The sequence below is a fragment of the Chelonia mydas genome, chromosome 1, assembly GCF_015237465.2.
Source record: "Chelonia mydas isolate rCheMyd1 chromosome 1, rCheMyd1.pri.v2, whole genome shotgun sequence".
Classification (NCBI taxonomy): domain Eukaryota; kingdom Metazoa; phylum Chordata; order Testudines; family Cheloniidae; genus Chelonia; species Chelonia mydas.
The window spans coordinates 122,084,104-122,156,192 of NC_057849.1; the positions used below are offsets into that span (position 1 = coordinate 122,084,104).

The 72,089-nt window shown below is 42.5% G+C and overlaps 1 protein-coding gene and 2 long non-coding RNA genes across 4 annotated transcripts; all 3 read left to right on the forward strand.

Annotated features, from left to right (window-relative positions):
* Window positions 1-20,536: 20,536 nt before the first annotated feature.
* Window positions 20,537-23,245, forward strand: LOC122462104. Its single transcript, XR_006284457.1, has 3 exons — window positions 20,537-20,683; window positions 22,334-22,398; window positions 23,048-23,245. It is a non-coding gene; the product is annotated as an uncharacterized LOC122462104 (long non-coding RNA).
* A 5,979-nt stretch (window positions 23,246-29,224) lies between these two features.
* On the forward strand, window positions 29,225-41,583 carry SHOX (short stature homeobox). The gene is made up of 5 exons (XM_037899412.2): window positions 29,225-29,635; window positions 33,020-33,228; window positions 37,567-37,624; window positions 37,756-37,844; window positions 40,462-41,583. Exons 1-5 carry the CDS (start codon window positions 29,362-29,364, stop codon window positions 40,705-40,707), a joined length of 876 nt encoding a protein of 291 aa, XP_037755340.1. The 5' UTR covers window positions 29,225-29,361; the 3' UTR covers window positions 40,708-41,583.
* A 7,867-nt stretch (window positions 41,584-49,450) lies between these two features.
* Window positions 49,451-59,402, forward strand: LOC122462105. Of its 2 annotated transcripts, XR_006284460.1 has the most exons (5): window positions 49,451-49,583; window positions 50,932-51,010; window positions 51,225-51,318; window positions 51,806-51,873; window positions 56,998-59,402. It is a non-coding gene; the product is annotated as an uncharacterized LOC122462105 (long non-coding RNA). The 2 variants fall into 2 exon arrangements; XR_006284459.1 differs by lacking the exon at window positions 56,998-59,402 and having other exon boundaries at window positions 51,806-51,936.
* The last annotated feature ends 12,687 nt before the right edge of the window (window positions 59,403-72,089 follow it).

The window sequence follows — 72,089 nt, forward strand, 5'->3', positions numbered from 1 at the left end:
ATAGTGATTACAAAGAGAGCTAGCTACCCATGTGAAGAATAGCTATAGCACAGTGTAAATAAATTATGTTTTAGAAATTAATGAGGTCTGCTAATTCAGTTTAGCCAGATAATAAAATCCATCAAATAAAATGTATCCATCAAATATGCTTTTTGCCAGATCTATAAAAAATGTATATTTCTTTGTCTGTATATCATCTATATGGAGATAATGAATATCTTGTGACATTAAGGTCATAGGTCAAATCCCAGACCTTATTACAAATCTAGGGAAAATTACCTTTTCACTGACCTGTGGTATGACCTAATAGTCTAGGAGGAGTTCAAGGCTATTCGTTCATTCAGCATGACCAAATTATATATGTATACTGATATATATATATGCTACTTATGCAATGAAAACTTTCTTTCATAGATATGGATTTACAGCGTGTCTACTGGGATTTTTCATGCAGATCTTGGAATTTCAAAAGGCAACGTACTTGTACAAAACATTGATGTGTTTGAAGTGAATGATGACCAGCCCACAGTGTGGGGGTTTTATTTTCCTCCAGTGGTATTTGAGAGCCACAGATTTTGTATCTTTAATGGCTGTAGATACCAAGTGCCAAGTTCTTCCTAATGTATTTCTGCATCAGCTTCTCTGTTAATTCTGCCGGCTATGTGGAAGGAGCTGATAAAAGGTTGTGTTGCACTTCAGCTGAATGAACTGACTCTTCCTCCTAGTCACTTGGTTATAAAGAAGGATTTCACTGCCTTTTCTGTAGGAAAGAATAAAGTCTAACACTAGTTATTATGAGATCTCTCATAAGGGCCCCTCTGATGATCAGAATGGAGCAGTCTAAATAACCACATATGTTTTCCACATTAGCGTGCTCCTTTTCTTAAAGGTTCAGCCACATCCCCAGCAATGCAGGTCATTCACACACATCTTTCTTTGTGAACTTGTCTCCTGATTTGTTTCCATCCTGCTGCACAATAACATCTCCCATGTTTCATTCAATGGCCACATAGAACAGGACCCTGTTGATTTGCAAGTCTGCTGCCCTATAATGACTGACAAACAGGCCACAGATTACTTCCATTTTTATTACTCGAGTTTAGGGAAATTGAGCATCCTAATTAGGCACAGATGTAAGGTTAAAGTGTAGAACAATCTGGAATGGTTTTCATTTAAGTCTATTTCTGATTCATTTGGTTCCATAAGAGAGTTGCAATTAAAAAAAGTATTTTGTAAATGTTGAAAGACAAGTGATGTAGAACTGATTGGATTAAAGCTGAACCCATGTGAATTTTGGTCAATTCAATTAGGAGCCGCTCTCTCAAGCATTCTGTGGAAAGCCTCCAATGGTTTTGCAAACTGTATTTGGATTTTCTAGTACAGAACTCTGCATGCGTTGACAGTACTGTACCAGAGCATAATGTGCAAGCGTTCCAAAAAAGTTTCTCCATTTTACAGGATTCATAAGGTCATGTGTACAATGAAACTGCAGACCTAGGCCCATTTGAAGAGTCCCAGACTGTGCACAATATCAGGTGAGAGCATTTCAAGTAAAGCAAATCTGAGTAGACTGCTTCAGTATGTTGCTGTTGTTATTATGTGAGCTGTATCCTAGATGGTGAGCTTTCTAGAGCAGGAACTGTATTTGTATTCCTTGTTTGCATGATGCCCAGTACAAAGGAGGCCCTGATCCCTGATTTGGATCATTAGGTGCTACTGTCATAGAATTAATAAGTAATAATAATACTTAATCATTCATAATGTAGGTTATGAAACAGTCTTGCAGTTCTGAAGATCCTGGGCCCAATACCGTTTATACGATTGATCCTCACTCATGTGAGTAGTCTCTAATGTTCAACAAGGACCATTTGCATGAGTGGGGGTTCAAGATTGAACCCAAAATCTGTTTATGCATGGGTGAAGTTAAGAAGGGTTTTGCCAAAAAGACAAATAGAAATACCATGTTGTTAGGGCAACTAAAACCTAAATCATATTCTTTTGAAGTTAATAATTCAATGAAGTATAGGATCCTGTGCCTGCTCCCACTTCCATTGAATTACACGGGAATTTTGCATTGATTACAATAATAAATGCATCTGTCTCAGAGTCTGTATCAAATGTTTTCAATGATCTTTTGTTCAGACTCTGCTGGCAAAGCAAGATGACTTAGGTCTCCTCCCCTCACTGGATATGTCTGTGTCTGAAACCAATGGTCAGACACACAGAACCTTCTTTTGGAGAAATAATTGTTTCCCTTTCTTCCCAAAGGGTAGTACATTTTCATCAGTAGAAAATCCATTTGTTTTTCTGTGAGATCTCTGTCTTCTCCAGTGATGCACTGGATATGTATAGCACCACAATTTTTTAAAATGACATAACAATGGGCCATTGCTATAGCACTGAAGTAGTATGCAAGGACGGGACTTAATCACAGACTCATGGAACTTGGAGAAAAAAAAGAATGACTAAGTCATCTAGTCCATTCAGGATTCTTCCCAGTGCAGGACTGATGTAAAGCCACCTTTGCTGCTGCTGTCTGCAAAGACTTTGTCTGTACTAACTTTGGCTAAGTCGGGGGACTGGTTTTGGCAGCTTTAAAAATATTCAGTGCCCCTTCATTATATTCATCTAGAGCAGCTTTTTTTCTTTTTAACTTCATAAAGGAAGTTAAATAAAATAGCTTCACCTGCCATACTTTTCATGTGAAAACAAAACAGATCAGCAGCTCCAGGGGGGAAAAAAGACAATACTTTGTGATCTAATAGTAATTCAGGCAAAACAGACAATTACCTAGGGGAGAAATAAGTGAGACGCAAAGAAACATCCAATAATTTGACACGGGTGACTGTAGATTGGGAGTTGTGAATTTATTATAATCATTATTATTGTTGTTATTTAACATATATATTGTGGTAGTGCCTATAGGTTTCACCCCCTTGTGCTAGGACTGAACAAACATAATACATGGCAGTCCCTCTGTAGGCCTTCCTAGGCCAGCAGAAGCTCAAGAGCTGACCCTGGCATATGTAGCTCATTTCTGATATCCCATTCAGTGCTATGGCCCTTTGCATAGCTTGTCTATCTCAATCTCTTTATGAAAGAACGCAGAGAACAATTCTCAATGGTCAATTTATTCTGTGAATTTAGCTGTCTTTTCTGTTTGCATTGTCCACAAACAGACCATAACTTTCACAGATTTGCTCACTGCTAACAATATTTTTTGTCAACAAATTTCCAACTGTGATTGCTTGTGAATTCTTCACTGTGATATTCCTTTGGGTACTCCAAATCCATTATTCAATATTCAAGCTATATGACTGGTCACCTGTGTCACAGGGCAATCTTCCCTGATTTGATGTCTTTATTTATTATTATTACCATCTTCATTAACTACTTTCATTTCCACTCCAAATGAATTTCATTTCGTCATGATGCAAAGTACTCCACTTAGGAAGGAACATGTTGCACACGTACAAAAATGGGAAATGACTGCCTAGGAAGGAGAACAGAGGAAATGGATCTGGGGCTCATAGTGGGCCACAAGGTAAATATGAGTCAACAGTGTAACATTGTTGCAAAAAAAGCAAACATTATTCTGGGATGTATTAGCAGGAGTGTTGTAAGCAAGACACAAGAAGTAATTCTTGCGCTCTACTCCACTCTGATTAGGCCTCAGCTAGAGTATTGTGTCCAGTTCTGAGTGCCACAATTCAGGAAGGATGTGGACAAACTGGAGAGAGTCCAGAGAAGAACAACAAAAATGATTAAAGGTCTAGAAAACATGACCTATGCAGGAAGATTGAAAAAATTGGGTTTGTTTAGTCAGGAGAAGAGAAGACTGAGGGGACATGATAACAGTTTTCAAGTATGTAAAAGGTTGTTACAAGGAAGAGGAAGAAAATTTGTTTTTCTTAAGCTCTGAGGATAGGACAAGAAGCAATGGGCTTAAATTGCAGCAAGGGAGGTTTAGGTTGGACTTTAGGAAAAAATTCCTAACTGTCAGGGTGGTTAAGCACTGGAATAAATTGTGTAGGGAGGCTATGGAGTCTCCATCATTGGAGATTTTTAGAGCAGGTTAGACAAACACCTGTCAGGGATAGTCTCGATAATACCTAGTCCTGTCTTGAATGCAGGGGACTGGACTAGATGACCTCTCAAGGTCCCTTCCAGTCCTATAATTCTATGATTCCATTAAACACAGGTAGATTGTGGTTAAACAAAGTTTGGAAACAAGCTCTAAATTTGCTTTTGGCAAACATTTGCATGACCAAAGCTTTTCTTACATGAATGTTCATGAAAAATAAATCAGAAGAGAATGAGTGATTCTGTTTCTGATTCTGTTTAGAGGTCATCAAAATGTTTGTGAGTACAGCAGAGCTGGTAGAAAATGGTGACATTTTTGCAAGAAATGTGTTCCAATGTTCAACATTTGCAAATTTTCAGCCAGCTCTATTTATGAATAATTTTTCTCACTATCCATTCAGCTGTACATATTGGGTAAAATGTTCCAAAGCCCCTAAGTGAAAATCAATGGGCCTTAGGCTTCTATGTCAGTTAGGTGCTTTTGAAACTTCTACCAATTAGCTCCTGGGTCAGCTATAAATTCCTTCAGACTCATGTCTTGCTTCTACCCAGACTTCCTCAATCCAAAGTCCACTTCCATTCCATCCTTGAGCCAAATTTTTCATTCCACCATTTTATCAGGAACCGAGGTGTCTAGCTTGTTCCTCAACAATGCAGTTCCCTTCTTTGTTGTGCCTGCCAGTCCCAACTTGCCACATTTACTTTTGTCCTCAAATGTGGCAGTTCATCTCACTTGTACTTGGACGTGAGTATTCATTACACTCATCCTCACAAATCATGACTGGCTTCTATGCACTGCTTCATTTTAGGGTGAAACCCTGGCTGCATTGAAGCCAAAGGGAGTTTTGCCATTGACTTCAGCGGGGGCAGGCTTTCACCGCTGGTGTTCAAGGGCCTTCATGAATTTGCTTCCTCTACTTCTCTGACATCCTCTCTGCCTATTCAGCCACTTGCTCCCTGTGCTCCTTAAAAACTGCATTTCTTTTTGTTCCATATCCTTTCTTCTGTACAGGGAATGGTAACTCTTTCTCTTACACTGCCCTCACTATCTGGAACAGACTTCTAGGGCCTATTGTTCTCCTTGTGTCACCTTGTAGCTTTTCTTAAGAGCCATCTCACTTTTTTTCCCCCTCAGCTCCTAATCAGCTGTCTCAGACTACAAAAGCAAATCCTACTTTTGGAGCTCAGTGGTACCTTTTCAAAACTTTTAGCAGGGAAGCAAACAAATCCTTGCCCTGTGGTGATGAGCCTGGTATAATCACCTAGAAAGATGGATAAGAGGATTTGGCTCGTAGCATAAAAAAAAAATTGTGCTATGGTTGAAAGACAAAGTCCCTATAGAGGAGCCTGGGGGGATCCTTCTTGGGAAAGCTTTTAAATAATACATACAATTTTATGCAGCCTGGCATACTGCAAGGCAAGAAAAGCAATGATACTCAGATCTCCTGAAGTAATAACGTACTAACCGTTACAACTGAGCAGGAGTCTAATCCCTCAGATGGGTGTGGAATCTGAACTGCTCTTCCCCCTCTCTACATCTCCACTGAATAATTATGCCAATTCATTTCAAAGGGTGGTGACACTATGGACAGATTCTGTATGACACATTATTCTTTCCCCTGTATAGCTATCACAAACAATGAACAGTCAATTTCTTGATAGTGCACTGCAGGTGTGCCCACAAATGCCATGAACAAATCAAATGTGGTTGGCAAAATCATTTTCTAGATGTCTTGCTTTAATTATTGAAGAACCAAAATGAGTCAGATTTTAAACTGTAACAGGAAAAGAAAATAACAAAACTGTTGAGCTCTGATTTGGAATGAGAGATTTCATTCACTGCTTTGGAAGTGTGTGGAGGGTTTATTGCCCTTGTATCGGTGGATTAGGAAACTCACTCAATACTGATCCGTCTCTAAACCTTCTGCAGTGACACCAGCTTGTACTGGTTTTGTCTTTGAGGAAGGAATGCCCCAAAAGTTGGTGAATTATGTTGCTCCTTTTCTGTAATGTACTGTTGGTGGTTTTGTAGAATCAGCAAGTATCCTACCCACCATCCTGCCTTTCCACTAATTGATACCAAAGCCATCTGGGGCCTGATATTTGGTGGGTTCTTTTTATTTTGGTTGTAAAATATACAGATTTCTCATTTCTTGGGCCTGATTCTCCACTCACATCTTGTGTGAACTAGAGAGAATCAGGCCTCTGATGTATTAATAACCAAATGTTTCTAATTTCTTTACGTAACTTAACAGCATCTGTTGCCTGTGTTGAAAAATAGGCAGTGAAGCGGAGATTTCACTTAGGAGCCTAAGTCTCATTGAAAGTCAATGGGAATTAGGCTCCTAAGTGCCTCCATCACTTTTGAAAATGGGACTTAGCTCTCTAAGGCTGTGTCTACACTGCCCCGCAGTTCTGACGACTGGGTGTGAATAGCAGTGTGCACCAAAGTGCCGCACTTTAACTCCCCTGTGTAGATGCTGTAGGCACAAACTAAACGGTTCCCAGTTTGCAATAATGTAATCCTGTTTGAAGAGGACTATCTTAAGGTAAAGTAGGAATCTTTTAGTTCACACGCGCAATGTCCACGCAAGGGAGTTTCACGGCAGATCTTTGGTGCGCACTGCTGTTCATATCCCCATGCAGTCAGGATTGCGGGGCAGTGTAGACATGTCCTATGTTACTTAGGCCTTGCAGCAATGAGTGGGACAATGCCACCTTTAAAAATCTGGGCCTGAATTTACTTATTGGTTGAAATGTGAGTTTTGGAAACATTGCCTTCTAGAGACACTGGGCCAGATACTCATCCAACTTAGCCAGTTTGACATGCCTATAAATCCACTGACATCAACGAAGTTATCCTGGGTGGACATGACTTGATTCCTGTTCGTTGGTAGGGACAGAAGCAGCAAAATAACCAGTGTTATTATGAGAAATACTTAAAACTACCCTGCAGTTGACAAACTAACAGATTTAAGTACATTCTGTGAGGCATCATCCTCCCTTTTTGTGTTTGTTCATTTACTAATTCACAAAATCCAATAGTTTGCATTGGGTCGCCCAGGCATTAGTGTGCATTAGTGAGGTTCTGCTATATATTGTACAAATTAAGTAGATTAATCAAGGGCTGATTTCAGGTTGATTTAAAAAAATCAAGGCATGACATTATTCTGTCAGTCTCACACATATGTTGGTGGTAGCCAATGATGTCATACTCATGCCAAGCAGGAATGGAAGATTTGCTGCCTTGTAACACTTTTGAAATAAAGAGGAGAAAACTCTGACCTAGGTGCGCATTCTGTCTTCTTTCCTTCACAAGAGGGATTCTTCCTAGTGCCTATGCCAATGAAATCTTGCAAAGAAGTGAAACCAAGAACTCAGTTAAAATCAGAACATGTCAACCGATTTGTGGAAGCACCAACTTTGCCAATTCACTGGTCAGAAATTTTCCATGTGAATGAAACTGACATATTTGCAATTCCTCCTCATCCACCCCCTGTTTCTCAACCAGCTCAACCAGGGCCTAATCCAACTCCCACAGAAATCAATTGGATTCTCTCCATGGGCTTTACCAGGAGCTGGATTATCAAGTCCCTGTGAAGCAGTATTTACTTTTAATATAGAATTTCTGGATGGTACATTTATTAAAGTAAAAGCAGCCATCTCCTAATGTATGCACAAAAGCTGTACACATTTCAAGTGAAAATCACTCTCGTGCACATGGTCTGTACACTCTAATGCACTCTAAGTTTCACTGGAGACTTTAACTAGGGACCTTATGTGGGCCCTCCACACTTGGGTACATTTCACCTCCATATCCCACTAAGCACGTCCTATGAAACAACTTTTTGCAAATGTCTTGTACTGAAAACAAAAGGTAAAACTTCATTGAAATAATCATAAAACTATTTTTCCTATACTAACTACAGCTGTGGGGCATGTTACTATGGAAACCGTTTTCCTTATGTGCTTCTCTATAACTAACGGTCTCAAATGGACCTTCTGTCTACTTAGTGCCTGTATAAACTGCAGATTCTGTACAATAATCTCTAACACAGATCAGCTGAATCTCCTGATATGTGTCAGAAAACATTATCAGGAGACAAACACCAGTTATTGCAGGTTCCCATAAATTTATAGATAATCAGGTCCTTAGTGGCAAGTTGGCAACTTAAGGGTAAGGACTGTATTGAGGAGTTTTTATTGGAGGTCATTGCCCTATGCTAAGCTGCAAAACAAAGTTAGCTATAATTTTCTGTGGCTTCAACATTTCAGTATACAGATTTAAGTTTCTTTGCTTTGAATAATTTACACTACATGCTTTATTTCACCAGGCCTTCTGCATTAAATGAATTTGTTCTTTCTTTGAGATGAACTGAGTAAAAAAATTCAAAAGCAGAGATAAAATAAGCAACATTTTTTAAGATTACCTTTAATATAAATCATCATCTCAAAAAAGAAGGCATGAGTGAAGTCCATATTCACTGGATAATACCCTAGCGCAGTGGTTCTCAACCTTTCCAGACTATGTACTCCTTTCAGGAGTTTGATTTGTCTTGCGTACTCCCAAATTTCACCTCACCTAAAAACTACTTGCTTACAAAATCAGACATAAAAATAACCCCAGCACACTATTACTGAAAAATTGCTTACTTTCTCATTTTGATCATATAATTATAAAAATACATAAATTGGAATATAAATATTGTACTTACATTTCAGTGCATAGTGTGTGGAGCAGTAGAAACCAGTCATTGTCTGTAAGAAATTTTAGTTTGTACTGACTTCACTGGTGCTTTTTATGTAGCCTGTTATAAAACAAGGCAACTATGTAGGTGAGTTGATGTACCCCTGGAAGATCTCTGTGTATCCCTAGGGGTACACATACCCCTGGGTACACTGCCCTAGAGTAAGAATTTTAAGTAAAGGTGTATAGTTAGTGAAACGTTTGCTACTTGCTTATCTGTGAAAATTACTTATCCACCTAGGTAACCCCAAATTCTAAAGCTAATAACCAATAGAATGAAAATGGCCTTCAAAATATTCATGTTCAAAGGGACACTTTTAAGTTAAAATCATATATACAAAATATTATGTTAGCAGTTAGCAGTATTGCTGCTATGATACACACTTGTGCATTTCTGATTGCACCCAGTAGAGGGCAGTGCTACAGTTACCAGAATCATTATAATCCAGTGGTGGGCAACCTGTGGCCCGTCTGGGCAAGCCGCTGGCAGGCCGCCAGACTGTTTGTTTACATTTGTTTACATTTGCACGGCCACCCGCAGCTCCCATTGGCCGGGAACAACAAACCGCAGCCATTGGGAACTGCAGGCGGCTGTGCAAATGTAAACAAACGCTCTGGCGGCCTGCCAGCGGCTTGCCCTGACGGGCCGCATGTTGCCCGGGGGCCGCAGGTTGCTCACCACTGTTATAATCCCTCAGAAGAGTGGTTCTCAAACTGTGGTAGGTGTACCACTGGCAGTTCATGGGCCACAGTCAGGTGGTATGTGGGATAGTTTAAAAGAGTCTAGCATAGGATCAGAATAAGATTCCATTATAACTGCACAGAAGGTGTTGGGACAACTACTTCTGAGTTTTAAGTGAAGTACTCAAAATCTTAAAGTTTGAGAACCACTGTCTGAGATTTCAGAGTAGCAGCCGTGTTAGTCTGTATTCGCAAAAAGAAAAGGAGTACTAGTGGCACCTTAGAGACTAGCCAATTTATTTGAGCATAAGCTTTCGTGAGCTACAGCTCACTTCATTGGATGCAGAGATTATACATTTAAAAATCTGCTTTACTTTTCACCAGCTATGTTGTTGGTTTATTTTGTGCACTTCATTCAGCTTAGACAAAGGAAACAGATTAGACTGTTTCACTTTTTTTTTCTAGTGATGTCTGTGTTCTGGTTCTTATTATCCCAGTACAACGCTCCTCTGAACACTGATGGGAAACGTTTACGTTTACTTTACATGAAAAACTGACCTCACTGAAGTATTTTCAGTTCCTGTTCACTTTGGTGGCACCTTTTTATCCCCACAGAGCCTATCTACTGAGACTAACTAACATGATAACGTACTTGGAAATGAAATGGGAAAGGGAAGAAGCCCTTATCTTCTCTCGCTTTAATTTGGATAAGCACATCAGATTCTGGTAGTGAGCAGCAGTACAAAGTGGTGATAAAAACACACGCTATTTTCCCATGCTCAAAGGTTCCTGTCGTATTTCAAGGGCATGTATAGTATTTCTGAATTAAAAAGGGTATTCTAGTTTTAGCACAGTGGGAATATGGGTGTGAGATTCCCATTGATATCATTGGCAGCTATCACCTAAAAGGCAGGTCCCCAGCTTGTGTACATTGTCAAAACTCCACAGAAGTCAACTGAACTATGACAATTTACACTAACTAGGGCTCTTCCCCTAACACTTCTGGGTGACAATATGCACTTTAAGGCCAAATTGTGATTTTGGTTACAATGGTGTAAATCTGGAATAAGTCCATTGATTTCAATGGAATTACTTTAGCTGTTCACTTATATAAATGAGAGCAGATTCTGACCCTTGTTTATTTGTTATTTTCTTCCTATATAAAGTTAACTGTATTGGCATTGGCTAGTTTTACAGCGTTGATACTGTTCAGTATTTTATTTATTTCTCCTAAATTATTGGAATCGCCTGTCTGAAATTTTCGGCTATTTGCACCCTTTATAAAAACAGATTCAAAATTAGATATAGATCAATATCCAAAACAGATCTGTCCCCACCAACAATAAAAATCCTCCTTTCCCATCTCACTTTATCCCATCCCTTCCACCCAGCCCTGGTGTGCAGCATGCACTGATCTGGTCTATGTGAGACCAAAGGAGGCAGGATGCTCCAGAGGAAGGGATCCCTTCACTGAAAACATTTTGTGTTGTGTTTCATTGTAAAGGCGCAACTAGTCAGGTAAACATGTCATTTTTTAACATTTAATGTTTGCTTTCTAGTTTGTGAGTCATGTATTTTGAACCACTACCAGCCACTTTCTGTCAGATAAAGAGGCTTTACTTCACCACCTGAGACTATCTCAGCACAATCAGACCGCTTAGAACCATGCTGTAGATTACCCTCAGATTGAATTTTAACTCTCCAGTGTGCTTTTTTTTTTATATATGAACTCCAACTCAAGAGATACAAGCACAAAAGGATTCCAGGCAATTGTTAATCGTATAAGCATTTATTTCACTTTCAGGTCTTGTTGCTTTCACTTTCGGGTTGCTGTTGATTGTGTTTACCTCCAAGCTGTTGCTAGTAACTTGTATTAAAAAAATTATGAAGTACATTTCCCCTAGCACAAAAACACTTGCTATCAGGCCTTTTTTGGTTTTTTTGCAAATCGTTTCCCTTTTGTTAGCATCCTAGTGCACAATCAAGCACTGTAATTAAGTCCTGTACTTGCTTGAGTTTATTTCAATAGTCAAAACAAATCTCCCTACAGTTAAGCAAGAAGAAAATAGATAAGGAAGGAAGGTCATGTTGAAGTGTAGTCATACTATTTTCATTGTGTCTGTTGAACTGCTTGGGAGCCAGCAATACCTGTGGCCTTATCCTGTCTCTGCCACTGGCCTGGGCCAAATTTTGAGAAACACCTTCCAAATCTGTATGTCTAACATTTGTGTGTCTGAATTTATGTGTGCTTGGTTTTGGGCAGAAAAAGTCTGCTCACTTGTGCAGAGGGCAATTTTCTGGACCTGGCTTGGCTATCGGGCAAAGTCACTTATGGTTCCCAGTACTTGTCACACTATTGCTTTAATTGCTGGTTAAGGTTTCAGATTTTCCCACTCAGACATGAAATTGCTTCACTAAATGCATCCGATGAAGTGAGCTGTAGCTCACGAAAGCTCATGCTCAAATAAATTGGTTAGTCTCTAAGGTGCCACAAGTCCTCCTTTTCTTTTTGCGAATACAGACTAACACGGCTGTTACTCTGAAACAAATAATAAAAGAAGAAGAAGAAGAAGAAGAAGAGCTGTCAGTAGATTAAATATTTAAATACATACAGTGAATCAAAATCCTGTTTTCGAAATCAATCCACTCTTTAGTAAGTTAACTTATAGGGAATAATAGAGAATGAAACATTCTAGAGAGAGTGATTTACTATAAATGATTCTGGGACAAATTCTGGTCCCTATGAACTCTTGTCGTTGACTTTCAAAGGGCCAGAATTTGACCCAATATATGAAAGTAATGTTCATCCTATGCATCCATGTAGATGTGCTATTGTTACCTCCGCACATAACAGTATTGCCAACTCCAAGCATTCAAAAATCATAGTCAGGCCCCAGATAATCATGAGATCAGTTTAAAAGTTATAAGATATTTAAATAAATAAAATTGGGGACCTATTTATTTGCCTTTTGGTTTTAGAGCCTTTAGCAGTCACATTTTCAAGCCTTCGTCTGTAACCCTGAGGGCTAGAAACTTACTGTGCTGCATTTAGTTTAATATTGGCAATATCATCTATGCAGACTAAAAGAACAGGATGTTATTTGAGATTACTAAATGCAAAATGTTTATAGATTGAGAAAATATTAATACTGGTTTTGCAATAGTTTCACCGGGAAAACAACCAAGTTCATAATTCTTGAAAACTATTTTGAAGAGTTGCTTGTTTATCCATTCTTAAAGTTAAAGATGACTTCCTATTAGACCATTTTTTTGTCTTCCCTCCCTCACTTGAAAACCATACCAACCCACCTGAAATTTTACATCCTACATCTAAGCTGAGGATAGAAAATGTTTTGAAGGTTTGGGGGAAATTGGATCTGGCATGAGTGGGTGAGTGTTGGAGCCCTATTACTGAGGAATAATTTATTTTTAAAAAAAACGTAAGGAAATTCCTATAAACGTTGGTACATCTGCTAAATTTTAACTCCAACTTAACAAGTCTTTCTACTCCCCCACAAAAAAAAAACAACCAAAAAACCACTCCAATGAAATTTTACAGGGATGTTTCCTCAAACAAAACAAAACAAAAACTTTAGAAATCTGAAGTTTACAAAACTTGTATTTCACACTGTATCCATTCTAGGAGAGACAAACTCCATCCTATCACAGAAATATTAAGGTCAGGGATTCAAATCCAAAGTGTCCTGAGTCAAAGAAAAATTGCCTGATAATGCAAGAATTGACTACTAAAGGAAGCTTCCTTTTTCTCAAACGCTTTATGGTCCTTGGAAGGCCAGTATCTTTTTATATCTCTGTCTTTAAATAGGAGAAATGACTCTCTGGATCGTCAAACCTTACCAGTGATCACTGAGCCATGGATAAACATACATGTCTGTAAAAACAAAATGAAGAAACTAGTAAAAGAGAGAGTTTAGTAAATCTTAGAAAATAAGGAACAGACAACATGGAGATCTTCCATGGTTGTTGCTAGGAAGCTATTTTTAAATTAATTAAATCTGTGTTCTTCAGAAAAAACAATTCCATGAGCAAATACCTAAACACTTAAATAAAAGAAAATTATCCAGAGCTCTCCATTACCTTTTCCTTATATATTTAATAAACAGAGAAATTCTTAAGAGGCATTGAAAAAATATAGTCAGCAGTAAGGCCCCAGTCATGCAAAAACTTATGAATATGTTTAACTTTATGTATTACAAATAGTCTCATGGAAGTCAATGGCATTTACTCACAATCTGCAAAGTTAAATGTGTGAAGAAGTCTTTGCAGGATCAGAGGTAGAGATCCCTAAGATACAGAACTAGATGTTTTTTACCTCTTCCTGGCCTTTGTCAAGGGATATTTATGAGGCTTCAAAAATATATTTTATCACTAAACATATCCCATCTCAATTAATAATTTCCTATTTAGTGTAGCCTGACCTATAGACTATGTATTAATTATATTGATTACTTAAGAATTCCCAATTATCACTTTGAGGATTGACAGGTTCCTGTCCCAAGATAAGGCCCAGTATTATTAAAATTAATATATAACTGGGAACCTCGATGTGCACAGTTGCAACACTCACACTATATAAACTTTTCTATATTTACAAATGGTTCATTAATACATTTAGCAAAGTCACAAACACTCTAACTCAGTAAGGTAGGTAAAGAGACTACAGACTATAAATTTGAACATCCATATACTCATACCATCCCTTGAAGGACAACCTGAAATGTTAGTCTTTGTCTGCCTCATCACCATCACCTTCCTCATCATCACCAGTGGCCATCATTCTGGCACCTCCCAAGGGCTACAGCTCACTCTCTCTTCCACTGCCCACAGGCTTGGATGCAACTTTTATAATATGTTAGGCTGACACCATTATGACTCTGGCATATTCAATAGGGGGTTCTCCCCTCTTCCTTATTTCCATTTCCCCACCCTACTAACATTGAGGTGTCCTTCTTCTACAGGTTAGTATTTTAATGATTTCAACTTATTATCATATATGTCAATTCATTGCCATGGCATTCTTGTGGTTGAATGTTCTTTTCAAAACTTTCCAAAAGCTGGTGTAAGATCATGATTCTGTGGTTGGCTGATGTCATTATAATCTCAAATATCATTTGCATTTACATAAATCATTTAGGCCCAGATTCTCCAATAGTGTTCACTAATTTTTGATGCCTCATCTTTTGGGGTCCAACATGAAACATTGTGGGCCTGACTTTCAGAAGCACAGGGCACTTACACTTCCAGGTGAAGTCAATGGGAACGAAGTCAATGGGAACAGTGTCATAGTTTCAGGGCAATTGAGCCTGTATCCTACCCTCTGTGGTCTACTCCAGGAGTGCCCAGTCAGATGTCAGACCTCTAGCCATCACCTGTCTCTGGGCAGGGACCCATGTCCCACTCCCTTCTGACTGGAGGTTTTAAGGCTGCACAGGTCCCTGCCTTACACTATGATACCCCAGCAAGCCAGTCTGCCTAAAGGCCAACACCTGGACTTTACTTTGTCTACAAGACCTCTGACCAGTGTATGCCAGCAATTACAAGCTACCACACATCTTTTCCAAAGTAAGTTATTTCCAGAACACAAGTATATAACCCTCTGACCCCCGCCCCCTGTTCCGGCGCCCCTGCCCCCAACTGTCTTTAGTTCCTGAAGGAGCTTTGGTAACTCTCCCCTATGGTGTAGAACACAATCATACATAAGCCACTGATAAAATGTAATACAATGGTCCCAAAAGCTACTGCCCGGGGTTGCAATATCTGTCACACACACAGCACCTCTTAAAATTTGGCTCAGGTGTCTAAAGGTGGGCACGACTCAGAAACTGAGAAATCCAAAAGTACTGGCCACTTTTGAAAACCTGAGCTGCATTCTTCCCAGGGACACCTGATAAAGATAGATCCGTTTTCATAGCAGCCTAGATTCTGCTCCTGCACAAGAACCTGCCTGCTTTGCCAAGTCCCTTTTTCTTGGATGGGACTCTGCATAGACACAAGGGTCTGTGCAGACATATCCCTGTGCAGGATTGGGGAAATCAGAACAGATCATGCATTCCAGTAGAAAATATTTCTTGTGTCCTGCTGAAAGCGCAAAATCTTCTATACCAGAGCTTCCTCTTGAATATGAAGAAGAAGAAAAAAGAAAGAAAAAAACCCCTGCCTCATCTCCCAACTATTTACATTCTCTCTTGTTCTGCTAAGACTGCTCATCTCATGTTATGAATCACCTGTTATCAATCATGGTAACATCTTCCTTTATTCAAAGTTGCACTCTTTGGACAGGGTAGCTAAGGAAAGTAGTTCCTTTTGGAATTACTGGTCAATTACCTTAGAAGGTAGCTTATCAGAACAGTTCAGATGGGTCAACTTGCTAGACAATAATAAGAATAAAAAAAATATTTTTATCTGTAGTTGCTTGTGTATTTACTTGTAACCTGGTAAGACCTTATTCACTTGCCAGAGATCATGTAAAGGTACATGCCCTTTCTTGGCACCTGAGAACAAGATCTGATGAGCAGTAAGACTGGAGAAGCAGAAACGAGAGAACCTGTTAAACGTATTGTAGGTATTATGGTAGTGTCTAGAGACCACCAGTGAGATGGGACCACACTGTGATAGACATGGTACAAACACCTACTCAGAGATAGTTCCTGGAAAGCTTAGAGTCAAAACCGCCAAGACAGACGAAGGAACAAACAGAGAAAAGGTGTATTATTATTCCCATTATATCGATGGGCAACTGAGTCATGGGAAGAGTAAAAATGACTTGCCAAAGGTCACACAGGAAAGCTGTGGGGGACCCAGGTGTGGAACCCAACTCTCATTCCTGGGTAGTGGTGACACTCACTTTTTATGCACCTATGCACCTTCATATTACTGTGGGGCTGGTTTCTCCATGTCTTGTTTCCTGACGGGAGGTCAGGGGTCCTGGCTCGATAGCCGAGGTTTGGTACTGAGCTGGAGGCTGAAATGTGTTCAGCCATCGGAAACAACGAAACCGGGGGATTTGAATCAGCCTCTTTTCCCTTCGCAGCCTCCCCACCTTGATATCCACAGCCAGCCACCGTCCCAGGGAGAGCCTGGCTAAAGGCACTGAGCGTTGCTAATGCTACCCAGCGTTCCCAGGAATGCAGCCAGGGTTTGCTAACGCAGGGAGGAGCAGAGCGGAGGATGAAGGAAATTAGGCACATTAAAGATGCATTCAATTTTTGCCTCCTTGAAAACGTATCCCCAGAGGGGCCTCGTCAGTTTAACAAGTTTTAAAAGCAACGGTGTCTAGAGGCAATGTACTTAGCGGTTCCCTCTCTCCTGGCCCTTTTAGCGCCCGGCTTCTTATCTTTTGGTAGTGGCCAAAGGGGGTTAGGCAGGGTATTGTTGTTTCTCCTCAACCCTGACGCTAGCTCTTTGCACGAGACCTTTGGCCTCCGTCCCTGGGCTCTCTCCACCAGCAGCTGGCTAGACTTGACCAGCCACCTGCAACTAAACCGGGACCGGCGGCTCTGGAAAGCTCGCAGCCCTTTGCCTAGCCCTCCAGTGGTTCGCGAGGGGCCCCGTCCCACCAGTCACCGGCTGACCCTCCCCCTAACCGAGCTCTGCGCTAGCGCCTCTCCGGCAGACAAGCTAACCCCGGAGAGCTGATAATCTTCTAATTAATAACACGGAGTCAGTGAATAACGCACGCTGTACAAATAAGTCAGCACACGGAGGTCTCGAGACCCCAGTGAATCCGAAGGAAGCCCGAGAGAAACTAATTGACATCTGTAGGGGCTACAAGGGCTGTTGGCTAGCTTTACCTCTTTCCCCAGCTGCTCGCAGAGGAACCAAAGAAAGGCTGCAGACAGCCAATTTTAAAAAAAAACACAGAAATCCCCCTGGCATTCAGAATGGGCGAAGAGCGTAGACGTACCCAGAAGAATGTAAATGCGATTGGTTCTGTTTACACGGAACGATCGGAATGTGTGTGTATCGGCTGCGCACAGTTTAAGTGAGGCGGTGCCAGCTATTTGTAAACATTTATTACAAATCTAACTTTTGGAAAAATTCTCCTTAGCTGATCTGCAACACCCAACAGCGCTGACACTGGTATGTCATGAGCGGCGGGGTTTTCTTCCTGCGTCCCCCCTTGTAGTTCAGAATTAATGACATCAAGCGGGATTAACTATAATGAGGGAGTTGGAAATGCAAGCTGCGGCCTCAGTTTCCTTGGAGCTGATAAAGGGAGACCACAACTATTACTGAAATCCGCCGTCTACACATGCTTAACCAACAACATGAGCATTGAGACGTGACCAATCACAGAACAACTGCAATGGCATTTACTCCTGCAGAAGACGGGAAAACCGGGAACATTTTTCATCTGGGAAAACAACGGGTCAGGAGAAGGGAGAAAATAGTTTAGCCGCCGATCCTTAATTTAAGTCAGTTGTCAAAATGTCCGGTGATTTCAATGGGGGCAGGATCGGGTCCTTAAATAGCCGAGCCCCTGTCTCTCCCAAACAGAGGTCAATGAGTTGTTCTTGTCTTGTCTTGCACGGCACCTAAGAAAATCCCTCAACAGAATAGGAATCATTCCGTGCACACACACACAAAAGAGGCAAACCCACCCCGCTTCAACATGCATTTAGTTCTCCTATCAGGTTCACTATGATGAGACATCGGATAACTCACTCCTCATCATAAATGTTATTAGGATCTTCCTCTCAACCTCCGCCCCCCTTCCCTACTCTCTCCATATTAGCTCCTACTTACAATAAGGAGCTCTGGGCACAGGTTGCCCACTGTAAATTTCATTAAAAGTCATTTCTTGTTGAAACTTCTTGTACCAGTTCCAGAGTGTAAAGGTCTGGTCACCCCTCGTTCCGAAAGGCTACATATTCGCATGGCATTTACTCAGCAGTTACTCACAACTTGTGGTTTCCATCAACAGTATTTTGGAGCCATCATTTTCGTCATCCCAAACTGTCATGTTGATGCTTTTTGGAATCGCACTGGCACATGAGAATGCCTGCCAAATGGCTCCATAAATATGAAGCACATATTAGAGCAATTATTCATTTTAACGAGGCAACTTTGCCTAATGTTTGTGATTCATGGAGTGCATCATCTCTAACCAAAGTGCCCTGCCTATGGCGTTCTGTTAATAACAGAATTTCATATGCAAACAAAAATGGACCCTCCTTCAAGTGATTGTTTTGGAAGTTTCGAGTTGGTGTGGCAAGAGAGAGAAACCTTTGAAATAACTGTAGGACACCTGGCATAGATTCAGTTTTGCCTGTTTCCAAGTCTAATCTTCAAGCATTTCTAAGCCTAATTCATCTACAGAAAGCCTCTCCTCTTGCAGATAATTAGCTCGGAAGAGTTCTTTGTTGCAGCAGTCTGGATCTGTATAATACATCCTAGTCAGTACGAAAATTTAGTGAAATTAATCAGAGGTCATGTTACAAAACAAGTTTGAAGTTCTCAGATGCTACTATCATTGGAAAAAATAAAACACGCCCTTTCAAAAAATGCTTACACGTGACGGACACGGGCTCCCTTACATTTGTATCACATCACAAGAGGCCACTACTACTTATAATGCACTAATGCCGGAGAGTATGGCCCACAAAATGATTGTGCGAGAGAATTATTTGAAACGTTGAAGTGGGTGAAACATATATAGAGGGAAACCACAACGATGGGATGTTCCAGGCTAATAAAATAAAGGAGTGAACGACTAGCAAAATGATAAATCTGGTAAAATCTGAGAGAGACATTTAGATAAGAAAATAAGTATAAAACAAAGTTCCTCATATCACCTAGCCCACGCCTGCCTGTCTTCTTTCTTTCTCCCTTTCTTATAAACAATAATAAAGGAACAAAATCAAAGCCTTATATTTCATCTAGGTAAACTTGCCCTTTCTCGATTGAGTTGCCACTTTTATTTGCTTTCTTAACGTTAAGCACCTCTGCACATTAAATCTAGCCGTCTAGTAGCCATTTTCAAGCTTTTGATATTGACATCACTGATCAGAGGATAGTGCCGATTTGATCGCTGTTGATTTTATTCCCGATCCTGTGTTCCTTCTGCGCCTCCAAAAAACTCCCAGGGGTGTCCGTGGGTTGAAAAATTGAATGAAAAATTAACCGTTTTTTTTTATTTTAGTGTTCAAAAGATTGAAAGCCCGTTGCCAGATCCTCTCTAAGATTCCAAAGAACATACTTTGGCAGGTGGAAGTAATCAATGTATAGCATCATCCTCACGATTTATAGTGACCACGAAACCGTTGGAGTCATATTTGTGAAGGGGGGTTAAAACACAGTCTCGTTAGAAGAGTTTCTGCAGTTATACCACTCATTCTCTCCTCCACAGAACTACTGTTGTTTGGGTCTCCACCCTTCAGAATCTCACTTGTAATAATCCCCATCATAACCACCTCTGCATAACACCGCCTCTGTATAACACCAGAAAAACCTGTCTCCCGAAGGCGATAGAATTTCTCCACTATGGCTCTATTCAGGCACTGTATGTATTCTTTCTTTGCCAATATATGTCTTCGTGACCCACCCTTCTTTCCCCCCCTGAAAATAAAAGGGCTATTCTATTCTGTTTTAAGGAGACTTCATGCAATAAAAAAGCATTTTATTGCCTCCAGTAACTGGTATTTAATTTGCAGGCCTTTACAGCTTGTAAGGAACAGACTTCTTTAGCCAGAGAGCTGGTATGTGTGTACTTTGTGGATTTTATTCCACTGGCACTTGCTTAGTTGACTGGTGTAAAATGATACAATTATGTTTTTGCAATCAGCAAGGCAGCAGCTAAAGCCCCAGGCAAATGTTACGAGGTCCTGGGTCCAATTTGAAGCAACAGGGAAGACAATATAATTTAGGGGCGCGGCCAGCCTCCGACTTTCAAACTTTTCTTTTGCTAAGTGTTTGCCATTTTACTATCAAAACAACAAAGGCTGCTATTTAAACCCTGGGACTCTTAAAGTTGATTTTCTTCTCAGCTGGCTTGATAAATCCAAAGCGAGGTCACCTGTGGAAAATGGGCTTCCCTCTTTCCCCACTTCCACTAAAATGAACCCATTCTGCCTGCAATGATATCGAAGCCCAGCGCACCAACCTGTGGAGTAGAGCTATTTACAGAATTGACTCCCGCCTCTTTGTCCTACAGTTAAGATCTTCTGCAGACCTGCTGACTCGGCTCCATGCCTCTTAAGAGAACGTGGCCAGGCCTAGGCTGATACCGAGAGGGTGGCAGAGTGGCGTTTTTACACCACCTTGTTCCCTGTGTGGCTTTCTTTCGAAAGGGGCTGGGAAGGTCGGGAGGCGAAGGGGCTCTTCTAATGGCAGGTTACCTGGTGGCATTCTGTTTCCCGGTCTCCCCAGCAAAGCGCCCGTTCGCTCAGTGCCTACCCTGGAGCCCGCGGGCCGGGGAGGTGGCTTTTGGAGCAGGCTGCGGAGCCGGTCCTTCAGACTACCGGTCTGGGTGCACACAGCGGAGGAGAGCGGGTCCTGCCCTGGCCAAAGAGGAAGGGCACTTTTGCTCGCAAGCCGAGCACGGGACTCTTGTTTCCTTTGCTGGGGCGAATAGAAAGCGGGGCTTTTGGCTTTGAGAAGCCAGGTGGCAAAAATGTCGATTGTAGGTGAAGGTTGTGTGCGATCAAGACCTCATTTGGGGGCGACTGGGCCCGATCCCGACCTTCCCGTGCACACCCCAAAGGCCGATCGCTGGGCGTTTGGGGTGCCTGGACATGCAGGATCCGCCCTTTCCCCGTGAACTCTCCTAGTTTAGCCTGGGATTAGACGTAGGGGCGTACACTGGGGAGTGTACTGAACACAGGGGCTGGAGCCTGAAGGGAAGATGAAAGGTTCCTACTTCTCTCGGAGGCGAGAGCTTTGGGTTTAGGTAACCGAGAGCTGTCGCAATCGCTACCACCTTCCGCCTCTCAAAGCCCTGCCCCTTTAACAGGTTGGGAATGATTGCCCATTTTAGCACCAGGAAACCAGCTGGGAAACAGCCCCATCCCCCCTGCTGTCCGCAATGCTGGGAAGCATCCACCCTGTGCCTTCGCTCGACAGCACCTTTACCAATCTCTCATTGACAGACTGCTCCGCCCCCTCCCCCCGCCGCTTTGGCTGGCAAACTGTGCTTTAAGGGCAGCCCTGTGCACCACAGCGGACGGCTGGCTGGTGTCCAGCCGCTTCGAGCTGTTCTTTTAGCCCTGAGCTTCGCCTCAGGCCAGGAGGCTTTGCAGCGGGTGTGAGTGGCCAGGAAGAGCAGACAGCCCTCCCCGGCCAGCCTCTCAAATACCAGGAGCCCCCTACCTACAGATGGACCCCAGTATTCTAACGAGTGGGGCAGGCAGCCCTCCTTGCAGCCCTGTTTGCCTCTGCTCGGTGCGATCTCTTTGGCCTCCTTATTCTGGGCGGAACAGGGACCTAGTTCAGGCGATGGTAGCATTTAGATTCAAAATCGGGTGGAAAAAATTGCCCTCCACCCACCCAGCTCCAGTGATACTTTTTGCTGGCACGCCGCTAAAGCGGAAAGTTAAAGTGTAATTAATTAGCAAAGCTGAGTACACCTTTGTCCATCTCTCTGTATGCACATATTTTTATATACACACACCTCTCGATAAGGAAATCTACAGACATGTAATCTTATACTGTATCTTCCAAATGTGATAGTATAGAAAAATACAGATAAATCCATAGGCTTATGTTTGTAATCAATCCATAAATGAATTATTCCTTCCCTTGGGTATTAAATCATTATCTGATTTAACTTTTCTCTAATGTTTCAATAATTTCACTCCACCAAAGAAAGGAGGAAGAAGAAGAAGAGGAAGAAGACGAAGAAGAAAGATAGTTGTGTCCTTGACAGAAAAGTAACTAAATACCTTTTCTTGTATAGGAAAGAAGTTAATATACTCAATTATTTTTTTTAAAAAAAGATCATAACATCTGGAAATTGATATCAAATGGTGTACAATCCCTGAGAGACGATAAACTTCCACTGTATAATATTTCCACTAGAAACCTTAATAATCCCATAAATCTTCCCTGTGAATTGGGAAAATGTAACAGTTCATTGAAATACTCATTGGGAAATAATTGAAAAAAATGTAATAGGTCACTGAAATATTCGTGATTTTTCTTTTTGTGTGCTGTTGCTAACTCCACACGTCTGTAAATATTTCTACTGCGTTTTAAAGACATACACATAATATTCCCTTGAGAGCTGCATACCATACAAGAGATATATGCCCTTTTGACTTATTAATCATTATTACAGAGTTCAACATTACAGCATATTACTGGAGAAGTCAAACAAATCTCTCTCTGTGTGGTGTGTTGCTAAATCAGTACAAACTTTGCAGCCCAGAACTTTTTGATATAGTTTTTATGCCAATCCTTGTGCCAAATCCTGTTCGAGTCAGTCCCGCTGAAGTTTAGTCTCTTAAACTAGGCGAGCAGGATTTGGTCTAGTCTACTACAGTGAATTACACACATTGGTGACTGTATTTTATTTTGCAGAGCTATCAAAAAGGATGGATTTGAACATACCTCGCTTCCTTTTAAAGACGATATGAATAATGAACATATCCAGAAAATGAGCCCATAACAGAGGAGGGAGATTGTGTGATTCTCGCTGTTATTTTTTGTGTTGGATTAATTCTTCTTTCTTTTGCTACCATTTTAGAAATCGGAATAAAGACAAAATTAAGCCCTAAACGTTTATGTCACTCTCTATTAATTACTGTCTAAACTGCTGTCTGCAGAGCTTCTTAATATATTCATCAAGTAGGAGAGTTCATACAAGCAGGCTCATTCTGAAAAGTAACCTATTAGTTTAAACGGTAGCCTTTAAAATATTCTTTATTTTGCTTTTCATCTAAAATGTTTTGCTCTCTCTTTAAAAATGTTTTTCTAAAAATAAAGCTCAACATAAATGTTTTAAGATTAGATTTGCTAGGAAACAGTTTAATTTTCACCATATGTAGCCACAGTGGATTGCAGGGTTTTTTTTTAAAGTCTTTTCACTGAAGCTATCAACCAAAAATGTTCTAATATAAAAATGTATTCATCCCAATGCATTTCCCTCCTGTGGGCCATTTTATGCTCCCCAAATAAATCTTTAAGGTTGCGGAGGGGGGGAAAAAGTGCCTTGATGAAGGAAATGCAAGCCTGCCATAATAATGTTCTTTATTAATATAATAGATGTGTAGTGTGCTGGATGGATCAATCATATCCATTCACAATCAGAATTAAGAGAGCCTATTTTAATGAAAATCTATTAGCCCCTCATTGGAGACACGGATGTTGCTTAAATCAATAAAAAGCATAAAAGAGAATACGACGCAGGTTTCTAAATTAAAAAAAAAATCCCATCTATGAAATGTGTTAAGACGTCTGTAAAATCCTGAAACCCTCGATCGATACTTATAAATATTTAATGTTTTTTTAAAAAAACACAAATTGAAAACCATTAACACTGCATCCATTCTTATTATCAAAACAAATTGTCCTTGGAATTATGTGCTGTGAAAAGGGAGCCAGATTGAAGGGCATCCTCTGAAATATGTTTACTCGCTTTCATGTAAACCAATAAAAATCTACAGGAATCTGTAGAATGAGGAGAAAGGTTTGATGTATAATGCCCATGATTACAGTCTCTGAATTAATCGAGAGAGAGAGAGATGAGCATACAGAGAACTCAGGAGCTGCTGTGCAAAATCTTGAGCTTCATTTAAGGGCTAATTAAAGTGTTGATTAAACAGATAAAATAGTTTTTGGCTATTTACTTCATTTTGACCAGAAATCATAGAATCATGGGACTGGAAGGGACCTGAAAACAGTTTCACTAAAAGTCATAAAAAGGATACTGAAAATGGTAATGTCCCTTGTAAATATTAAATTCAATAGCAGACACACTTTGCCTTGGAAATACTTAAACCTATGAACTATTCGTTCACGATTATTTTCCTGATTTACTTAAAGGAAACTGCTGGATGATCGTGAGGTCCCTCTGCAAGCAGAGAAAAAATAACATATATAGAGAGAGAGATTATGCTAAATAAATGCTCGTCTGTGATACCTCGTCAGAAGCTGTTGTCTAACAATGCTGCATTTTATGCACAAACTACGTTGTTTATATGTATTCCTATCCAGTATATTCCCAGTGTGTGTGTCATGTAACTAACAGCAATATATATGTACACACACACATAAAATACAACTTAGATATGTATATGTATATGTTTATATTTTCACGTATGTATGCCTGTGTAATTAACATATGCTCTCTCTCTCTCTCTATTGCTCTTGTTCACAATAGACAAGCATTACTTTCAGTGTTCAGGATCAGTACAGTGATGAGGACAGGCACTTTTCTAGTACAATGCCTTTTTATTAAAAAAAATAGTGACCGCCTGCAATCACTGAGGAGCCTGTGTCAATAATCATGAGACATTTGTCCTCCTAGTTGTCTCCTTCGACATTGTTGTTCGCAAGGGATGTACTCCTCTGACCGAGCTGCCCTGATCCAAAGAAACCCCAACGACTGTCATTGTCCTGAGCTAACGTTCTTCCTTAGTTGTTTGATGCCTCTGAATAGGGTAGGCGTGTGGGGGGTGGGGGTGGGGGGGGGGGACCGGGTTGTTTTGAAGGAGGTGAGATCTCCTGGGTACAGGACCAAGTCCCAGACATAAAGGAGTTGCGTTCGCTCGCGCTGGCCTCTTGAGGTGAGGCTGAAAGGCCGAGTCAGTGGAGGGGCGGGGGGGGGAAGAATTTTAAAAAAAGTTATTAAGCGTGAACGTGTGCGAGTGCAAGAGAGAATAGTTTAGTATTTATTTAACCACTTCTGGAGAGAGAGAGAGAGAGAGAGAGAAAGAGAGAGAGAGAGATGTCTAATGGAGAGGGGGAGGGAGAGGAAAGCGAGATCCCCATGAAGTGAGGTCCCGTTTACACAGGAATCAGAGCATGGCTAGCCGTCTCATTTCACAGTTATCCCACCCTGGCTCAGAGGAGATAGATGACTCACTCCTTTAACCCGGAGGTTGAGGTGGGGGGTGTGGTTAAAGGGACTGCTCTGTGCAGGTGATTTGGGGCAATGCTCCGAAGTGACTGAAAAAGCCCTGTTGAACAAAGATTTTTTTTTTAAATGTCCAGTTTATCACCTGACAATTCCCTGTTTCTGCTGGTCTTCCGGTCAAAGCTTAAATCAGGGGGTACAACGCATTGGTGTTTTAGATTTGCCCTCCTTTGTGCTTTGTGAGCGGGAGTCCTGGGATCCCAGTCATCCAGGCACCAAGACATCCAGAAATCACAACTTTGTAGGCAGAGTTTTCAGGTCAGTTTCAAAACGCTGATTTAAAGTTAAAACGGTGTTTAGATCCTTTTGTTTCGAGGCCGTTCTAGGGAGTTTAGTGCCTGAGAAGGCAAAGGGGTTTGTGTGGCAGTAAAATCTCTCTCTTTCTGAATTTGCAGCGATTTAAAAGTTTGTGATGGAGTCAAAAGTTTCGCCTCTTTTATTATTCTGAACTCCATTGGAAGTGATTAATTTTTTGGCGAAAGAATGTCCCCCACTTTTTATTGGTAAATCAGCATTAAGATTTGAATTTGACGAGCAGTTAACAATTTGAGAGGGTATTATGCTCTCAAGATAATGTGCAGTGTGTCAGAACAGGATCGTGCGGGCGTGCACCCACCGAGTGTGTTTAGGTACCCCTGGCGAGCGTAGAGGCTTACACAGCAAAACATGTCTCGGATAGGAGATTAGCTCTTTCGCAACAGGCCTATATGCCAATGTTTCTCCAAAGCCGCTGTCTGGGGGACTAGGATGTTGTGTGGGAGCAATGCACAGAATATTTGGCGCTTCCCTATTAAAAGTCAAACGCGTCGACTTCCCTAACTCTGAGAAAGTCCACACGTTCAGAAAGACTAGCAAACTCCCAAGCTGTATGATGAAAGGTCCTCTCGGCCAATACTGGGTCAAACAGTTAAGCTAACTTTAAGTAGCCCAGTGAAATAATGGCGCATGTTTATCGCATGCAGATTTTTAATTACCTAATGTATCACATACTGTACAAAGTCAAAATCTGTGGGGCAAATAGGCGGAACTATGTGTTCCATGGGAAGCTCATAAAACGTGTCACTGGGACCAATATGGACTGTCTCCCTCCGGTTTATTTCAGAAGGGCTCTGATAGAAAACTGCCGAGTTCTTGGGACTGAGGATCTGGCTGTGGTAGGACTGACTCCACATCCAGATCTGCATTTCTGTGAAGGTGCCCGAAGCAAACTCCGGGCCACTTGCCCAGTAAAGGACGGGGCAAGCTAAGGACCTGGCGGGTTGGAAGAACTCGTGGGGGGTTACTATCCCGGGAAGTCGTGCTTCCCTTCAGAGCCAGGGGAAGAAAACAGAACACGAGGGTCAGAATAGGGCTAGAGGGGGGATTATTGCAAACTATCCGAGATCATGTAACTAAGCTAGAACTATGGGAGACCAGGGCTATGAAACACCGCCGTTCAAACTGGAAGGAGCGTGTGGAAACAAATATTTACCGCAACTATTTACCCTTAATTTGAGAGACAGTGAGAGACAAATTGTCTGTTAATGCGGAGGGGAATCCATAATGAAGGAGTCGAGGGGTTTGGAGAGTTTCATTGATGTACAAAATTGCAGCTCAGGAAAGTTCATACGGCTCACGACCTAGGGAGTGAGTAAGACACGTGGAAACTGGATTCTAAGATCATCCTTGCCAAATCCTTCCTTCTCTATAAAGAAGAGTTTAACTTTGAAATATCTATTCGAATAGGTGCTTGTGTGTGTTTTACTACAAACCTAATCTAAAAGAAATGTGGGTCTATATATGTTAGCAACATCTATGTATATATGACACACACACGTATATTATCTATAATATATGATAATATTATATTATCTAATCAACATATTTTGACTATATCTTTTTATCCATAAATAGGTAATTTCCATTTATTATTGATAGGGTTGCGTGTGATATATATTAGGAACTTGGATCTGATTGGCTCGTGCGAAGACAAGATCTGTTTGTTAAATTCTAAGGCTTCTGTTGGCTCCCTCGCTGGTTAAATGAACTCTATAGGTAGGAGGCTGCTGAGAAGCAACAATACAATCAATGTCAGGGATATCGGTAGTGCCAAGACCAAACGATCAATCCTTGTCCCCTTGATAATCATTTTAAAATCACACAGGGGGAACTGATTTTTTTTAAAGTGCTTTATTAATTGTTTCCTCGATGTTCTTTTCTCCTCCTGCGGAGGTGTTAACTCCGGTGTCGGGGGGGAGGGGGAGGCGTGCACCCCTGGATTAATTAAATACATTCCTATTGTTTTAATGCTCTGTTAATTTTCAGAGCAATCACACACTTTCCTGGAATGCAAACAATGGACCCTGACTCACGCAAGGAGATCTCGTTTGGATAAAATTCAGAGCAGAGGGTGGGCATGATGATGTGGGTTGATTAACTAATGCTCGCGATGAGGACCTGACACAAGAAAATGCAAAATGAACGCCAGTGGTAACTAGAAATTCCCACAAATGCCAAATCCTTTGTGTTAAGTCCAAGCGGGGGGGGGGGGGGGGGGGCGAAGGGGGGGGGAGGTCAGCTTTATATTCCGATCGAATTGTGCAGAGAGGAGTTAGAAATGTCACTGCTATTATCTGGACATTACATTCAGGCAGTCATTCCAACTTACAGGGTGGTAATTATGACATGGTGCACAACAAAAATAACCGCCCACCATGAATAAGATGGAAAAATTAGTGACAGCTCCATCTTAAATATGACAATAGTCGTTTAGCTTTAAAAATGTAGACAAATCTAATATTCTATTTGATGTGTACAAACAGGACCACTCCTGCTAACAAATCATCCTTCAGTACCACTCACCAGGACAGGTTTGCATTAGACAAAAATTAGACATTTTTAGATCTTAAATTTCCCGGACAACATCTTCGGGCAACATAATAGCATTAGCCAGAAAACAGATCCTGTAATGTTTACACACATCTGGAGGTGCCTGTACCTATAGGCAAAAACTGATAAGGACCTCAGAGATTTACAACAACCGGCTTCACTGCAATAAATGTTTTTCTCCGTAATAGACAACACTTTAAAACAACATTTTTGTTCACTGAATAATTTGACAATTTTTAATTAAAACAGAAAATCGTCATCATGTAGAAGCATAAATATTACAGCAAATGCACATATCCAGCTTGTATTAATTACCTTTTTATTGCACGGTCATTTTCTTTTCCCATTGATATCTATGCATTTAATTGCAAGAAGAGATTTATTTGATTAGCTAGGTCCGTTTTTACTCACAGTGTTGGTAAGCTTAGGATGTCCTTACAATCAATAAAGTCTTCCTTGACTTTCATTTCTGCAACCCATTTACAGAATGCAGATACCTGTTTTTGTGTTTTCTCTTTCCCCCCTTTTATTTCTCTCTCTCTCTCTAGTTGCTTGTGCTCTTTGCCTCCCTAAATCAAGGTGCAAAGATGCCAAACAGTGATGAAATGAAAAGAAAGCCAATTGCTGGACTGAGGTGGGGGAGATAGCTGCTAGGAGTCCGCCTGCGACTATGGAGCAGTCAGTAATTGCTGGAGACAGGGAAAGCTGGGGGTTGGGCTGAGGTAGCCATGTATAAATAGTGTGATCTCAAATTGAAAGGCATAAATAACAGCAGGAGTGATCTAACCCTATACAGCCCATCTTCTACGTGCAAAAAAAGCGTGCAGAGGACGGCCAGATCTCCTGCTGAAAACAAGTGGATCTCTGTGGATAAGATCGCCGGGCAGCCATGGAAGAACTTACAGCTTTTGTATCCAAATCTTTTGACCAGAAAAGCAAAGAGAGCAGCAGCAGCAGCAGCAGCAGCAGCAAGAAGGAGACTATCACGTACAGGGAAGTTTTGGAGAGTGGGTTGGCTCGATCTAGGGAGCTTGGAAACTCTGACACTAACCTGCAGGACATTACTGAGAGCAGCAACCATTGCCCGGTGCATCTTTTCAAAGACCATGTAGAGAGTGACAAGGACAAACTGAAAGAGTTCAGCACGGGCAGGACTTCGGAAGGTAAGCACTGTGCAGGCGGGAGCCCCCTCTGCAAAGCCGGCTCCACGCCGGGAGCCTTCCTCTCCCTTCTTTCCACACTGCGGCCCTTCAGCTTTGCCGCTCGCCTGAAATGAGGGGTGAAACTCAATTAATTGAAACCGATGCGTCCCGATGAGAGCACACGCTCATCAGTTTCATGCCTTTGTGTGTGCGCGCGTGTGCGTGTGTGTGTAGAGAGAGAGGTTTGGTTTAACAGTGAAAGGGGAAGTAGCCACTTTAGTTTAGCCAGAGTCCCCCATTTAAATCGGAAATCGGACAGATTGTAGGTGCCTTAACAATGCTCTGTACGGGGTTAGAAGTTCCATGGGTAGGCAAATGAGGAAATCTTGTCCAGGGAGTTCTAATGCATCAGAAGACATGTTCTTCCTGTTTCCGGGCCATCAGGATGCTGCTTCTTCTGGGAGAAAGCTGGACCTTAAGGCGCTGCCTTTGGACAATTTTGTCTTGCAGAACACAGATCAGTCAGTAGATTGTTTTCGGATATATGTGGGTAGTGAGAAGTCATAAAGCAGCACAGCTGTCCGTGTACTCTAAGGGGCAGATAATCATGGAGACAGCGAAACATTCCAAGCCTTGGATACATATGCTGTCATCAGGTTCAGGACATTCAGTCCTGTCTGGCAATCTCACCTTTGTCAAACTAGTTTCACCTCTACGTCCCTAGACGCTATCGAATTTTAAAACACGAGTACTTTTTCATTCACACACACAGAGAGAAAGAGAGAATCAAATCATGGGGGGAACAAAAAGCTGAGAAAGTGTCTCCGGGCAAGTTGGTCAGGTCGACCTGTCCTGGGAGCTACTAACTAGGCTACACCTGGCGATAATAAAAATCGTCTAATTGGTTTGTGAACAACAACCAACCTTTCAACTTTTTTGAAAAACCGTTTAATGAAACGCTGACTGAAAGACACTTGAATTCACCGTAAAAAACCCATATATAATAATTTTGAGAATAATTCTTTTTTAAGTCTTATAATGTACTTGAGGCCTGTATTTCTGAAGAAGTATATCTCACTTAGCACTTCGTTATTTTTATTTTTAATGATCAAGATTACAAAGCATGGACACCATTTATAGAAATTATTCAAAAAGGAAGTCTTATTAAAACGAAACATGGATATTGTTCAAAACTCCCCCCCCCTTTTTTAATCTAAGCATATAAATGTTAGACTGTGTGTTTATCTAATCTAATCTAATCTAATCTAATCCGTCTATGTATAGAGGGGTGGGGTGGAGGTGAGAGGGCGGAGCTGTGCAAGATGAGGCGTTTGTGACAACGTCAGTGCAGGTAAAGGTTCAATCTAATTTCACTGATTTCAATATGCTATTCCAATCCCACCGATATGACTATCCAATATTTTGTATACATTGTGGGCATGCTTGATTCTCTGCGGAGAATGCATCTACCACAAGACTCAGTTTATCTTTCTACATGGCTCATCTTTGTTTATTCATTTAGTTAGAAATATCTTGTTTAAATACGGCTTCATGAAAACCCCACACCTTACAGTGAGGAATGCGGGCCAAACGCTTGTTTTAGGCAAAGGACAGGCAAACGTGAAAGTGTTAAGCAATCGAACAGCAGCCTATAAGGAGGGGGCCGTGCATTGATGTGAACTGTTGTAGTTTAAGTTAAGAAGTGAAAACAAAGATTTGGGTTCTGGTGGCCTTTTCTCCTTGGACTTCCACTGGCACAGACCCCGCTTCATTCAAATATTTTCATTTAGAAGTCACCAGATTTTTGGGGGAGGGCGGGGGGGGGGGAATTCAACATTATCTCTGTACATTTATTCTCACCCCCAGCCCCACACTGGCTGTGAGGCGGATCAGAACAAAAGAAACAACTGGGGGGGGGGGGGGAATAAAGAACTTGCTGGGACTCCTTAAATCGCGCGGCGGTGGAACAATCTGGATAACCTTTTCGCGGCTATACAATCAGATTTAGTCGAGAGCATGCAGCTGGCTGGCACAAGCGTGATTAAAATAGACACCCTCTGCTGATCAAATGGTTTTGGCCATTTTTGTTATTACGATTAAAAGAGGATTTGCGCCCTAGGTCCCTTTTCCTAAACAAGCCAGAGAGAAAACGCCGGGGTTTGTTTTTGGCCTCGTTGTTATGTTTTCCCCTCCTCGGTGTAAATCTCCACATGCCCCAGTTTCCATGTGGATGGATGCTCCACACAAGACATCAGTCTCAGGTTAGAAACGCTCCCCCGCCCCTGGCACCTTCTTTTCTAGCGATTTCCCCAAAGGCGGCCAAGATGGGAGTGAGGAGGTAGAGAGGAAGCACGTTATTCCTTGATGGGAGGGGTGTGTGTGTGTGTGTGTCAGCTCCCCCCCGATGTAACAAGCCCAGATTCTTCCAGCGACACAGAAAAATGACCGACCCCTGCCAAGAGCTTGGAGTTTGAGGTTTCCCCAGGTATTTTTGGCGAAGTGGCTCAGGCCCGTGTAACTGAACAATGGACAAATTTTTCTTACCACGCGAATGTTTTGCCTTCACCCCAACAGCGGTGGGCAATGCCCTGCATAACCGCATTTACTTCTAAAGAAAACAGCAACCCAGAGCTGCCCCTCCCCACGCCCCTTTCCACTGGCTCCACATAGGGTTAGCAGAACGATTTCCAGCGTTCGTCTGCGACCCTTCTTCAACTGCAGTTACCAACGCATCATAGGTGCTGGTTAGTGACTTGTTTTTAAATGGTCCTCCCATGGCGAAATTCACCAGCGAACCAAAAAACCCCCAAGCCCCTTCTTTTTCCTCGCACGGATACCGTTGCTGTTCGTGAAACAGTGGCTCAGACCCTCCTGATATGTAAAACGAGCGATGGTCGGACACAGTGATTAAATATTTCCCAGCATTCCCCTAGAGTGCAGCTACATTTTGGGGCCCGATGCTGCAGTCTTCACTCAGGCATAACTTCCACGGTAGTGCACTGGGGTAACATCCCTGTCATGGCTCTGTGATGGTGTGTTATTTTCTGCTCCAATCGATTGCTTACGCTTTCCCTACACTGTTGCTCTTGTTGGGTGACAGGGTGTAGCTAGTGCTAGAAGAGGTACGTCGCCATGGGATGGGGATACATAATAAATAATATTTCTCTATAAAGACACAAAAAACTGCCCTCCCTTCACCGCCCCTTTCCCCCGAAGCAAAAATTCTGTGCGTGACAACATGGGAGTGATTCTGTTTAATGGCACTTTCCTCTAGTTTAGAATCAGGTTGGGGAAGAGGAGAGGAAAAGAAAAACTAGTCTCCTGTGCAAAAGAAACTTTTGTGAGATACTAAAGCGAAGCTCTGTGTCCCCCGCTCCCTCCCCATCCCCCCCCCCCCCCCGGCAGGGATCTACGAGTGCAAAGAGAAGAGGGAAGACGTGAAGTCAGAAGATGAAGATGGACAGACCAAGCTCAAACAGAGGAGAAGCAGAACCAATTTCACACTAGAGCAGCTGAATGAGCTGGAAAGACTTTTTGATGAGACTCACTATCCAGATGCCTTCATGAGGGAGGAACTAAGCCAGAGGCTGGGACTCTCTGAAGCTAGAGTTCAGGTAAGAGAAAGACTCTTGCATTATGTTCCTGGAAATGTCCTCACCTCAGTTCCTGACTGCCAGTGGATTCTAGCACAGTGCCCTGTTTCATTCAAAGCAGGAGAGCTGAAAGCAGAAACGACACGTCTGGTGGGAAGCTGTTTGTATATCCGGTGTACTTGTTCTGCTAAATATATTTCTTAAACTCCTCCATTGTTGCCTTTAGTTTTTAGAAATTATCTAATTAATAACGTAATGAATTGCTTTTGCAAACTCATCTGATCACTAAATAACCTCTCCCTTAATCCCCATCTTTTTCTTTCGCCCTGCTCTCCTTTTATGGGGATGTTTTCAAAAAAATCAGAAAACAATTGTCATGGATAAGGCTAGACGGTTTGGGTGCTCTGGGACTGGATTATCTAGAGCCGGGGGAAAGGTGCTCCCATCTGACTCGCATAGCAAGCATATGAATTCATTGCACCCCATCTGGTATATTTTCCCTCTCTGCCTTTTTTTAAGGTCTCATAATCCTTAGACATAGCTACAAAAATGTGGTAATCAAAACCTCGCAGAATTGCTCATTGTGTCTTCGAATCGATTAAAAAAATATTTTAACTTTCTCCTTGATAGCCAAGGCGAGGGGAAAAAAAGAGAGAAATAAACAGGGAATCCATTCCAAAAGCAGATGTCATGTAAAAAAGAATTAATAAGATCAACCTGTGGATCCCTGAGCAGGAGCACAGGGCGAAGAAATTTAAAGAAAAACTCTTATCAGGTTGTTATTCTCTACATGGCTAACAGAGGAAATAAATCCTTTTACCTTTTAATCACATCAGTTTCTCTGAAGAAAAATAACATGTATATATGCTTATATATGTAAATAAATATACACACTAGACTTCGGATGGCAGGGTGATTCTCTTTGTTTCCCCCCCTTAAATATTATAAACGTCTAGTCTTTGGAAAGCAAGGAGGAAGAATCTGTGCCTTCCAAATCCTTCCAGTACTTATCCGAGTAAATGTCTATCTAGCTCTAAATAAGTGCCTCCTTGAGGCATTTCCCGAAATAAATAGTGTAGCTAGTTTTTCTCAGCTGTGGGGTCTCTCTGTATAAAACAAGCTGGAGAAGGGACCTTGTCGTGTGGACCATATGCCTTAAAAAGGAAGACTTCTAATCTAGGGGAATATTGCAGGGGTTGAAAGGGCTGGTGGCCTACATTCTCCTGGAAGATTGATCTAACCGCACCATATAAATTAATGAAAAGATTAAACTTTTGCTGAAGGGGACATCAAATCTTATGTCATCTTCCCAGATCTTCTTGCTTTGGCTCTGTAATATCTTTCCAGGGCCTTGATGTACTGTTTCTATAAAAATAAATTACTTGTAATTGAATTCTGCACTCTTTCTTTCAAGTAGTTTATTACTGAGTAGCAGCACCTTAACAGGATGTTCATAGTTACAGCAAAATTGGTGCTTCAAGAGCTGGCAGAACTTGAAATACCACACCAAAAATAAAATATAAAAAAATTAAAAATGGTGATATAGATTCAAGTGGGAATTATAAGCAAGACAAAATTTCATTTCTCTATTTTTTAAAAAGAGGACTGACTGAAGAAGGCTGATAATAGTAATGTAAAAAAAGGAAAATAAGATAATTAATTAGGAAAAAACAGAGGACTCACTATAGTTAAAAAGAGGGAGTAGGAAAAAAGAAAGGAGGAAAAGGACGGATATTTTAATACTTCCAGAACTGTTCTCTAATCCCTCTCTGCACCGCCTGTCCCTTGTTGTTAAAGGATATAGTTTCAATTTAGTGTGGAAATTTGCTGTAAATAAATTGAAGCTCCTATGGTAGCTAGTCCTTATTAACCTTTTATTTTTAGTGTTGTACTGGAAACTCATATCACCCAGCTGTCAGGGTTATAATTGAAAGTTATGAGACCATAGTGAGGAGCAGGCAGTAATTCAATTACAACAAATATCTTTGGGTTTATGGTGCAGGGCTAAATTAAATGTCATTATTCACTGTCTCTAATGGAAATCAAAAGGAAATCAGATTAGAGCATTTGTGAAAGAAATCACTGAGTGATCCTTAATGAAGAAATAACTGTCTAAAACAGTGTACTGTGCTTTACTTAGCATATTCATGACTAATTGGAATTGATCGTGAATCACACCAAGCCTGATTTATTATCGCTTAACGCAGTGGCTAATTCATCACTTTTATTCCTCTTAACCTTATTTTTCATAGCTAAAGGGAAAGGGCACTTCGTTTTGCAGATTTAAATATATTTTTTGTTTGAAGGATATTCTGATTTGCAGGGGAAGTTGTTTACACGCTGCTTAAATTCCTCATGACGATTTAAACTCCTTCGCCAAAAAAAAAAGAAGACAGATTTTATGCAAAAAGAAAAGGAGGACTTGTGGCACCTTAGAGACTAACAAATTTATTAGAGCATAAGCTTTTGTGAGCTAAAGCTCACTTCATCGGATGCATAGAATACATAGAATTCTATGCATCCGATGAAGTGAGCTGTAGCTCACGAAAGCTTATGCTCAAATAAATTTGTTAGTCTCTAAGGTGCCACAAGTCCTTTTCTTTTTGCGGATACAGACTAACAGGGCTGCTACTCTGAAACCTGTCATTATGCAAGATTTTATGCAACGATCACCGCCATACCAAATGCATTATGGTCGCTGCAACAAAGGTCCTCACCCAAAATGACAGTAGCTTGGTACAAAGTTTTAAATGTTTATTATTGGGGTATATATTTTTGGTTTGAAAAATACGATTTTTCAGTAGTCATTAGTTCAAGAAAGCAGAGTGACAATAACACGAAGCCAAGCTGGCGTGAGTTTGAAAGGCAGATACTTTATTAGTACACGGAAAGGTCGTGCTCTTGAAAAATCCAGGTTACAGTTTTCAGTTAGATCCGTAGCTCAGGGTTTGCTCAGCTGAAGAGGGCTCGCTATTATTCACGCGATCATCTGGCGACCCTGAGCAGAAAGAATTGCGCTCCAGAGTAGAGAAGGCCAATTCCTACTTAAGAAAATCACTGAGGTACCCTGGGTAATTAATGCCGTTGGAAGCCTTTCTTTGCACTAATTACTCCGTTGTAAATGACCATCATTAAGGCAACTGAAGAAAGCTTGAAGGGAAAACTTGATGTAGGAAGTGCAGTTAGTATTAATTAACCGTATGATCACTTGGCAAGTGTAAGAACATCAAAGGTTGAAGGTGCTTCTTAGCTTCAAGATTTTATCAGCACCGCAAGTCAATGTTTGTGCACATTTGGTAGGTTTCGTGTAAGAATAAAACTGGGCAAAAACATTTGAATCTGAGCGTCTGACAATCAACTCAACTCACTTCATTAAACTAGCCATTTGAGAAAGGAGAGGAAACAATAAACTCAAACGTCTGAAACACTCTCGAATAGAAGTCAAAGAGAAACAATGACAACTGGATTTTTGCATTTGTTTAACAGTTAGAATTACTGGAATTAGATGAGGATTATTGGATTATAGATATTTTCCTGCTGGTAGTATAAATAATTCCTTAAATCCAAATCTGGAAAGAGTCTGTTATTGCCTGCAAGTAAGAACATTAAAACGTCAGCAGGAACATTTTTTCAAAAATAAAAAGTTAATGTAATGGAGAATAATTCAGTCCATTTGCCCAAGTCTGGATTTATTATTTTATGTGAAACCTTAAAATCTCTCAAAACCCATAAAACTGAAGTTTTGGATTGGAACAGATAATCCAATTGGTAACAGATTTTATGGGCTAGAAATCGAGCACTGAAGTTTGACAAAATGTAAAATGTTACCGGTTTGGCTTAAATATGAGGAGAAAAAGATGATAGCTCCATCATGAAGGGAGATCTGTGAAGGACACAATTTTGGTATTTGCTTTATCAATCGCGACTGCTCACCCTCTATGGGTGGCACAAGGGAGTGAAAGCCTGGAATCCTGCAAGCCTGGGGAATACTGGGGGCGTGGGTTTAGAAAGAGGGCCACGGTTCCGAAGTGTTTGTTTTCAGGATTGTAGAGGCTTTACGGTAACTTTTGATGTGCTGGCCAGGCTCGATACACTGGCAATCAAAAAAGGAGGAGAACGAATGTTGGTTGTTTGTTTGGTGTCGGTCCCACGTTCTCTAAGCCATTCTAACAGGACTGTGAGAGTCATAATCACTCACACAACGCGCAGTGGCCACTCAGTAGCCTTGTGTGTGTGTGTGTGTGTGTGTTTATTTTATACACATCATTAAAATTATACGAACTGCTTGGCCTCCGCTTGCTAGTCCCGCTTCTCAGCAGCTGTCTGTCTACCTTCCCCTTTTTGTTTTTATTTTTGCAGGTCTGGTTCCAGAACAGGAGAGCGAAGTGCCGAAAGCAGGAGAATCAGATGCATAAAGGTGGGTCTGAGAGCCCGGATTCAGGGAGTGGATGGGTGGGATGGTCACTGAGTGCTGGAGAAGAAGGCCGGGAATGGCACGAAGGGAAAGTGCCACCCACGGGGCTGACCGTGCCATGTCTCTCCTTGCAGGTGTGATCCTGGGAACTGCCAGCCATTTAGACGCCTGCCGAGTGGCCCCTTATGTGAATATGGGAGCCCTGAGGATGCCTTTCCAACAGGTAGTTCGTTTTGCTTCCCGTTAAACGCCTGCCCCAATGCCTGGGGCTCCTGCCTGCCCTCTTCCTCTGCTGCCCTTTCACCGCCAGAGGAGGAAGTGGGACACGTTTACAAGTGCCATTTATAGCGAAGTTGGCACGTATTAAAAGCACGCTGTAAAACTTCAGAAGGGGCCTCTTTCCAAACACCCCCCTCCTCTCGCCTCCCCTGCTCAGGCAGAGGCAGGCGGCTGTAGGTCTGCCCCTCCTTTCCCGGTGTGCTCTGGCCCTGTGGGCGCCCAGATGCGCAAATGCAGGAGTCAGCAGCCCAGCCAACCCCCCCCCCCCCCCCCGTGCCCCGTCTCCCAGAGGCTCAAGTCTCCTGCGCTCAGTCGAAGGGGAGTTTGGTTGCAGGATCCGGCCCTTGCATTAGGAGAGGGAAGGGTTGGCCAGCCCTGCCCAGCATCCTCCCTCGCGGTCCCCTGATGCGGACAGAGCCCAAGGCAACAGGAAGGGAAGGTGGGGAGCCCCTTCCTTCGCGAGACGGGGGCTGTGCTACTGGCGCAGGCCGCCCTCGGAAGGATGAAACCGGTGCCTTGTGCAGCAGCCGGCTCGCGGCAAAGACAAGCCTCCCCGTTAGGAGCTGTCCCTTCTCCAAGCCCAAACCCAGGGAAGGTGACTCGCCCGGAGCTGGCCTCGGCCCTGCAAAAATCTCCAGCACGGGGAGTCCAAGAAACAAAAATGCTCCTGGCGCTCCCTGCGTCCATTTCCCTGGGCACGGGGGACGATCACGCGCTGGCTTTTGTTCCCAGTTCAAGGGCTGGGCCCTCCCGTGCACGCTTCGAGATGAAGGCAAGTTATCCGCACCGTCAGGGGGAGCTTCGCTTCACTAGATCCTGTCAGTTACTGAAACTTTTAGATACATATTTGCAGCCCCCCCCCCCCCCCCCCCCCCCGAGCGTAGATGCCGGGAAGCATCGACCTCCTGTATAAATGGCTGACTGTGGTGTGCAGGACACAGTGTGTAGTCTCATCCAGACTCTTCGCAATGGGGTGGGGAGGGGCAATATTTTAGATGAGGCATGGGGCAGGGTGCTGGAATAATTTACATAGCGTGGGTGCTGAGAGCCACTGAACCAAACTGTAAACCCTGGCTATAATGGAAACCCCTTCAACACCTCTAGTTCCAGCACCTTTATATGGGGTCAGGTATAGCTCAGTGGTTTGAGTATTGGCCTGCTAAACCCAGGGTTATGAGCTCAATCCTTGAGGGGGCCATTTAGGGATCTGGGGCAAAAATTGGGGATTGGTCCGGGTTTGAGCAGGGGGTTAGACTATATGACCTCCTGAGGTCCCTTCTAACCCTGATATTCTATGATTCTGTATATATTGGGCCTAAGTCTGCTCCATGTGCCTAAATCAGGAGCAATCCCCTTTGAAGTCAGTGGAGTTACGCTGGCACTACTCAGGAAATAAGGGAGAAGAGAGGCAAGCCCGCCCAGATGCCACTTAACAGTGCAAGCTACAGCTTGTGGCATCTCCTTATTGTGCCTTTACATAACCGATTGAGGAATCGGTTTCCCAAAAGCAAACTAGGTAGAAGGCATAGATTAATGCTATTGATTTTTGAAAAACACGTATCTTGCGGGAGAAAACCCACACCCGACGCAGAGATCTCTCTGTCAATCCAGTGTGTTTGTGCAGGTCTAAAAAGCTCCAAAGTAAACACTGGCCACTGGTCCCTTTTACAAGGTTAAAGAGTTTTTAGAAAGATATAAATAAACATCCCTAGGAAAAAATGCTATTTAGCACTTGTTGGCGCCCAGGCGATGGCCAGCTCATTTTTGTAAATATTAAAAGGCCTAAATATGCCTCTATTCTCTCTGTATAAGTGCTGAGCGGAGTGTTTAATATCAACCAGTCAGCCCTCGTCCAGCTTTGCAGTACCTGTTTAAATCAAGCCAGTGCCTAGCTGTCTCCTTTATTCATGCTCCCTGCGTCTGCTACGCGCAAGGGGTTAAATCGGTGACTCCAATCCCAAGCCCCTCTTTCCCACTTGCAGCTCTAGTCCTTTCCCTGAGAACGCAGCAACCTGCACAACTGCTGCTGCTCAGGGGGGAAGAGGCCAACGCGTCAGTTTGTTCAGAGGGCGGTGGAGCTCGTATTCCTCCTGAACTGCGCCGATTCGAATTCCTCGGCCCGCCGGGCCCTGCGGCGCTTTCTCGCCACAAGCTCGCATCCTGTGCTGCCAAACCACGCGAGCGGCTCCGACGCCAACGCGCAGTCCCCCTTGCGGAGACAGCCGAAGTTGGAAGCGCACTAAAACTAGGCCGGATCGGCGGGCAGGCAGTCGAGTAAAGGGCAAATAAATGGCTCCCACTGAAACCTCTGCTCGGGGGCGGTGGGGAGCGAGAGGTGACGGGGCGCCATGTGGCTCGGCTTCGTAAACCGAGTCCGTTTCCCGCCTCAGCGCATGTGGCCGGCGACAGCGCAGGAGGCCCCGCCCGCCGGGTGGGCGCTGCCCGGGGAGGTGGCTAATCCCCTGCCAGGTGTGGGTGAGGAGGGAGAGGGCAGCTCGTGACCCGCGGCGGGTGGAAAGCCCGCACCTTCTCACCCGGCTCCCCTGGCTCTGCTTTCCCAGGTCCAAGCGCAGCTGCAGCTGGAAGGCGTGGCCCACGCCCACCCCCACCTCCACCCGCACCTGGCGGCCCACGCGCCCTACCTGATGTTCCCCCCGCCGCCCTTCGGACTCCCCATCGCCTCTCTGGCCGAGTCCGCCTCCGCCGCTGCGGTGGTGGCCGCCGCCGCCAAGAGCAACAGCAAAAACTCCAGCATCGCCGACCTGCGACTCAAGGCCAGGAAACATGCCGAGGCGCTGGGGCTCTGACACTTTCCGCTGTGCCGCGCCCGTGTGTGTGTGTGTGTGTGGCCAGGACTCCCGCGCCGCTCCCTCTTGCCCTCCGCCCCGCCCCGGCGGGACTCTCTCGGCGCGCCCCAGGCCTGCGGCCGCGGGGACACGGCTCGCCGGCTTTTGGAAGGCCTGCAAGTACTTTTAAAGACCATCGCGACACGTCCCCAGTTCCTCCTCTCTTCCCCCTTCGCGATCAAAGCCTTCGCATCCCACCCGGTTCGTCTGAGGACTGCGGGGGCCCAGTCGCCTGTCCTTCTTTTTTATTTTTCAGGCACCTAGCGCTCCACGGTTAAAACTGCTCCCCCAGATGCAATGGTAGGGTGAGACCATCCCGAACCGCCATCAGATTACACACACACACACACACACACACACACACACAAGCAAAGACTTTCCGGAGGATAAAGTAGGTGGGGAACAAAATCTTTAAATTATGCTCATCTGTGAACAGTGGGACATTTGGATTTTGACGCTAGCAAAAGTGATCACGTCAGCGTGAGGTCATCGGCTGCCGTCAGTTCTGCGACCATGTGCATGTGTCTAACTCAACACATTTTGAAGATGGTAACATCTATTAAAACAAAACAAACAAAAATAATAATAATAAAAAAAGATCCTTGGGGCTGGTCTCCATTAAAGATGACATTTCTTTGTTGCCAACAGTATTATTTCACTGCCATGAATATCTTCCATCGCTGAGGAGCTGCTGCTGCTGCAGAACTGGTTTAAATTTAAATGTGGAATTTCAGATTTGAGGCGAGGCAGTTTTTTTTTCTTCAAAAAAAAAAAAAGAGCAGCAATAACAAAAAAAAGTGTGTCTCAAATGGCTAAAAGTCTTTTGGAAGGAAGGGGGAAAAAAAAGACAGACTAGAATTTACTAACCATCAGTGGTGACTTGAGTGATGGGAACAATATGAATGCACCTGCTTTACCCAGAATCACCTGAATTAGCTGAGATGCATTGTGCCATAAAGGAGCAGGTCGATTTTCTGATTTTTTTCTCCCTAATGTCTGGATCTTTGAATTGAAATCTTTCTCTTTTACAGGATATAGAAAGAATGACTCACACAACAAAGATGGACATATGGTTTTAAGGCATAATACTGATGCAGCATTACTTTTAGTGAAATGCAATTAAGTGCAGTAAAGTGCAATACTGTAAATATTATAGATTAAAAAATAGCCGTACATTCTTATTCTGTTAATAACCAGTTCCGCAAGAACCATAACTTAAGTCCTTTATGCTCAGACTGGGTACGTTGCAGTTTAGTGCCAAAATGACAGTCCGGGTCTTCTAGGAATGGATAAAAATATATGTATCACATATGGAAAAAGATAGATACTATGATTTCTAGTCAAGTTAATGTGCCATATTCTGGGAAGTAAGATGAACAGCCTGTATGACATTTTTGCAATCATTTTAAACAAAACAAAACGAAACAAAAAAAGTAAATGTTTTGTAGGGGTGGACAAGTTCAGTGTTTGCCAATTTTTCTTTTTTCCAGTTATGTAGACACCAAATACAAACTTGTCTAAGCAGCATAGCTAGTCTAAGTTGGGGAAACTCCCTTGAAATTATATTACCAAAGTGTCTGGGTTTACTCACTCCCCCATGTTTTTATTTGTTATGTAATTCTCTTCTAATCAATTTATTATGTTGTGGGTTTGTTTGTGAGAACAAATACTGCTCTTGTCTACTTCTAACAAGATAGCTCAATTTTTTGCCTTTGTTATCAAGGCCTGCATTCATGGAAGCTTATCCTCTCAATAGTACTGCCAGTAAGCCTGTTTTTTCTTTCTCAAGTGTATTTATCATCTAGTAATCCATTACTAATTTTGGCTTTTGCTGATATTTATCAAATCCAAATATTTCCATAGGGCAAAGAGTAATGCATTAGATCTTTTCAGTCTTAGACATTTGCATTTTTTTCCAATTTTGATACTTTATGACAAGCAAATTTTCTGAAATGTCAAAGTGCTGCCATTTTCCACCTATTTATTATGTGAAAAGTGGTTATATTTTGGACATGTTAGAGTTTATAAATGTTACCTGTCTTTGCTACCTCTTTGTGACAGCCTAATATCTCTTTAAACCAAGGCCATAATGCTAATATAACATTAACCATTGTAGAGGGACATGGGGAATAAACCCAGACAATTAACAAGATTGGAACTAAGACCAAACTTTATCTAGAAGGCATAAATGTTGTTTATAGTAATGATATAGTATAAAGTTTATACTTCTAGATAAAGTTTGGTCTTAGTTCCAATATTGTTAATTATATCACATTTTACAACAAAAATAATAAATACTTTTCCCCACAACACCACCAGCATTTTCAAGTCCATATTTTTAACATACAAATGGGGAATTTCACCATAAGGAGGCACTAAACTCTAACAGATGAGCAGTTATACTGGCTACCCGCAATACTTTGGGGTACTGTGATGTATGATATTGATGGCTAAAGGCTCAATCCTGCAGCCTTTATTCACTTGGATAGAAACTCACCTTTGTGCAGAGGGCCAGCACAGCTTATGCACTGCTCACATCCCATTTAAGCCCTATTTTGAGTGGTCATCAGCCATGCTCTGGGCTTCTACACAGGAGTGAATTTCACCCTCAAATAGTTCCAGTGACTTCAGTGAAACTTCTCAAGTGAGGGGAGGCTGCAGAATTGGGCCCTGAGAGCCTTCAACCATCTTACAAATGAAGTTATCTGCTTAACTGCACTTCCTGAAGTGTATTACATTTATAAAATATATCTGGTTACATTTTGATAACAGTTGCTTACTAACAAGTCAACCTTTGGTGTTATAATGAATACCAGCACAATAAGAACTTTCATATGCCAGTCAGATTTCTCCAAATTTGTCTGGGTCGGTGTTACTTTTTTTTGCACTGAAGACTCTACCAGTTTCTTAAGACTGGTAAATCATATCAGTGGATGGCTCAGAGATATCTAAACTGCACTGGAGAACCGGAGGCAAGTGGCAGCAGCTACTAGTTTAGCAGGGTTTGAAGTAGAAACAATAGATCATCCTGGGAAAAGGGCAGGGTGCCTCACTGTATTTACATGCTGCTCCTGCCTTTCATTCAGGGTAGCACACATGGCAGATGCAATCCTGACATGGGAATGAAGGTGCTGCTGTCAAAACTGCTTCTGCTTTTCTTATTTCAAGAGCAGGATAGTCGCAGTGACAACTGGTCCAAAAGGCTCACTGGGCCCAGCTTTGGATGGAGCATGCATTTGGCCTTCTCTTCTTTCTTCCTGGCCTTGTGAGAACTTCTGCTTCAGCTGGCATTTTTAAGGGCCAAATCATCAGTGGGTGTAAATCAGTGTAGCTCTGTTTACCTCAATGGGACTGCCCTGATCTGCACATAGTGAGGATATGGACCTCAGTCTCTTTTCTATCTCAACCACTGTGCTCTGTTCCTCTTTCTTTTTATCGTGAACTTCTTCAACAGGTAAGTGGTTGAAGATAAGACAGTTAAGGTTCTGAGATATTTAGTAAAGTTAAAAGATTACCTTTACTGAATTAATAGATAGCATGAGTCTCATTTATTGGACATCAGTGGCCATGTTAGTCTTTGCATAATCTCCCATTCTGAGAAATGAGAGCTTTCCACTGATCATCAGAACAATGTGCATTGGATGGAATTCTTTTGGCGTGGGTCTTCATTTAGTGTGAACTGACTTCCAGCAAAGGTCTTCCTCAAAAGTTGGGATGTTATTTTGAAAATAACTTGAACCACCTCAAAATAAATAATTTTGCCTAGAAACAAGTATATAAAAATTCAAAACAGGGCCCAATTAATCACACACAGCCCTTTGTAATCAAAAGATGAAACTCAGCTACAAATTTATTTTGAACTATCAAAATATGCTTAAGAATTTGTATCAATTTGAATAAGAAGCTAACTCCATAACTCAGTTTTTATTGACTTGGGAAAGTCAAGAAAGAAACCAATGAGATCAGATTTTTTGGCTTAGTAGGGCCATAGATGTGGTAATATTTTGGTTTATTAATCATAATCCTTAACACTTATATAATGCCTTTTATATGAAGTAGGTAAGAATTATCATCATCCCAATTTTACAGAGGAAGAAATTAAGGCATAGAAATTAAGGACCAGATTCTACCATCCATAATCATATTGAATACTATTATTTGTATTGTGGTAGCATCTACAAGCCACAATCAGGAATGGGACTCCATTGTGCTAAGCACCATACAATCATATAACAAAAAGAGTTCCTGTACCAGAGAGCTTACACTCTAGTACCTTACTCCAAAGGTAATATTCAGCATGATTATGGGTGACAATGAAGCCTTAATTTGCATCCCTAACACCATCCAGCTACCACCCAATCTAAAGCCCCTTTCAGTCAATGGAGTTTTTCCTTTGACTTCAGTGGAGCCAGGATTTCATCCCAGGTCTCTAGTTTGTGGCGGAAATATGATTAGAACTCAGAATTTCCTAGCGCCTAATCACATGCACAATTCACTAGAATACCCTGACTGCCAATCTCAGCTACTAACAATTTCTCACACAGACTAAACACCCTGATGTCACTCTTTTGCATGTTTGTTCTGCCTTTTTTTGTTTCTACATTTGCCCATGAAATAATAGAAAAATGCCCTAGCTACATAATTTTGAGTTGACACATTGGGGCCATTGATTCAAATACTTTAGTACACACAGTCCTGTGGAAATCTGAGACAATAATAAGGATAAACACGGATTTTTTGGAGGGTGGGAGAAATTACATGTGCATTCTACTCTTTTAATTATGGTAGGCAAAAGGATTGTTTCATTTCTTTTTATAGATAGTTACAACTTATGGAGACATTATTACTATGGCAGTGACAGGATCCTTCTTTCCCCTTTCTTTCTGAGGAAATTTTACAAAAATGTAAAAAAAATAAATGACACATATTTCTGAAGAAACATACTTATTTTTATAACATCTACTATCCTTGAATCACTAATGATCTTCAGCTCTGTAAAGTGACACAATTCACGTGGCTGGAGATCTTCCTTGCTGACAGTTAAAGCAGACAGTGACATGCTCACTCCTCTTCTGTAAGTAGCTTAGTAAATCCTTTTTGTTGCATTCTTCCCTCAGCGTGCATGTAATTCCCACTGCAGTCACAACTCCAAGTGGCAGTGGTAATATAGAGATTTGGTAGAACCTCTGATTCAGTACCTTGAAAAACATACAGTGGTTGCAGGAGGATGTGGTGGAATCAACTAGGGCCTGATAGTCTTTGGAGACAATAAAAAAAAAGTCCTATATGCTATACTAATACATACCCTCTCAGTTGAATCACTGGTCAGTGTTAATGGGAGTTATATGTACCAAGAAGAAAATATAATCTTTCACTTTGTGACTTTCCCTGTTGGTAAAATGGTGCCTCCTTTTGAGTTACTCCCTCCTTCAAAGCTGTGACCCAGGTCACATGGACACAATCCAGCTGCTTATATTATACCAGTTATTTCTTGCCAGTTAGCCTCTCTAGCAAGGTCAATGATAGGCCATAGACTTCTGTGTTTGAGACATTCTTCAAAAGAGGTACAACGTCTAATGTCCCTTGAATATTGGGTGTCTGTTGGACAAGGTTTGCATTATCAGCTGGTGCCTAATTTATTAAAAGTCAGCCTAAGAATTTGCTGATTTTCAATAAAGATTAAAACTTGATGCAGTTCATACACATTTTATTGAAATTTGATATTTAATTAAAATCAGTTGAAGAATGTAGAAAATATCAAATTTTGAAGCTGAAGATATTTATTGAAAGGCAATACTTTCATGAATCTAGGCCTATGATATGTATTAATTACATCAAAGACAGGTAAATATCTCTGTTTCTTTGTATTGATGTATGTGGATGTTTTATTTATTATTTTGTTTGAAAATTTCTAAATCTGTAATATTTTAATTATGTTGAGTGCAAATTTGACAATGCTTTGCATTTATTTTTATATTTTTTAAACCTGTTGCTTTTGCGAAATTATGAGCAGCCAGTATGGTTTACAGTACCATTGCATTGTTTTGGTTATGTATACATAGTATGTCTGAGTTTACAGACATTTCAGGGATTGCTAAAATGAAAAACTCTCCAAAACCAACTGGTCTTAAAGTTTGTACCCTTCTGTTATTGTGGAAGAAACCTTTTTTAGGTTTTGGTTATGTCAGCATGCTCCTACATGAATTCACCAGACATGTAGAGTTCCAGTTCCAGAGTGTATTATGTTGAATCACATGATATGAATGTACATCTTGTAAAAGTGAGATATGAATAAACTTATAAACATTTGTAATCATGTGTTAAAGAATACTCAAAATAACTGATGCCAAAGTGATTATTTAATAGTGGACCATTTATTTCATTAAACATACATAGACAGAGCTTTTCATTTATTTACCATTTTTCATTCTTTAGGGTTTTCAGAGAATGAATACAATATGCTATACCCTGCCATCAGACTGTGTCCATTGAAGTCAATGGAAGTTTTTCAAAGAAATTGATAGCAGGACATGGCTCAGCGATGACGAACAGATGCCACAATTTTAGGCTTTTACTTTTATATCTATGACTTTTTTTTTTTTTTTTTTTAGGGCTGCTAACTTTTCGTCTGGCATCATCCCTTTAAACAAATGACTATGCACGCGTGGCCATTTGGGGACTATGTGGATCTGATCCAAAGCCCATTGAAGTCATGCTCATTTGGCCAGGCGCAAGGAAAATGGTCATGTCCCTCACTGTCTGTATACTGGATGCAATTTTCTCTCATAACTTAACCCCTGCTTGCAGTAAAGCCAGCACCCTGATGTGGAAAGGGATATCCAATTTACCTTCTTGCCACTGCTTATTGCATAACTTCATTATCAGCCTGGTCTAAAACCTATTGGAGTCAATGGGAGTCTTTCCATTAACTTCAATGCACTTTTGATCTGGCCCTAAATTCAGAGATCATTCAAGAGTTAAACCATACTTCTAATCTCTCTGGAACCACAGTGCGTGATATCCTTGTTGTATTTGAGCTTAATAAGCCTTACAAGAGTGGTTGTTCCTTATAATGGGAACTCCCAAATTTCTGCCAGCGTGCCTTTTTATTACAGCCATATTTATTTTATTTCTTTTCTGTAGCAGTTTATGTAAATTGAAGTCAGAACAAGAATTTGGCTTTTGTAATCCTGCTCTTTCTATGAGTGCCTGGATCTGTTTGAGGCTCCTACATTTGCTCTTTGTTATGTAGTTAGAATGCCGTCAGTACATATTTCAATTACTGTTTCACACCCAGCCAACACTACTCATTGATATCCCGCTTTTCCTAAAAAATATTATGAAGTCAGTAACTATGGAAGAGATGGGATATCATAAAAAAAAAATCTTTACTTTCTATTCCTTGAAAGCACTCAAACAATGGATGGTGATCAGTAATGTGTACTATAGGATCTATCAGGCAAAATATAAACTACATAACTTTGTGCTAAAAGAGCAGCTCCTGCACAGGATAATTTCATAGCAATTTATAAATAAGTGTTTTTAATTCTCTTTTTCTGTCTATTCATATTCAACTAAAATATTTAAAAGAGAACTAAAGAAAATAATGGTTATAGGAAATTTAGTAATGTCAAAATACAATTACACTTTTTTGGAGCTTTGGTCTGTAGGAAGTGATTTATTTTCAACTGCTTCATCCTTTTCCTCTCCATTTTTGTTGAGAAGAATAAGTACGTTCCTTCAAATATTACTTGTCTGATTGTTTTCTGAAATCATTGGCAATTTTGAGGGTTATTTCCTGCCCGACTTTGTATTTATTTTTCTTCTGCTTTAAGTGAGAATTTATTTTCAGTTCCAAAAAGTTATAGTTTGACCTATTGCCATTAGCATTTTTGGATACTGTCTCTAGTTCTCTTTGTAGAATTTGAATTGGATAAGAATAAACACAGTAACAAAATAAAGTCCTTAAAAGTTGTCAGTAAAAATGTATTTCTTTCTTTCCTGAGGAGCTTCTCTCTCAGCCTTTTTTCCTGAGGTACAGAAATATAGTAATGAACATATGAGGAGAGAAGAAACAGGATGGGGTAGCTGTTGGCCATAGTACATCTGAAACATGGAAAATCTCACACATATATGGCCCAATCCTGCATTTCTTGCACATCGAAAACTCCCACTGAGGTCAATGGGAGATCTGGGTATTTAAGGTATGCAGGATCAGCCTAGAAAAGATCGATCATCTAAGCTCAAGTACCACATACAAATGAGTATAGAGTGAGTACCAAAACAAAGAAGAATGTGCCTTATTTCCATTCTCCAAACCAAATACCCAGACTTCATTACCATATCATTAAGGAGAATAATCCTGCTCTAACATAATATCTTTCATTAAACTGGCTCTCAAATTGCTTTACAAACTTTACTGACTGGCTGTAAAAAATATAGTCTTCAAAGGCCGATCCAACTCCCATTAGGTCAACAGAAGGAACCTATTGATTTCAGTGCTAGATGGATTGTGTCCTAAGGGTGAGAACTTACAGTGAGGTGAAGTGCCCTCCCTCCAGACTTGAGAGCGAGAGACCACTACATTCCCCTTGGTGGGTGGAGCCATACCCATCCTGCACCCCTTGTCAGAAGTACCAGGGTGGGACAGGAAGTATAAAGGGAGGGCCCTACAGCTCAGTTGAGTGGAGTCAGGAAGGAGACAGACTTCTCCAGCCTGCTGGCAAATGCTGGCGCTGTGCAGCGCCCTGCCAGAGGAAACCGACCCTGCAGAGGGGTTGCCAGTACTGCCGAGGAGATGGGACTCTAGGACTACGGATCCCCCTGCCGAGACTGTGGTAGGAAGTAGCCCTGGGAAACCAGACTTTAGTCAGGTTTTGTTGCTGGACCATGGGTCAGTGTCTTTTGGTAGGCTCCCCGCTGACCCACTGGTGGAACCATTTGCTGCTTTTAGGGCCCTAGGGTGGGACCTTGTGGAGCAGAGTGGGCCTGGGTCCCCCTATTCCCTGCCCCCAACCTCACCCCTTGGGTGGTGGCCTATTCACCCCTAGGCCAGAAGGCCTATGCTTTACTCATATCTTGCCCCAGCCAGGAGACTGTGGGCCCGGACTATATGTTTGCTGGCTGCCTTAGCCAGGAGATGTAGGCAATAGCCTGCTCTCTGCTCTGCCCTACCCAAAGTGCCAGAGCTCCCCTTATAGACTGTTAATTGCTGTCTGCCCCAGCCAGGAGGCTGTGGTCTAATGACTGCTTACGCTTTGCCCTGCCTAGCGGGCCAGAGCCCTAGACTCCTGATTGGTGGCAGCTGTAGCTGGGAGACTCTAGGCTAAAGACTGCTTACTGCTCTGCCCCACCTGAGGGGACTAGAGCTCCAGGCAGTTAATTATTGTTTGCCTCTGCTAGAAGGCTACGAATTATAGACTGCTTACTGCTTGTCCCCACCAGCAGGACTCGAACCCGAGTGCTGCTGCCTGACTCAGTGAGGCACAGTGGCCTCCCTCCTGACTTAAGAGCCAGGGACCACTACAGAGTTGTATTAGGGAGGAAGGAGGAGATACACATCTCCAGTAGGGTTAGCTGGAGGCACTCTGGCTGTGTAGGCTAGGAGTAGGCATAATGCCCCCATACACCCAGGGGGCAATGAGATATCCAGCAGCAGAATTTACTACACCCGTCTGCAAACAGACTGTGTTGTCTCCAGCATGGGTCCACAGACACAAATTAGTGATGGAGTTGATGCGGAGGCTACTCTCCTGGGCTGAGAGTGACATTTTGAGCTCTGGCTGTTCTCCACAGTGTGTCTTCTGGGAGCGTAGTCAACTAAATTTGATGTTTGGCGGGGTTTTTAAAAAATAAACAAAAATAAAAGACCGATTCAGAAATGTTTTATTTAAAGCAAAACATTACCAGTTTAAAAAGAAAATTAGAACGTGAAAAAGATCACACACTGAGCCATTCGGCTCTTTTAGTCATTTTTAGTCATCTTTTTTAGATGGCAAAAAAGGAGTCACGGTTTCTTGATCCACCCTGGTGTCGGCGGTCGAGGCCTTTCTGTAGCTCACGAAAGCTTATGCTCAAATAAATTGGTTAGTCTCTAAGGTGCCACAAGTACTCCTTTTCTTTTTGCGAATACAGACTAACACCGCTGCTACTCTGAAACCTAAATTACAGCTGTTTCCTATGCAGGTACGTGGAAGGAAGATCTGTTGACCTATCTGTTGGGTTTCTGTTGCACCCACCACTGCAGCATCTAAGCATTTTCTAGGTAAATTAGACTTGCATAGCTAGGTTTCTAAGACACTTGATGCAATCTTCTGTTCTTTTTTGGTTATAGAAAGCTGTGATTGGGGACTATATGTACCTTTTACATACAACACCCCTCCCCTGACTTAAAAGTTTGGAAATTAAGTATAGAATTAAGGTTGCCCGTGCATTATGACAGTCTTTAATTACCTGATTACACACTATTTTTTCCATAGGACCTCTACCTCATTCAGTGGACAGAATGGACTGTGTTCAGGTTTTGTGCTGTGTTCTGAAGGACCCCCTTCCTCATTCACTGTAAAATGAAAGGTAGGCATGTGTAGAGAATAAAGCAGGTAGCAAATTAATGCAAAAAATAAAGGCTGGTCTTATGCTTAAGACAGTTAAGAACCCCTCTTTCCCCCCTCAGAAGGAGGTGGTTCTATCCTGGGCTCTACCGCAGATTTCCTAAGTGCTTCTGGCACCAAAATTTTTGGCACCAGAATTTTTGCATGTGGTCACTAACCATGTGTTCTTCATTATCTGGGTGCCTGATTTGAGACACCTGGGGCCTGATGTTCAGAAGTGCAGAGCATTCACCATTGAAATGGAAGTCAACCAAAGTTGTGGGTGTTCAATACATTTAGTAGTAAGGCAGTGTGATTTGGAGGTCTGAACATGGAGATTCAGGCAGTCCTGAGGTCTAATCTTGGCTCTGTGATGGATTTACTATCTTGCCTTAAGTAAGTCACTTTGTCTTCTTGTCTCAGTTTTCCAGTCTATCAAATGGGTATAACAATACTCTCCTATTTTGCAGGGTGGCTGTGACAATACATAAATTAATGTGTGTAATACACTCAGATACTACATATCAAAACCCACCAGGTAACTAATAGCTCGGTCTTCAATGCAATGATTGGATGATGTGCAGTAAATAAAGCATGAGGCTAAAAACAAATATAGAACAGCTGTCTTATTCACTGAGCACTGAAAAAGGCAGTGGTCCTGTGGACAAAATGGTATGTGACTCATGTAATTAAAGACTGTATCATAATGCATAAGGAGAAGGGGCAGAAATAAGATTGCACAGTCAACCTTAATATTGGCATTTCTTAACTTTTGAGTGCTTGATTTTGCAGCCATAATAGCATTCTATAAACACAAAAGGTTTTTGGTGTTTTTTTTTTTTGGGTGAGTGTAATTTCCGTGTGTGTGTATATACAAATAAAAGAAAAACGCAAAACAAAGTTCTATCCCATACACCTGCAAAACCTCCTCCCCATCACATATCACTATCATTTGATCCCTGAACCTTTAGCACTGTATTACAATGGTCACCATTTGAGATACAAAGTTAATTGCATTAGTACAATGGTTTTCAATCTGTGGTCCACAGACCCCTGGGAATCTGCAGACTATGTCTAAAGGGTCCACAAAAGGTTGTTGTTAGAACAATGGTTTTTAACCTGTGGTCCTTGGACCCATGGGGGTCCGGAGCCTATGTCTAAGATTTCCAAAGGGATCTGCAACTCCATTCGAAATGTTGATGGATCCACAAATGAAAAAAGGGTGAAAACCACTGCATTAGTCGATAGGAGGACATAGCCGATGAGAACCAGCAACCTGAGGAAGGTGACAGCAGGGGAGGATAATGTCCTGGCTAGCTCTTCAAACCAGAGTTTCTCTTATCTTCTTTAAATGTGTGGGCTCTGATTCTCCCCTTGCCAGATATGAGTAAATTCCACTGAAGTTGCTTGTACCTTCAGGGCAGAGATGATCAAGCCCCCAAACTCTGGCATTTGATCCTAATCTAATTATTTTAACTTTTCTTCCTTGTCAATTACTCAATATCCTTTTATTCTACTAACCCCAGACTCCACCCAGATTGCTTCACCTCTCAATGTCTGCTCTTTCCAATGCCTTATTTTAAAAGGGCTATACACATGCTACTATCACTCACCTAACTCCACAGCTGGGCATCACGTTATAGTGCAGGGATTATTTTCCTTATTATTTTACACGGAGTTATGACCTATGGAGACTACAGGTCTCAGCATGTGAGACTCCATCTTGAGCTGAATGGTCCTCCACTCATAAGAAGATGGAGCATTGCCTGCTAGTATTACAGTGTGCTCTACATGAGGCTACACCTTAAATCAGCTCAGAAATGGAAGCTGGTATATCTTGCTGGCAGCACATAGCACCGCTGCTCTGTGATATCTGCATTGGCTGCCTGGTTTTTTCCAGGTGCAGTTTAAGGTGTTGGTTTCAACTTATAAAGTCCTTAATGGCTTGGGATCTACCTACCTCAGAGATGACCCTGGTGCTTGAGCTGGACTCTACTTGGTATATAAGAGAGGTGAGCTACTGGCAGGGAATTTCCTCAAGTTTGGAACTTACTTCCTGCATTGGTCCACAATAGCTCTAGTCTGTTGTCTCTGAAGGAATGATGCAAGACACATCTGTTTACCAAGGCTTCTGAGGAATGATCTGGCCTCAAGTGTATTTCTATCCATCTCTACTCTGGGATGCCATTTTCATCCTGCTTATAATCATCAGTCCCAGAGTAGCAGTTCACATTTTGCCCAAAATACAATCAGCAAAAGGAAGAATCCTCTGAAGCTTAAGTTCCTGGCTACATCTATTAGGTTAAGATGAGTCATATCCAAAATGCACTTTCTTCCAGTCTGGAGAGTGAGACTATCATACCTCTGTCATCTCGACTATAGCCTTACTGAGTTCCAGGAACTGTATGTTCCTCTGTAGCACTGCATGTACTCCCTTCTCAGCTGTTTGTTCTGATTTCTGAAACACCACTTACCCACTTGGCTAGCTCACGAGAGGTTTTAGGTTTGAAAAACTAGCAAACTTTAAAGAATCTGCTTTAAAAAAAAATTTCTTGCTAACTTAAAATCATCATCACCACATTTTCCAAGATTGTTTATGGGAATGCTCCAAATGGTCCTTTTTGCTATGAAAGTTTTATCTATACATGTAATATTGTGTTAGCACTTTTCACTGGCATTGTCAGAATATTATTATCCATCATAGTGTTTGCACTTTTAAATATCTGCATTTTGTGAAAATACAGTAATTTTGTTTTAACAAGCTAAACTGACTTGCTGTACCTATGGTGCTTGGAACTGAAGAAGCAGACAGAGTTCAGCTGTTTACATATGGATATAAGAATGATGAAATAAACTTTATTTCAGAAACTCAGTGTAACTATGGCAACACAATCATTGTATTTCAAATGGGAAACGTTTTCTAACTTGGCAACTGCTCATAACGACTTACTGCAATTATTGATTTATGCATACCTCAAATTTTGCAAAGCAAATTAAAAAGTAAAGTCATTCCAATCAATGGGGATACATTTAATACTGATACTCAAAGAACATTTTATTCCTATTAAATAGTATTATGGAAAAAGCCTGTTAAAACATCATTAAAGAGCAATGTCTCAAAAACACATCTCTCAGAGACCAGTTTAACAAAACCAAAGTTTCAAGTCTCTCAAGAGGAAATAGGGTGTTACTTTTTCATGTCTAGTCTAGCAAAATTCTAGAAATTTCCAACTAAATGTCCAGAGGGGAAATAGGATTGTGACGGGGTGGTCCACTCACTGCTAGGCTGATGCCACCTCTTGGTCACTCTGGGGAATAGCTTGTGAGGTTAACACCCTTCTAATGGTTGTATGCTGTCATCTGCCTTTCTCTCTCTGGATCTGCGTTCCCTCTCTTGCTTCACGAGCTGCTGCCTCTTTGTGACTTGGCTCTTCGGGCAGGTCACCATAAGTCCAGCCCGGCTCATTCCTCCTCATCTGGGCTCCCTCACTCAGTCAGGGGATTACTTGGCCATCTGATTCCCCTCAGCTCTGGCCTTTGGATTAATTAGTCCCCTAGTCACTCTGCATTAACCCTTTCTGGGAAAGTGTGGGGTAAACACCCCCATCACATATCCTCCCTCTCAAGATTGCAACATTTGGGTTCTCCCGTGGAGCTGTCACAGCTGGGCACACTGGACATCCTGCTTGTGCTCTAGGTCTCCAGCCATGAGGAACAACTTGCCATTCTCATCAGCCTGAATTTCCCATTCTGGAACTCTGCTATCTGGTGACTTCTGGTGACACTTGCAAAGCCACTTGATGGCTTTCAGTTTCACCTGTTACCCTGGGTCCTTGTGCTGTAGGCTCTCTCAGCACCCCTTCTCCCAGGGTCTGAATCCCTATATCGCCCCAGTTAGTCTCTGTATGAGTCGCCATATCCTTCAGCATGGCCTCTGAGGGACACTTTTGTCTCTCTAATTTTTCATTTCTCTTCTCCTTGTCAGCCCCTTTGGTCTTCTCCACCACATTAACGCACCCCCTCTGGGTATCTGACACTTCCTCTTGGTCCTTTCTGGACCCTTTACACTTCTTTTGGCTTGTCTATTTTTAACTCTTCCCTCAATGGGACTCTGCCCTTCCCTGAACTGTTGTTCTGTCTGTGAGGACACTGCCTCCTCACGTGTCCTGGTTCCCCACAAGTGAAACAAGTATTCCCCCTTCCTGGTTTCTTTACAGGTCAAACGTTGGGGCTTTTCTGCCTTATTTCCCTTAAGGCTAGGGTTTGTATCTTCCCAATAGGGGCACTCTCTCTTAAAGCATCCCCTCCACCCACAGGCATAACAAAGCCTTGCTTTGGCTTCTGGCCTCCTGACCCTGGGGCCTTTTTTCTTGCCCCAGGCTCTCTAGCCCTTGCCCACCTTCTGGAGTATCTCAAACAAATATAGCTGTTCTTCAACCAACTGTAGGAGGTATCTCTGCACCTCCCAGTGTCTCCACTGGTTCTCTAGAATCTTTTCTCATCAGGGCCTGTGTTGTATCCCCCTTTGTTAATCAGCCCCCTTCACTGGGAGCAGAAACTCTGTGGTGGAGCTTGGGAGGGTACACCTGCATTCTGCAAAGAAGGCCTTTGCACATGATGGCTCCATTTTCTCTTTACCCAAGTGTCTCTTCTACCACCTTTCCCATCCTCCTTATATCAGGGGCAGCTGTCTTAAACAGTCTCAATCTCGCACACTCCCCCTTGTATTGGGGGAATCACTCACACAGTCTTTCGAACTCCCCTTGTATCCAGGGCAACCATCATTGCCAGCATTCCCCACCAAACTGTGATGGGGGTGGTCACTCACTGCTAGGCTAGCACCACCTCCTGGTCACTCTGGAGAATAGCTTGTGAGGTCAGCACCCCTTCCCATGGTTGCATGCTGTCCTCCGCCTTCCTCTCTGGGTCTGCAGCCCATCTCTTTCTCCACAAGAGGCTGCTGCCTCTTTGGGACTTGGCCCTCCAGTCAGGTAATCATATGCATGTTTCCCCTTCCAGGGTATCAAAGTCTTTCCTTGCCAGAAGTCCTAGACAGTCTTCCTGTTCACTGCCTTGTAGTGCTACTTCCTCAGAGGCTGGAAGGGGAACCCAGGCCCGTCCACCCTCTGCTGTGCATTCTGGCTCAGGGACCCTCTAGCCTGCAGTCAAGGTCTGTTCCCTTCTAGACCTTACTGCCTTTCCCTGAGCCCCATCCTATCTTCCTAGCTTCCCCCTTCTCTGGGTTTGCCAGCCCAAATGCACCTCCCTTCTCCCAGGGAGTGACTGCAGACTTTCCTGGCAGCCCCCTCCGCTTTAAATTTCCTATCTTTATATGTCCAGCCCAGCTCATTCCTTCTCAGCTGGTCTCCCTCACTCACTCAGGGGATTATCTAGCCACCTGATTCCCCTCAGCTGTGACCCATTAGGTTAATTAGCCACCTGGTCACTCTGATTTAACTCTTTCTGGGCAAGTGTAGGGCAATCACCTCTTCACAGGGATATAGCTGAATATTTATTTAAATAGTACCTAAATGCTTAGTAAAAATTCATAAACCTTTGTATTAGGAGTGCATGGTACTTACAGGTGTTGCTTGTTAACGGTGTTGCTTATTTTAGCTCTTTGCTTTTAATAATTTAAAATATTTCTGCTTTTTTTTTATAGCCTTGCGTTGTCCCTGACTGCTGCTACACTCATACTGTATGTGTCTGAAGCTCTTTTCTCCCCACCCGCCTGCAGTATCAGTGCTTCCAAAATTGCAGTAAGAAATGTGAGAAGGCACTTTATGGAGCAGTTACAGAGAACCCAGGCTGAGTGCTAATGATCTTGATAGTGACAAATGAATATAGAAGTTCTCAAGCAAGAAGGTGTTGAAAGAGACCAAATAGCACGAGTGTGAGAGAGTCTTTCAACAGTAAGTGAAGCTACAAGCATAAAAAGATGGAACCATCATTACTTTATTGGCTTTTAGGGTGAAAATCACACCCATGCAGAGAGTCAGTACAAGGCCTATGTGCCACTAAAATCCTACATAAGTATTATTCTGAGGTCTTACGTGGACATGAGGCTCAGCTATGCCCTACTCTGTAGGGATAAAATGAGCATGGATCTGTCTCAGGTGCGTACTTTAAATACCATAACAAAACTAAGGCTTTGCCCAACTGCTTTCTTTGGAAATTCAAACTTCCGGACATTAAACCCAAATTCAGGTACAGGAGGAGAGGGTAATGGCCTATGAAGATTCCACTGAGGGTCTTTACCAGAACATTGGAACAACAGATGTAATTGTCTCGTCCCCCACCCTGAAAACTTAATTCTATCTTATACTTTGGGCCCACTGCATGATGGGATAGACCTTGAGGAGTTTAGCTAGTTCTGTGTTGCTGTCCATGCTGTCTGTGAGGCCTGATCTAGAGCCCATTAAGGTCAATAAAAGTCCTCTTATAAACTTCAGCAGGCTTTGGATCAGGTCATAAACGTTCAGGAAAGCTGATAGTTACTTTAGTTTAGGGTTAACTAATAAGTGCTAAACATTAACAAATCAACTTATCCCCCAGCCTCCCAATGCTCAGTGGCAGAGCTAATGGTGCCTTTTAGGTCTCTGTGTCACTTTTTGAAGAGTATTATGTAATTGGCAAAAGGAACGTATGACACAGATTTTCCCACAGGATGGAGAATCAGCTCACCCTGCACTCACCCGGCAATGGAGGCTCCTGTCCTGGAGGACTAGTCCTGGCTCCCTGCTCTGTGTGTTGCAACATGGTACACAGGGTCCAGTGGTGCTGCAACCCACTGTGCCATGTTGCAATGCCATTAACTCAGATGTGGCCCAAGCTTGCTTCTGCCCAGCCTCATCTCTGCACCAGGCTGGGATTAGGGCTGCAGTGCTGGGGTGGAGGGTTCTGCTGCGAGTGGTTGATGCCCCCTCATCAGGGTGAGGAGGAGGAGGAGAAGGTGATGGCGGCAGAGGAGTGCACCCATTGAATAGGGAGGCTACATCTGCCATTGAATCCACTTGATTACACTGTGTTTAAAACTTTAACTGCATGCATACAAGTCTGTTCACTTTACTTGTAAATAGCTAGCTACATTTGCCCTTTCTGTGAGAGTTGTAGTCTTAGGCTGTCACCGCTGAGAAAGCAAAACTGGATAGTGGCAATGCAGCATCCAGAGAGTGACAACCCGGTACATGCTTTTTGCAGGCAAAGTGGTTCTTGTGGGGGAGAACAAAGAGGATATCATAGAAGATTTAGAGAGATGGGGTTGTGTACTTGAAAGAAAGGGCATGAAAATCAGTGGAAATAAAACAGAGTATATGATCTGTAGATTCAATGATACTCTGCAGGAAGACAAAGAAACTGTAACTCTGGGGAGCCAGCCATTACCAAAGAGACAGAAATTCAAGTACAATAATACAGGATAACGGTGAACTCAGCTACGAACTTATAAGCCGCATAGGCAAGACATGGACTAAATGGAGAGAAGGGAGACGAATGATCTACCATAGAATAATACCTATCAAATTGAAAAGTAAGATCCACAAGATGGTAAGTAGGCCTTCACTTTTGTATGGCTCTGAATGCTGGGCACTGAGGAAGAACCAGGTGCAGATCTTGAATACAGGGGAATGTTAAGATGGATGCTTGGGGTTACAAGGATGGACCATGTTCAGAATGAATGAATTAGGGGAAGTGTGAAGGTGGCACCAATTATAGAAAAGCTGAGGGAATTAGCTGGTTCTGAAAAGAAGATCAGAACAATATATAAGAAATAGTATGTTAAACTCAAAAGCGGAGGGTAAGAGAAGGGTTGGAAGACTAGATGGATGTCAGACAAAAGGATTTGATTAGCTGTGGAGTTTCCAAGGAAATCTTCAGGGCAGACTGGAATGGAGAAGAGGGACTCAAAAAGCCAACCCTGTATAGAGGGGACCAAGGATAGAAGAAGAAGAACCTATGCAACTCTTGTTGGTTTGGAAAATGAAACAAAATGGTTAATTAATTTCTGTACTGGGGTCCCGGGAGATTCTTCTGAAGAGGGAGGATGTGTTTTTTTTTTTAAAAGCAAAGTCAATAGGTATAATTGAAGAAGGTGGCACCACTAATGACCCATATGACCCCCCACCTCCTGTTGCAAAATCTGTCTCCACCACTGCCAACCCTCACAACTCATACCAGCTCCTAACTCCCTCCATGGCCTTTTCCCAGGCAGATGGTATCCTGTGGATGAGTCCAGAAATGAATGCTGCAGCGCTGTGAACATTGACTGGCTTAAACAAGAAGGGTCCCCTTTCTATGTCTTCAGCCACGGGTGGGACCGGGTCTTCTCCTAGCTATTACCAGGGTTTCAGCTCCCTGGTCTGGACTCCTGTAGAGGTCTCAGCTGGATCTCGGTAGCTGACACCAGGTCATATACCTGTCACTCTGGATGCTGGTCTCTGCAGGACTGGAGCTGTCTGATCCATGCACTAGATCTGACAGCAGTTTGAAGACTCCTTGGGTGGAGAATGGGATTAATCAGAGACTCCCTGAACCATTCTGCTTCTCTTTCAGCTCCCAAACTCAACACTTCAAACTAGTGTCTTTGTCTCTGAGTCAGGCTGTCCCCTCCCACAGAAGGGCTGAGTAGCCCTATCTCATCATTGGCCCAGCAAACTGCTAGTCCAGGTCACCTGTGCAGAAGCCTCCCTATTGGCCTCCACAGGACTTTCTAGTCCATCCTGTGCCCAACCCTGACTCCAAGTGTGCTGGGTAATAGTGTTACAGGGTTCTGGTAACCATTGTTGTGGTAGTCCCTAGCGTGGGACTGAACCTCTGGAGGCTCAGTCCGGAGTCCCAGGAGTTGGCAAACTCCAAGTGGGGTTTACAATAATTTTGTCCTGGTTTCATGGCAGTGGTTTCTCTTCATTTCAGACCTGTTCTCTACTCTCCACTCTGACTTCCTATAGCATTTAGAATCAAGTTCAAGGTCTTGGTCCTTATCTTCGAAGCACCCTATAGCCTGAGCCCAAGATACCTAAGAGACAATTGATAGCTCTGACATGCAGATTGTAGTAGAAAAATATGCCCTTCCAGCATAATAGAACTCTCTACAATAAGGGTAAAACTCTTCTGTTCGGGAGAGAGAACCTTGCCCAGGGGGTGGACTGAGACTGTAGACTGTACTCCCCAGGAACTAAGGACCATCACAAACTTCAGCACCTTCTCTCCAAGTGTACAGCACATTTCTTTCTCCTCACCTGTAATATAAACACATAGCAACAGGTATATTAATAAAAATAATAATAATAAAAAAATAAACACAAAACCAAATCAAAACGCTGTCAAAAACAAAACACTCCACTGCACATGCTGCTCCCTCTGGTAAAAGGATGAGATAACAAACAAAAGGTGACAGATTGTCCCTTATTGCGCTACTGGAGGGTGCTCAGATACTACAGTAATGCTATACTATGGCATAAGAACCTATAGAGACTAAACTAGAATAGACATGATAACTATTCTCCCTCCTAAAATCACCAGAATATTCCCAAGTGAAAGATTTTAAATGGTTGGAAATATAAACTTAACTTCTTTTGTAAAGTGCTTTGAGATCAATGGATGAAAGGAACTACATTAGAGCTAAGTATTAATACTATTTACTATTATTAAGAGTTCTCATTTGGAAATGTTCTTGTTGGTGATGACTTGTCGTTTTTCAAGGATTTCTCAGAATTGATCCTTTAAACAACTCGTCACCACTGGGGTTGTTAACCTAAAGTGCTTTTCATTACTGAGATTCCCACTGAAGATATCCACCATTTCAGAGGGAGGCTGAAATTCAAGGTCTTTAGCTTTTGCTAGGGTACATTTTACAGACATAATGCAAGTGAACATTGGTTTATGTTTGTCTGCATGGGTATTTGTGCTGAGATGCTGGAAGGTCACCTCCAGATATCATTAAAATCCTTATTTCTAGAACAAATTATATTTATATTTTAAATGTAACATTTAAAAAATAAACATTACGTACAAAATTCTCCATTCCGATCCACACAGCAGCTCTCAACTCCAATAGTCTGTTCTCCCTACATGAGTGGAACTCCCATTGATGTGTGGATCTGAGAGGAGAATTTTGCCCTAAGGGCTCAATTTTGCTTTAAGACTGACATATGCATATCATCAAAAAATTGAATAATCTATGCATCTGAGGAGCTATCAGCAGCTTACATGCAACATTGTTGCTCTTTTGAGATTTCTGCTATCCTACAAAGAAATGTATTAGGCTGGTAAATATGTGGGTCTAATCGATCTATGCTAGTACATCCCCTCTCCCCAAATGGTTGTAACAAAAGTGTGAGGTTGTTCATAATACCCTAATTATTCATGTTATGTCATCTCAGACAGGCAAATTCAGTGAGCGCTCTTTGTTCTGTATCACTTCCTGGAGTAACTAGCATTCATGAGCCTCCTCAGCTGCATAGTCAATTGGGAATTGTCTAACCGTGTGTGATTTTCCACATACTTTAGCAATCTCAGAGACCCAAATGCAAAATACAGCATTTGCAACATTCCTTAGAGGACTCTGGTTTAATGAATGAAGGAATAGATTACAATGGGCCATAAAAATTGTATAAATCAGTGGTCTGAATAAGCTTTCTCCTGCCATCTATTAATGAACTGTGGGAAAAGACCTCAGGAGTAGACTGTATTTGCATAGACACACCTACTTTGCCTAGGTGATCAGCAATCAGACCTATTTTGCCAAAGTAATCAATTTTGGCTGTAAAATTCACTTAAGTCTTGGATACACGGGTAATGGAATGTTATCTTTATTGTATGTAAAGGGTAGCAGAACTGTACTTATTATGCCCTATTTGAAGGGGTCACCCTAACTGAACCTCACTTGCTAAGTTTGGGGTAGTGATGCCAAACGCAAGTGAGGGATAGAGAGGGTGTGGACTTTTATGGAATCATAGTACTGGAAGGGGCCTTGAGAGGTCATCTAGTCCAGTCCTCTACACTTGTGGCAGGACTAAGTATTATCTAGACTATTCCTGACAGGTGTTTGTCCAACCTGCTCTTAAAAATCCCCAATGATGGCGATTCGCCAACCCCGCTGGGCAATTTATTCCAGTGCTTAACCACTCTGACAGTTTAGAAGCTTTTCCTAATGTCCAATCTAAACTGCCCTTGCTGCAATTTAAGCCCATTGCTTCTTGTCCTATCCTCAGAGGTTAAGAAGAACAATTTTTCTCCCTCCTCCTTGTAACAACCTTTTATGTATTTGAAAACTGTTATCATGTCCCCTCTCAGTCTTCTCTTCTCCAGACTAAACAAACCCAATTTTTTCAATCTTCCCTCATAGGTCATGGTTTCTAGCCCTTTAATCATTTTTGTTGCTCTTGTTCAAAAGGCCTTAGATGCTATTTGACTCTCTCCCTCTAGTGTTTAATGACAGAGCTGTTGAGACTCAATGGAGAGTCCTTGTTTCTCCTCAGTGATTGCTAGAGCTGATAAAGCTGGTCTAAAGGGCTAAGCCTTAGACCTTGTAGGTGGACAGTGTCGTGATGGAAAACAACACAAAGGAGGTAGTAGCAGTGAGGTTCCCCACCACCCCGTGAAATCACTAAGAACTGGGCTCAGCAATGGAACCTCAGAACTAAAGGCAGCGCTGAGCAGAGGCGGCAGCAACAGAAGCATCATTTGACCACCATCCCCCTCAGGGTGGGAGGTGAATGCACCCCTGGATTCTGGGACTTCCCTGTGCTTGGACAACAAACTGTGAGTGAGGGATGCAGTGGAGGAAAAAGACGAGCAGCATGGTAAATGGACATTTGCCCCTTGGACTTTCACATCTCAAGGTGGGAAACGGAGGCAAAGGACGCTGCTCAAAATACTGTGGGGTAGGTGTATACTTATTGTTTGTGTACTTTTTCCCCAAATTAATGCTGTGTTCCCTTTTCTATTAATCAACGTTTATTTTGTTATACACAGACTCAGTTCTTGAGAGAAGGGGAAGTATTGCTTCTTAGAGGCATCCAGGGATGGTGTTTTAGTTTTCTCAGATTTCTAAGTGGGGGCTCAAGCCAGTTTGTTTTGTAATGAGAAGACAAGACCCTGAGTATTGAACCTGCCCTTGTTGCTGCTGACACCAACTGGCAAAAGGGTTACATTTTTATTGCTTTCATCAGTGTCAGAGTTTTGCTTTAATATTTTCATGCTATTTAGCTTTTAGAACCTAAAAGTTCTAATCCGAGGAACATGAATCCATATCCCCCTCTCCTTCCCTGCAGCAAGAGCTCTGCTTCTTTACCTGCTCTTCCCCCTTTCCCTCCCTCCCAGTTTCTCCTACTCTCCTGACCAAAATGGCTCTTCACCTCCAATGAGTGCAAAGGTAGAAAGAAATCCTCATGCTTTCCACCCGTCTCTTCCCTCTGCCAATTACCTCATACGTCCCTGTTTGTACACATTGCTGGCAAAGTGCTGGTCATTCTAAGTCTCGGACCTGAAGATCTACTTCTCTTTTGCTACTTTCTGGCCTGAGGAAGGGGAAACATGACATGTGCTGGGAGCTCCCTATAGGAGGGAGTTGGGATTCAGTCCAGCCAAGAAATCTGATTTAGCCCACCTTCAGGTGACTCACTGATGGTAAAAGGATGATCCATGGGCACCTAAATCATTCCCGTATTACAAATTGGGCCTGTAGAGGGTGCGGAATTAGCTCTGTCGATATAATACAAATACATATTGACACCAAGAACTAGGAGGCAGTGTCGCCTGAAAATAAGTTCTTCACTCAATATCCTTGTAGTCCCCCATTGCTCCACTCCAATACCCCTACACTTCACTTGGAATAGCGGTGGCCGGATCCCCTGAGACAGGAGGAGTGGCATGGACAACTTCTCTCCCAGGACTTTTCTAAGCAGCAGCAGGAGCGCCTTGCCCCTTCTGAGAGATAAGGGTGGTGGTGTGTGGGCGGGGGAAGTTCTTAGTCCAACTTCCAAGGAATATCTGCTTTCCAAAGGCTCATGGCACTCTTCTCCAGTCACACAAATGGAACACTTGTTCCTATGTGGAACAAAACAAATGCCAAAACCTCAGATTTTTTGTGTGTAATCAAATTCTTGTTTTTGGGTCAGTCCTAGTAACACCTGGCAGGTCACACCTCTCACAGCTATTGTTAACATGCTTATGCTAGTGGTTTTCCATCCTCTTCATTTTGCAGATCACTTCACTGGAGACAGATCTTACTGCAGATCTGCTTCCCTCCGACAATCCAATACCCCAACTACTTAGTTCTCAAAATATTTAATTCTTTGGACTGCCATGAAAGGTTTCATGGACCACAGTATGAGAACCTTTGGTTTATGTGAACAATAACATATTTCAGCCTATGGATCACAAACCACTGCTATTTGCTATGACTAATCCTTAGAGTATGTGCTATTGTTCACATAGTACGTGGTCACGTGGTACAGTTTCTGCTTTCTGAGTGGATGACTTCCAAACCCACAGACACTTTTAATTAAGACTGCCAAACACTTGCACTGTGACTATGGATGCTAATTCATACACACATGAGCATTCACAACACGTTGTGTTCTTGCAAATATTTGTGAAAAAAATCACTAGTCTGATTGTTCGTAGAAAATGAATGAAAGCACTTGCACAGATCATCAGCGTGAATTCACAGCTGTCATTTGAACCAATGTTCATGAAGGTTTTCTTGTAGTATGCACCTAGCTCTACTGGGGGACAGAAACAAGAGCTTTCTGGTAGTGTAATTCCTACAACGGGGCTGAAATGTACATAGTTCTTGTGCACAGGAGTGAATTTCATCCACAGAGAGTAATAGCATTATTCAGAACTTTTCACCTTCAAAGTGCTTTACAAACATTTCATAATTAATCATTATAACATCTTTCTGTAGTATCCATTATCTTACTACAGATGGGGAAACTGAGGCACAGAGGTTATGCGAGCTTTCCAAAGGAGGCAGTGTGAAAGCCAAGATTAGGACACAGGTATTCCTTGTCCCAGTTCTGTGTTCAGGCCACTAACCTAAACTCTCTCACATTTCCCAATTCATGAGGTTTATGGGGCAAGTTATAGCTTTTATTGGGTCATTTTTAAGGTTTTCAAAATCTGGGGCTAACAGAAGTAATTTTTACAGAAAAGTTATAATGAACTTTGATGTAGCTGGAAACTTAACTGCAAGGTCATTCCATAATGGATATTCCTGAAACATGCCACGAATAAAATAGTGGTTGACAGTGTCAATCTATACATGCCATCCTTATGTATGGACAATTCAGGTCTGAAGATTTTGCTTACAGGAGACAGGGGTTTTAGAAATAGTGTCTCAAGATCAACAAATCAGCATTTCCATCAATGAAATGTCATTTCTATTCCTGGAAATAACAGAAATACCATGCTATACCTGTGTCTGTTTCATAGACACTTACAAACTTAAAAAAACCTTTTCGCACCAAGAAATAAGATACCCTGAAGGTGGAAATCCTTCCTTCCTCTACCCAGTGAGACTAGCAGTGATGCAACTTGTGCATTCCTGAATAGAAATACGATATAATACTGGTATTTAAAAGCAAATTCCACGGTGAAAATATGTCATTAAATGTGTAGGAATGAACTTAATATAAAAAGAAAGAAAGCACAAGTTCGAAAGCTCTAAAGCAACAAAATCATGGTCTAAGAAACCCCTCCAGGCTAAAAAAAAAAGAATCTTTCCTTCCAACGTATGTGATACAGCTGATATTGTAACAAGTACTCCAACATAGTTTTTCTTTTAAACATATTTTCCCTGACATTAGTTTTTCAATATGTCATAAAACAAGGTCTCAGCATTGGAAATGCTTAAGCCATTTCTGGATGGGAATGGAGATCCAGTCTTCCAGTTGTTGAAGCCCTTCTCAGGTCAGATGGTCAGGCAAAGAGTTTACTAACAAAGCCCTGAAATCTGCTTTACAGCTAGATTGTGGCTCTGGTCCCTGATGAAGGGGATGTGGTTGTGGTTGTGCTGCAGCAAAAGCCCCTCCGGAAGAAAATCTGTCTTGACTCAGGTAGAATGTCTCCCGAGGATCTCAGTTCTCCTCAGTTCTCTCCTATTGGTATGTGCAGAGATAGGGTAGGCTATGGCCTCAACCTCATTCTCACCATCTTTTCTCTCCTTCATGTAGCTGGCAGCCCAGAGAATGATGCTAGCAAGAAAAAGAACCCTGAGGGCAGAATAAAGCCCCAAGTCTTTCCTTTTTTAATAGGTGTTTCAGCCTGTAGGCCTATCACCTTTTTTTGTTATGTCATACATTCAGATTTCAGCTGAGATTTCCTTCAGATCACACCCTGACCTGAATCTACGCTACTGTTCAATGATAGAGCTTTTTTTCTCCCTCTCAAAGAAAATCTGTTTCTACAACCCTAACGATAATAAAACGTGCAATGCCAATGTCCATTTATCTTATTTACCAACATTAGATAGAGTAATTCTATTTCTTCTTTCAGATCCCTTTTCGGCAAGTTTTCTTTCCACCCTTCTCTTTCTTTTGCCTGCTCTCTCTCTCTCTCTCTCTCTCTCGGGGGCTCAACCTTGTCAGAGTTCCAGTTCATTCACATTTCGCATCGCTGGTCAAGATAATGTGCTTAAGGGTTATGAAATGTTGATCGATGGCCAAATTAAGCTGTAATGCCACAGGCCCCTAATCTATTGTATTTAATTACAAATTCTTAGAAACTCTCTCAATCCTGTAAATCCTTTCCTGAGTGGAAGTTATGGAGGGAAAGCATCTCTTGCTTTTTCTTTCTTTCTTTCTTTTTTTTTGCAAGAACACCAGCAAGAATACGGACAACATTTGGTATTAGCAATAACCTGTCATGCTAAAGAGCAACATGAATCCATTCCATCCCCTTGTACATCCTCATGGGGTCTGGCACAAACAAACCCTTACCGTCAGAAAAAAGACCAAGAAATAAAAATAGGTAATTTTTCAGTAACAGTGATACACCTTCGTGTGGCCCTGTTGGGGAGTTAGGGGCCAGCCAGAAAGAGGAAGAGACGCTTCTTCTACCTTAGGAGAACCCATCTGCTGGCACAGAGGAAGAAGCTGCTACTTCCCTATTGAGGAAGCCTATTCTATGAGGTTGGGACAGAAAACAAGACTAGTATCTTGTAGTATCTGAGTGAGACATTTCTTCAAGAAATATGGCTTCAGGCTGTATAATTCCCTGAGGCTGCAAAGCAACCTCTGGGCCTTGGAACACTCCTTTAAAAGTATAAGCTGCAGTGGACCAGAAGGCAGAATGGGGACAGATGGCCCTGGGCCTCCCATGGTTCTGCTTAGGGCTGGCAAGGGCTTGGGCTAGGGGCCAGAGCCTCTTCTTCTTCTGGAAGAAGGGGTGCCAACCTATCCTGAGAGAAAAATTGTGAGGAACCTATGAAAGGGGAACCTGATGGAATTCTTCCCCCCCCCCCCCGCTGTCCATTTCCGTGGGAAGGCACAACCTGGCCCCTAAAGAGGAGCTGAGCAACAGCACCTTTTATTTAAGGCAAAAATAATGTTGCCCATTTTAGGACTGGGTAAGGACTTCAGGATCTGGCCCATTGATAACAGGAATTTTGGGTGCTCAGGACCAGGCGAATAGGCTGACAGGTACTGCAGGTGAGACATTTGTCTGCTATGTACAGCTTAACTCTGACTAGGGTCCAAACCTAATAAACCCATAAAACTTCCATTCATATGAATGGGCTCATTCATTTAAATGGGAATGTGTGTGTGGAGGGAGCGAGAGAGAGAGAATCATTATTCTCTCCCGTCCTGGTGGTTCATACAGTTAATTATGTATTCCTAACCAGTTCATCAAATCTTTTATAAGTAACCTAAAAAAAAAAAAATGGATTCAAGAAAAGTTGAACAATGTCTTAGTTTATAACTCCTGCTACATTTCTGCTTGTCAGGGAGAGAAAAGGAATGAGGCCACAAGTAATTTAACACCTTTTTCTATTTATGGTTTGGTAGTTTAACATTTTTTTCTTAACTGTTTGTCTGAATTTAGTGCTTGTGAAGGAAACTGACAGCCCTGGAGACTGAAGTCTTCTGTGTAGAACAGGTATAGGAAAAGCCCCTGCAGTGCAAGCTTCCCCATATTACCTCCCTGATTTGTGCCTTAACCCCAACCTTGAATGACCTTTCTTAGAGGTCAGACAATAGCTGGGTTTTCAGTTCTTTGCCTCTCTGCTGAAACTGACCGCAAGGCTGCCAGTCGTGGTGGTGGCTTCTGTGATGCTGATACTCCTCCAAATAAGAAGTTGACAAGACAACAGGCTTGCTTCACATAAGCCTATCCCGGGTGCTGCAATAACATTGTTAACAACTTTCAGAGTAGCAGCCGTGTTAGTCTGTATTTGCAAAAAGAAAAGGAGTACTTGTGGCACCGTAGAGACTAACAAATTTATTAGAGCATAAGCTTTCGTGAGCTACAGCTCACTTCATCGGATGCATGCAGTGGAAAATACAGTGGGGAGATTTTATATACACAGAGAACATGAAACAATGGGTGTTACCATACACACTGTAACCAGAGTGATCAGGTAAAGTGAGCTATTACCAGCAGGAGAGGGGCGTGGGGAAACAACAACAGCAACACCCCTGGCAAGCAGCATTAATGGGAATGAAGTCTTCAGGTGAGTGTTTCAACCCCTGCAGCTATGGAAGTACCAGCTTTCCTAGAGTTGTATTATTATTGATTTGTATTGCAGTAGCACCTAGAGGGTCCAACATGCCAGGCCCTGTACACATCATAAAATAGCCTCTACTTTGAAGGGCTTACAATCTAAATAAACAAGACAGAGACAGTGTGGTGGGGAAACAGAGACAAAATGCCCAAGATCTCATAGCAAGTCAATCGCAAGAGCTGGTAGTAGAACGCTGGTCTCCTGAATCCACAGCTAAGGCTCCATCGACTGGACCATTCTGCCACACTTGTAGTGATAGGCTGAATGGCAAGAAATAGGAACTCACCCCCAGCAAATAGATAGTATTTACAGGTAGCAAACTAATTCTGAGTCTGCAAATACTCCAGGCTTACTTCATGTCACATTCAATTGTTTACAGAGCCGGCTCTAGGTTTTTTGCCACCCCAAGCAAAAAAAAAAAAAAAAAGGGATGGCTGGAATGCCACCCCTGGAATTGTGCGGCCCCAAGCACGTGCTTGCTTTGCTGGTGCCTAGAGCCGGTCCTGATTGTTTAAAACTAAAGATGGGCTTAGCCTGCAACATTTAGATCTAGGACTGGATTTCAAATGTCTCAGAGTCTGAAACGGCTGTTCAGCTCCAGTATATTTGTTTGGGCTCATCTGAATAGGCAACGGCTCTCTCTAGTCTAATCTTTTTCACATGGTATTAAAGTCAGCAATAGTTGGGGAAGAAATTACTATTATTATTTATTAACTTTTGCCTCTCTGAGAACCATTAGGACCATTAGAACCAGGGAAAAGAATACTGTCTGGAGTTTAAGACTTGAGTCACTGCTGCCGCTTAAGATTAATAAAAAGGGCTCTTCCTGATACCTAACAGTAAGGAAAATTGATTTCCTCTTGGTGCCACAGTGTCTTCACAAAATTTCAATTGTGCAGAGCAGGGTGGTATCAGCCAGCACTTGTTTTAAAGTATGTCTGTAAAAAATCCACAGTTAGATTCCTGCATCTCGGGTCACAGTAGAGTGTGTCTATTAACAAGTTCCAGCTGCTTTATGGAGTTTCACCAACCATTTGTGGATCTTTATTTCTTTCCAGAAAAAAGAAAAAAAAGCCACCTTTTAAATGCCTTTCTTTTCTTCTGGAGGTATATTAAACCTTTAAATCTTTTTCAAAAGTTCACATTAAATGCTCCCTTTGTATCCGTGTTGAGGAAGTCTTTAATTACATTAGTGACCAAAAAAAATTGTTTTGATTTCACTCTGAATTACTCCGTGATGGTGCTATCTCCTCTGCTCATGTTGTTTGCATTTCTTTTCTCAGCATGATGTCTCTTTTCATGCCATGTTTCATGATATAAAAACGCTACTGATATATTTTATCCTGTATATAATGGAAATTACTTCAAGCCAGGGGGTACTGCAGCACCCCCTGAACCACTGGTTCCAGCACCTCTGTATTTTTCATGCACACATATTGAAAAACATGTAGGACATGATTCCTGGGTCTGGCTGAGCTGTGCTTGCTGCAGGATTTGTGTGGAGTGGGGAAGTGGCGCTCAGTCAGCTTTCTTGCTCCTCTGGTTCTGGAACCAGCCAGGAGCCAACACAGCCCCCTGTGTAAATTACAGCAGTCTATGGCTATGATGTGCTCTTACTTAGGTTGTCAGTAACAGTCCTGTAAGGACCATTGGAGTTTAAGGAGCTCCAGCCATGGCTCTGCCTCCCCGAATGCTGGAGCCGGCTACATAGGCTTTACACCACTTAAGTATTCCCTTACGTAAAGGGACATCCCATTTGCTGCATCAGGACAGCTTTCCAATTACTTTGCTTTGCCTGAACACTTCAAAGCTGCCAGGATGGGGGATAGGAGCTGCACAGTGTTCCCAGTTTAACTTACTTGAATAAGAAAAACTCTAAATGAAGAAAGAGCAAATAGAAAGGCCCAAATTTTCAAATGTAGCGACCTAAGGTTAGATACCTAAGTCTTTACTTAGGTGACTACATCTAGAAGTGGGAACCTAAATTTAGGTCTCTAAGGGTATGTCTACACTATGAAATTAGGTCGATTTTATAGAAGTTGATTTTTAGAAATCGATTTTTTACAGTCGATTGCGTATGTCCACACTAAGCGCATTAAGTCGGCGGAGTGTGTCCTCGCTACCATGGCTAGCATCGACTTACGGAGCGGTGCACTGTGGGTAGCTATCCCACAGTTCCCACAATCTCCGTGTAGTGAGGCAGTGTGGCTCCCCGCCACCCCGGAGAGGGACGAGCCCATCCAGAGGCCGGGGTGGGTGAAGCTAGGGAGCTCTGAGCCTGCTCCTCAGAGGGTCAGGCGGCGACTCAGAAGTATAAAGGCGGGCCCTCAGAGCTCACTGAAGGGCCAGCCGCTGGGGAGGCCAGATGCCTCCAGCCTAACCTGCGACTGGGAAGCCCCTGGGGCCCAAGGTGCATGCCAGGACTGGCCAGACCTGCCCTGTGCCCACTACCTGGAGGAGTTGCTGGATGTGCCCGGAGCAGTTGCTGGGCCTGCCGCTCGCCCGCTACCCCGAGGAACCCATGGTGCTGGACCCCTTGGAGGACACCATCGTGACTCAGGTTCCACAAGAGGGGGAGTTAGGAAGTAGCCCGGGGACAGCTGACCCTAGTCTGGCTGTAGCACTGCCAGAGCCCATGTCAGTGTGTTGCGGTCAGGATCCCCACTGACCCAGCAGTTGGTTTTCTACTGCTGCTAGGGCCCCCGGCTGGGACGCAGTGGAAAGGGAGGGCCTGCGTCCCCCCTGCCACCCAACTTGTAGGTGGCAGTCTCCCCCTCTCCCAGGCCGTTTGGAGGCTTGGCCCTACTGTCACTGCTCAGCCCTGCCTGAGGGCCTGAGCTCCTGACTCAGTGTTGCCCTGCCCTGACCTAGGGCTGGGGCTTACTACTGTTTATATTGCGACTGTGATAGTATTATTGCGCAGCCCCTGCCTGAGAGCCTGAGCCATTGTCACCCCACCCTGACCTAGGGCCCCAGCATAACTGTACTTATTTTCTGCCTCAACAAGAGCTGCCAGGGAAGACTTCCGT

Coding starts and splice junctions, on each gene's coding strand:
- SHOX (XM_037899412.2), top strand. CDS start 29,362: ATGGAAGAACTTACAGCTTTTGTATCCAAATCTTTTGACCAGAAAAGC. Junction 33,229..37,566: donor TCTCTGAAGCTAGAGTTCAG/GTAAGAGAAAGA, acceptor TTATTTTTGCAG/GTCTGGTTCCAGAACAGGAG. Junction 37,625..37,755: donor GGAGAATCAGATGCATAAAG/GTGGGTCTGAGA, acceptor CTCTCCTTGCAG/GTGTGATCCTGGGAACTGCC.